The sequence below is a fragment of the Prunus persica genome, chromosome G1 (genome assembly GCF_000346465.2).
Source record: "Prunus persica cultivar Lovell chromosome G1, Prunus_persica_NCBIv2, whole genome shotgun sequence".
Lineage (NCBI taxonomy): Eukaryota > Viridiplantae > Streptophyta > Magnoliopsida > Rosales > Rosaceae > Prunus > Prunus persica.
In genome coordinates this window covers 12,531,412-12,600,974 of record NC_034009.1, presented here as the reverse complement: position 1 = coordinate 12,600,974, position 69,563 = coordinate 12,531,412, and the positions used below count along the sequence as shown (strand labels likewise).

The window sequence follows — 69,563 nt, the reverse complement described above, 5'->3', positions numbered from 1 at the left end:
CGGTGCGTTTCATGTCGGAAATAATGGCACTATTACGTCCTCCGAAGGAAAATACTCCCCCATGTCGTGATCCGGTGGAACCACTTCCGCCAATGATGGAGTTGTCCTTGTATTCCATTGTGTCGGACTATGAGGACCGAGAATATTTCAATTGTATGATGAGTGAGATGTGAATTTTATAATAAATATGGACACGTGGCAACCGAAAATTTTATCTGAAAAATGTTATCTTAAATTTTAAGTGAGAATTTTATAATAAATAGTGACACGTGACAACCGAAAATATTATCAAAAAAGCTTATCAAAATTAATGGTTTAAGTATAAAAAAAAATAGAAAATAAAGTAAAATGAATAGTATTTGCCCTTGCCCTAGCCTTTTGGGGTGGAACCAAAAAAACAAGGCTGCCACTATTCAAGTGAATAGTAGTAGCCCTTGTCTTACCCTTGCCTTTACCTTAGCCTTTTGGAGTGGAGATGCTCTTAGAGCATCACCAGTGCGTAACCCAAACCGGGGGAAAGGCACACCTGGCGAGCCCAAGCGCCCTCTAGCGTGAGAGAAGAAGCCCGGGCAAGAGCTGGGTCCCACTAGCTCGGGCAGGCCCAAGGGCTGTGACGTCAGCGCTGACGTCACAGCACGATAATTCAATTATTTTTTACCGTTGGCGCATGAATTACACGCGCCAACGATAAAAAAATTCGTGCTGACGTCAGCCCTGACAAAATCCAACGGGCATGTGCCACGTGTCGCAAGAGGGATGCTCCGATCTTTTTTTCCATAAATCTGATGGTCCTCGTTTTTTTGGCTAAAAAAATTGCAAAAAAAATCGAAAAAATTCTGAAATTGTTTTTTAAAAAATACCAAAAGATTTTGTATTTTTTCCCTATAAATACCTAACTATTTTATTTACTTTCCACACCAAATCTTCATACAAATTCATCTCATTCCAATATTTTTCACTTTCCACACCAAATTTTCTACTACAAAATTCTATTTGTGCAAAAATACAAATGGCCTCTTCCATTGAAGCTAGAGGGTCATGGACAAACGTTCGAAGAAGTCAAAATCTTGGCAACGAGGTAAATAAAAAAAATTTACTGTTTTATTCAATTTAATGTAATTATATATATATATTTCTTGCATTTCCAGTTTCCTTTTTTTTTTAAATAGATTATTCAAGGGAAAACAAAAAAGAGGAAAACCATTACAAATGGCTCCTCAAGTGAATAATGCCCGCAGTCAGTTCCAGTGGTGCGTTTCGTCTCAGAAATAATGGCACTATTACGTCCTCCGAAGGAAAATACTCCCCCACGTCCTGATCCGGTGGAACCGCCTCCGCCAATGATGGAGTTGTCCTTGTATTCCATTGTGTCGGACTATGAGGACCAAGAATATTTCAATTGTATGATGAGTGAGTAGGTATTTCAATTGTATGATGAGTGAGATGTGAATTTTATAATAAATATGGATACATGGCAACCGAAAATTTAATCCGAAAATTTTATTTGAAAATTTAATTCGAAAAATGTTATCTTAAATTTTAAGTGAAAATTTTATAATAAATAGTGACACGTGACAACCGAAAATATAATCTAAAAAGCTTATCAAAATTAATAGTTTAAGTATAAAAAAATAGAAAATAAATTAAAATGAATAGTATTTGCCCTTGACCTAGCCTTTTGGGGTGAAACCAAAAAAAGCAAGGCTGTCACTATTCAAGTGAATAGTAGCAGCCCTTACCTTGCCCTTGCCCTTGCCTTAGCCTTATGGGGTGGACATGCTCTTAGGGCTGGAATTTTTGGGGCTAAGAGATTAGTTTTGAAAGATTTGCAGGTCAGGGGGAGTTGGGGGTTGCAAGCATACAATTTAGAGACTTTGATGATGATGTTGACGAATTAATGGCTCCATCTCTACCACTGGAAGAGTTGTTGAGGCTAGATGCTAAAATCAGTGGTGATGAAGATTACAAGAGAGATCAAATATTGAATATCCTTGCTGCCTATCATGCCAAGTGCTCAGATTTAGTTGGAGATCCCTTTCGAAAGAACCTGTGGGTGTTCCAATTGCTCCCACGGTCTAGCATGGAGAAAGAATATGATGAGGTAGATCGAGGAGATTGGTGACAATAAAAGCAGGGAGACAAATGAAGGAGATGAAGGAGAAACAATTATTGTTGCCTTGGAGAGATGGTTGCATATAGCCGCACGGCTATACTATTGATAAAAAATAATTAAAAAAAGGACCCCATTAACGCCAGGCGGCTATACTCTTTTTATATAAAATAAAAGCTATATATATATTTTTTTCCAAAGGGACCCGCCTAGCGCTTAGCGGGTGTGTTGTGAAAAGAGTATAGCCGGCGGCTATACTGTATAAATAGAATTTTACAAACCTATAGCCGCACGGCTATACTCCAGAAATAGAATTGCTTGCAGGAATAAGGTACCGAGCTAATATAATAGCTCCACTGAACTAGATGGTTGGACCTGTTAAGGAACTGTGTTCAATTTTGTTATCATATCTGTTTAATCTATTCTTGTATATTCCTATTGCTTGTATATCATGCTATATACTTCAGGAATGGGGAGCACATATTGCCTAGTTCATTTGTCAATCTGCTTAATTCGGGTAAAGAAAATTTATTTTTCCCTTTGGACTTTGTTCTTCTCCCCTGTTCAATCCACATTTAGCGTTGTGGCGCCTATAGTTATGGGAACTTTGATTTTCCAGGCCTCTTTAGCAATCACGGCCCTTGTACTTTATTGGAACAAAGAAATTTTTTTCGAAAATGGGTCTAGCTTGCCACATTGGAAAAATTCACAGTGAGGTAATGAGTCATTACTCTGTGATCATTGCTGACCGAGTTTTGAGAAATTTGTCTTCCCTTTTCATATGTTTTCTTGGATGAAGGCATCTGTTGAGCACAATGGATGGGAACTGAAGCAATACATTGAGGAGCTTTACTGGGGATCCGGTAAGCATGTGATGCTGCTGGGGCACAGCGAGGGCGGCGTTCTGCATTGTCAATCTACTGGTGTGATTTGAAAGACAAAGTTGCTGGTTTAGCACTGTTACAGAGCCCCTATGGTGGCACTCCCTTAGCTTCTGATATTCTTCGCGAAGGCCAGATTGCAGATAAAGAAACCCGCAGGATCATGGAATTTTTGATATGCAAGCTAATGAAGGTAATATCACCAATACCTGAGCTTGTTGAAAGTCCTTTGTGTATATACAGTATACTAAACAAGTGGAGAATTACAAGTTGTATTTGGAAACATCCCAATTCATATTTGCATTGTATTGTGACATTTGGGCACTGGAGGATCTTACTTATGAGAAGCGAAAGTTCATCATGAAGCACAAGCTGCCATGTGAGCAAAATCCTCTGGTCCACTTCCACTCTGAGGCAAGCGTAGCCCCTTGTCAAGCGTATAGCCACGCGGCTATACTATTTATTAACATAAAAAAATAATTTTTAAAAAGAAATTTATTTATTTTTTTTAAAAAAAGACCACAGTAAAGCCGAGCGGCTATACTGTGAGGGCTATACTGTGAGTATAGCCGCGTGGCTATACTATTTATTAAAAAAGAATTTGGAGCGGACAACCACTAGGTGCGTGTTTTGTGAAAAGCGTAAAGCCGCGCGGCTATACATAGAATTTTTTTAATACTATAGCCGCACGGCTATACCCATTGAATAGCATAATCTGATTTTCTCTTGTTTAATTACTTTGATTAGTAGTTATATTTTAATTATTATTTACTTAGTGAATAATTTGTATTTAAATATTTAAATATATTTTATTTTTATTCAATAATATGTGACTATTCTGCGAATAATACTTGAAATTTGTGTGTATTATTATAAATTTTATATTTAAAAAAAAGTGTTTTGTGAAAAGCGTATAGCCGCTCGGCTATACTCTATGAATTGAATTGCATTTTTCCACTGTATAGCCACGTGGCTCTACCTCATAAATAGAATTTTTCAATAGTATAACTGCGCAGCTATACGGTATAAATAAATAAAAATTTTTAAAGTAGAGCCGTGCGGTAGTACCCACTCAATAGCATAATTTGCATTTCTCTTCTTCAGTTACTTTAATTAGTAGTTATGTTTTAATTATTATTTACTTAGTAAGTAATTAGTATTTTAATATATTTTTTATTTTTTAATTCAATAATATGCGAGTATTTTGTGTGTATTATTGAAAATTTTGTAACAAACAAGTGTATTAAACATGAAAAATACGTACATACGTGTACAATATGAGTATTAAATGTGAAAATGCTAAATTCTTTATACGGGTAATAACTGTGAAAAGTAAAAACTCGAAAGGAGACAATAGAAATACAGGTAATTGCCTAATAGTAATGGATAATGCTCTAAACTCTTATCGATAAACAAAAATCAGGGAAAAACAACCCAAAAAAAAAAACAGTATCTATGTAAAGCCTATAGCCGTGCGGCTATACTATTGATAAAACAGAATTTAAAAAAGACCCCAGGCCAGCCGCCCGGCTATACTCGTTTTATATAAAAATAATAATAATTCGGAGTATGGCCGGGCGGCTATACTATTTGTAAAAATAAAAATAAAGGGCCCGCCTATTTTGTGAAAACAGTATAGCCGTGGGGCTATACCTATTGAATACTCTGAATTTCTCTTTTTTAATCACTATAATTAGTAGTTCTAGTGACTGCATTCCATACCTGCAAAACATTGAAAAATCATTACTAACATTGAACTTGAACCTGCAAAATCACTTTAGAATTAGTTAAGTCATAGATCAAACCTTAATGACCCTATCCTCCCCACAATCACTTTAGAAAGCAAGATAATTAACACTACCAGCATGAGCCTCGATCTGAAAACAAGAGGACAACTACACAGCTGTATGTTGGGATAGGAGTATATGCTAAAATATGAAAACTATGAGAGAATATTTGTTTGTGTGAATTTTCTGTGTATTCTTCTCCTTGTAAGAGGTTATATTTATAATACAACGAAACCTGAATGGGCAAGTAAATAATAAATTCCTAAATCTATTTGCAGTAGGAAATCAGGAATTAAAGTAAATCAATTACAATTATAATAGGAATTCACAAGTCACGCCAACACTCCCCCTCACGTTGGTGCATAGATGTCGCCAATGCCCAACTGATCTAGTGAATTGTGGAATGCTTTACTGGAAATCGCCTTTGTCAAAATATCCGCCAATTGATCCTCGGATTTCACAAAAGGAAACTGAAACACTTTAGCCTCAAGCTTTTGTTTGATAAAGTGTCGATCCACCTCAACATGTTTAGTACGATCATGCTGAACCGGATTCTGTGCAATGGTTATAGCAGCCTTGTTGTCACAAAAGAGATTCATTGTGGATGTAGGTTTATACCCAAGTTCAGTAAGCAACTTTCTTAACCAAAGAAGTTCACAAATCCCTTTAGTCATGCCTCTAAACTCGGCTTCTGCACTGGATAAAGCTACTACATTCTGTTTCTTGCTTCTCCATGTCACCAAATTACCTCCCACGAATGTGAAGTAACCCGATGTAGATTTTCTATCTGTTACATTACCTGCCCAATCTGCATCTGAATAACCATCAATATTTAGATGACCATGCTTTGAGAACATAAGTCCTTTTCCAGGTGCAGACTTCAAATATCTAAGTATCCGAAGAACTGCATTCATATGGTCTTCACTTGGAGAGTGCATAAATTGACTGACAACGCTCACCGCATAAGCAATGTCTGGTCGAGTATGTGACAAATAGATCAATCTTCCCACTAACCTTTGGTATCTTTCTTTGTTAGTTGGAACTTGATCCGGATATTCTCCAAGATGATGATTCTGAACAATAAGAGTGTCCGCAGGTTTACAATCTAGCATTCCTGTGTCTGTCAACAAGTCTAAGACATATTTCCTTTGAGAGAGAAATATGCCTTGCTGCGATCGAGCCACCTCAATTCCCAAGAAATACTTGAGTCTACATAGATCCTTCATCTCAAACTCCGTAGCCAGATAGTCTTGTAGCTGTGATATTTCCTGTTTATCATTCCCAGTAATAATCATATCATCAACATAGATTATTAATGCTGTTACCTTCCCTTTTCGATGTTTCAAGAACAGAGTATGATCTGAATTGCACTGTTTGAAACCATTGTTCTTCATTGCCATGGTGAACCATCCAAACCATGCACGTGGTGACTGTTTCAATCCATACAATGCTTTTCGTAACCTGCAAACTGTTCCAGTCTGAGTAGTATTAGATCCAGAAGGAATGTCTATGTACACCTCCTCCGTGAGTTCTCCATGTAGAAAAGCATTCTTTACATCAAACTGGTGTAGTGGCCAATCCAAATTAGCTGCAAGGGACAATAAGACTCTGACGGTGTTTAACTTTGCAACTGGAGCAAAGGTTTCTTCATAGTCTATACCATAGGTCTGTGTGTACCCTTTTGCCACAAGTCTTGCCTTGTATCGCTCGATAGATCCATCTGCATTGTGTTTTATAGTAAACACCCATCTACATCTGATAGTCTTTTTTCCTCGGGGTATAGTCTCCAATGTCCAAGTCTGATTTTTCTCAAGGGCTTTCATCTCCTCTTTTATAGCTTGGACCCACTTAGGATCTTTCAATGCTTCAGAGACCTTGGTTGGAATATGGATAGCAGACAACTGATGCACAAAAGCCTTGAGTGGTTCAGACAGCTTCTCAGTGGATACATGATTTGCAATTGGATACTTGGATGTCTTGCCAATATCAGGTGAATAACGATTTGGTGGCTTCCCACGATTTTGCCTGAAAGGTAATTGATATTCAATAGTTTTATCATCTAAATGGACAAGTGTAGTAGGAGTAGTTACCTCAAGGATATTCTCAGGAGATTGGTCTGTTGGTATTGTTGAGTTAGAGGGGGGTCTTCATCTTGTTGTTCTGTATTGTCTGTAGGTGTGAGACTCGGATCAGAAATATCTTCGCATGGATCAGATGGGTCAGGCAATTGATCGCTATGAATAGGCGATTGGTCGCTTTTCGACAGAGAGTAATCTCGTGCTCCAGACTCGGAATGATCAATCATTTCTGTACAAAGGAGAATTTCTTTATTTTCCAAGTTGCTCCAATTCTGCTCTTCACTTCGTATCTCCCCCTGAAGTGTAGAATTGGATGATGGGTCATGGAAGAACATCTCAGATTCCAGAAAGGTCACATCCAAAGTGACATAGGTTCTTTGGGTAGGAGGGTGATAACAGCGGTAGCCTTTCTGATGAGTGGCATAACCCATAAAAACACAACGAAGCACACATGGATCAAGTTTGCTACGTTGATTTTTGTGGAGATGAACGAAAGCCACACATCCAAATATTCGGGGTGTGAGTACCAAAACAGAAGGCAGAGGTCTGTGTTGTGCAAGCACCTGTAAGGGAGTTTTAAAGGCTAGTACACCAGAAGGCATGCGGTTGATCAGATAAACTGTGGTGACAATAGCATCATCCCAGTGATGGCGAGGAACATGAGCGCCAATCAGAAGTGCTCGGGCGGTTTCAAGAAGATGTCGATTCTTTCATTCAGCAACACCATTTTATTGTGGTGTCTGAGGACAAGTCGTCTCATGGATAATTCCATGTTGTTGGAAGTAAGTCTGAAAGTCATGATTGACAAATTCTCCACCATTGTCTAAGCGAAGAATCTGGATTTGAGCATTAAACTGAGTTTTTTTTCTGTTTTTGGAAGGATTGAACACAGGAAAACACTTCGTTTTTATTCTTCAGCAAATAAAGCCATGTCATCCGTCTACAATCATCGATGAATGTGACAAACCATCGAACACCAAAAGGAGCAGTGATAGGAGAAGGTCCCCAGACATCAGAGTGAATTAACGTAAATGGAGTAGTACACTTGTTCGTACTCAACGGGTAGGGCACACGGTGACTCTTGGCCAAAATACAAGTATCACATGTGAAGTCAGAGTCCTTGAAACCTGAGAATAAATTTGGTATAAGATGCTTCATATAACTAAAAGACGGATGTCCCAATCGACGGTGCCACAACCAGATTTGCTTTTGTTTGCTATCAAAGGGATGTGTCACGCTGTTAGCCATGCCGGGACTGAAATCATCGACATAATATAGCCCCCCTCTCTTAGTACCACGACCAAGAATCTCCTTAGTGTGAATATCCTGAAGCAAACAAAAACTCGGGTAAATGAGTACACAACAATTCAATTGTTCAGTAAGCTGACTAACTGGCAGAAATTTAGTGGATAAAGATGGAACAAGTAAAGTATTAGACAGTGTGAGAGAGGATGAGAGTGCAACAGTGTCAGCCCCTGTCACAGGATAAATAACACCATTGGCATTTGCAATACAGGTTCGTCGAGATTGTGTAGTATTCAGAAAATCATCAGGATCAAACGTCATATGATCAGTTGCACCGGAATCAATTATCCAGCTCCTGGAATCAATCTTATCGGAAGTATGGAATCCATAACCAGTACCATTACTGGTCATATTGCATTGTCCTCGATCTATAAGAGTAGCCCACCAATTGGGGTAGCCATGCGATTTAAAACAAGTCTCACAAGTGTGTCTCGGATCACCACAATATGCGCAATCTAGTCCATGTGTCGGGGTCGTTAGTCTAGAAGTCATAATCTGTGCAGCGGAAGATGCATAGGATACAGGTTGAGTAGGAATTGGGATCGGAATCTGAGCCTGAGTCGGAGTCGGGGTCGGGGTCGGGGTCGTCAAAAGAGGATCCTGTTTCTGGATCGGGTTCGGGGTCAAAGTCTGCATCTGTAGGAGCGGAGCCATCTGGGCACTCAACTCAACAATGGTTGGTGGAGAATGAGAGAAGGAGTCGGTGGTGCTACCTCCATGAGGGTTGAAAAAATCATCAACCCCCATAGCAACGGCGGGGGTTTGAAACTAGAGTCAGCAATTCCAAGATCGCCGCTCTGATACCATGCTAAAATATGAAAACTATGAGAGAATATTTGTTTGTGGGAATTTTCTGTGTATTCTTCTCCTTGTAGGAGGTCATATTTATAATACAACGAAACCTGAATGGGCAAGTAAATAATAAATTCCTAAATCTATTTGCAGTAGGAAATCAGGAATTAAAGTAAATCAATTACAATTATAATAGGAATTCTTGGTGTGTAAGGAAAGTAAGTCAATATCCACAAGTCACGCCAACAGTATATGTGCTTGATGTGCTTAGAGTATGCTACACTTGCAGCAGGAACTTGATTGATCATAACCAGCTTAAGATTCATTTCCTATTTCTTGATAATACTTTCTTGTGATGAACTAGCAGGTGTCTTCTTCACAATATGAGAATAAAATTAAAGACACTAAACAAACAAGGACACCTATGTTTACCTAAAAGTGTCCCATCCGGGCTCCACATCATGCGGTTGATTGATGCTATATGGTCACTGGCCAAAGATGCCTAAACAGAGATCCTCCTCGCCAGACACCTAGCATGGGGCTGGAAAAACATGGACAATTTTAATAAAACTGGAAGTAGGTATGCTTAAACAGAGTATTACAGATCAGGAGGAAAGTTACTCTTGTTGAGGAGTTATGTCAAGAGGCCGCAGCTCCCTCTCTCTGAAAAATATCAATACAAACTTAAGGATGATTTAGTATTAAGTCTGGCATTGCACAATTGAATGGAAAAGAGATCAGTACATACAGTCTATCAGCAAGTCGAGGAAATAGTGTGCTTCCCCCGGTTAAAATAATGCTGGCCAACACATTCAGACACAAGGGTAAGTACTGACAATAAATTTTTTTTTCTTTCAAGTAAAATGCAGAGTTTGGAAGGTCACTTTCATGGAGTACAGGGTGAAGATGAAGATGGCAGGAACTGACAGCTAGAACTATGCACTCCACTAACCCAGCCTGATTCATTCTTGCAAAACAGGTCCAAGTTAGCGCTTTTGCCTTATAAGAAATCGTAGAGTTCCCAAAGGAATGAGCAAAAATCATTACTAAATCATATACAGTGTTCACACAAGTATTAGAATTTCTAAATACCTCCTATTATGCCACACAGTATCATATTCTACAGAAACAGCTAATCTACATGAATCAAGCAACAACTTGCAAAAGTAATAACCCCTAGCGAACATGAACCACAAAAGGATACTGTAATGTTTCATTCAACAACAAAGAATCATACATCGTATTTGTTTCAAGAATCAAACTAAAACCCCAAAAGTGTGTACTTTGAAACCAGAATATAAGACAAACCCAAATCAGCAGGATGGAAGATCATCTCCGGCACAAGGAACCTTTCACTTGTCAAGTCAAATTCCTGCCCAAAAACAACAAACACCACTCAGAAGTGGAAAACAAACACAACCAGTTACTAAATTAGCTCAAATATATGGGAGAAAGATTACATTGTTGGTAGGCCTTTGTCTTAAAGAGAAGTTTGTAACGCTAATATAGAGACTGCTAAAATATGAAAACTATGAGAGAATATTTGTTTGTGGGAATTTTCTGTGTATTCTTCTCCTTGTAGGAGGTCATATTTATAATACAACGAAACCTGAATGGGCAAGTAAATAATAAATTCCTAAATCTATTTACAGTAGGAAATCAGGAATTAAAGTAAATCAATTACAATTATAATAGGAATTCTTGGTGTGTAAGGAAAGTAAGTCAATATCCACAAGTCACGCCAACACTCCCCCTCACGTTGGTGCATAGATGTCGCCAATGCCCAACTGATCCAGTGAATTGTGGAATGCTTTACTGGAAATCGCCTTTGTCAAAATATCCGCCAATTGATCCTCGGATTTCACAAAAGGAAACTGAAACACTTTAGCCTCAAGCTTCTGTTTGATGAAGTGTCGATCTACCTCAACATGTTTAGTACGATCATGCTGAACCGGATTCTGTGCAATGGCTATAGCAGCCTTGTTGTCACAAAAAAGATTCATTGTGGATGTAGGTTTATACCCGAGTTCAATAAGCAACTTTCTTAACCAAAGAAGTTCACAAATCCCTTTAGTCATGCCTCTGAACTCGGCTTCTGCATTGGATAAAGCTACTACATTTTGTTTCTTGCTCCTCCATGTCACCAAATTACCTCCCACGAATGTGAAGTAACCCGATGTGGATTTTCTATCTGTTACATTACCTGCCCAATCTGCATCTGAATAACCATCAATATTTAGATGACCATGCTTTGAGAACATAAGTCCTTTTCCAGGTGCAGACTTCAAATATCTAAGTATCCGAAGAACTGCATTCATGTGGTCTTCACTTGGAGAGTGCATAAATTGACTGACAACGCTCACCGCATAAGCAATGTCTGGTCGAGTATGTGACAAATAGATCAATCTTCCCACTAACCTTTGGTATCTTTCTTTGTTAGTTGGAACTTGATCCGGATATTCTCCAAGATGATGATTCTGAACAATAGGAGTGTCCGCAGGTTTACAATCTAGCATTCCTGTGTCTGTCAACAAGTCTAAGACATATTTCCTTTGAGAGAGAAATATGCCTTGCTGCGATCGAGCCACCTCAATTCCCAAGAAATACTTGAGTCCACCTAGATCCTTCATCTCAAACTCCGTAGCCAGATAGTCTTATAGCTGTGATATTTCCTGTTTATCATTCCCAGTAATAATCATATCATCAACATAGATTATTAATGCTGTTACCTTCCCTTTTTGATGTTTCAAGAACAGAGTATGATCTGAGTTGCACTGTTTGAAACCATTGTTCTTCATTGCCATGGTGAACCGTCCAAACCATGCACGTGGTGACTGTTTCAATCCATACAATGCTTTTCGTAACCTACAAACTGTTCCAGTCTGAGTAGTATTATATCCAGGAGGAATATCCATGTACACCTCCTCTGTGAGTTCACCATGTAGAAAAGCATTCTTTACATCAAACTGGTGTAGTGGCCAATCCAAATTAGCTGCAAGGGACAATAAGACTCTGACGGTGTTTAACTTTGCAACTGGTGCAAAAGTTTCTTCATAGTCTATACCATAGGTCTGTGTGTACCCTTTTGCTACAAGTCTTGCCTTGTATCGCTCGATAGATCCATCTGCATTGTGTTTTATAGTAAACACCCATCTACATCCGATAGTCTTTTTTCCTCGTGGTATAGTCTCTAATGTCCAAGTCTGATTTTTCTCAAGAGCTTTCATCTCCTCTTTTATAGCTTGGACCCACTTAGGATCTTTCAATGCTTCAGAGACCTTGGTTGGAATATGGATAGCAGACAACTGATGCACAAAAGCCTTGAGTGGTTCAGACAGCTTCTCAGTGGATACATGATTTGCAATTGGATACTTGGATGTCTTGCCAATATCCGGTGAATAACGGTTTGGTGGCTTCCCACGATTTTGCCTGAAAGGTAATTGATATCCAATAGTTTTATCATCTAAATGCACAAGTCTAGTAGGAGTAGTTACCTCAAGGATATTCTCAGGAGATTGGTCTGTTGGTACTGTTGAGTTAGAAGGGGGGTCTTCATCTTGTTGTTCTGTATTGTCTGTAGGTGTGGGACTCATATCAGAAATATCTTCGCATGGATCAGGTGGGTCAGGCAATTGATCGCTATGAATGGGCGATTGGTCACTTTTCAACAGAGAGTAATCTCGTGCTCCAGACTCGGGATGATCAATCATTTCTGTACATGGGAGAATTTCTTTGTTTGCCAAGTTGCTCCAATTCTGTTCTTCACTTCGTATCTCCCCCTGAAGCGCAGAATTGGATGATGGGTCATGAAAGAACAGCTCAGATTCCAGAAAAGTCACATCCAAAGTGACATAGGTTCGTTGGGTAGGAGGGTGATAACAGCGGTAACCTTTCTGATGAGTGGCATAACCCACAAAAACACAACGAAGCGCACAGGGATCAAGTTTGCTACGTTGATTTTTGTGGAGATGAACGAAAGCCACGCATCCAAAGATTCGGGGTGTGAGTACCAAAACAGAGGGTAGATGTCTGTGTTGCGCAAGCACCTGTAAAGGAGTTTTAAAGGTCAATACACCAGAAGGCATGCGGTTGATCAGGTGAACTGCAGTGACAATAGCATCATCCCAGTGATGGCGAGGAACATGAGCGCCAATCAGAAGTGCTCGGGCGGTTTCAAGAAGATGTCGATTCTTTCATTCAGCAACACCATTTTGTTGCGGTGTCTGAGGACAAGTCGTCTCATGGATAATTCCATGTTGTTGGAAGTAAGTCTGAAAGTCATGATTGACAAATTCTCCACCATTGTCGGAGCGAAGAATCTGGATTTGAGCATTAAATTGAGTTTTCATCTGTTTGTGGAAGGACTGAAAACGGGAAAACACCTCGTTTTTATTCTTCAGCAAATAAAGCCATGTCATCCGTGTACAATCATCGATGAATGTGACAAACCATCGAACACCAGAAGGAGCAGTGATAGGCGAAGGTCCCCAGACATCAGAGTGAATTAATGTAAATGGAGTAGTACACTTGTTCGTACTCAACGGGTAGGGCACACGGTGACTCTTGGCCAAAATACAAGTATCACATGTGAAGTCGGAGTCTTTGAAACCTGAGAATAAATCTGGTATAAGATGCTTCATATAACTAAAAGACGGATGTCCCAATCGACGATGCCACAACCAAATTTGCTTTTGTTTGCTATCAAAGGAATGTGTCACACTGTTAGCCACGCCGGGACTGAAGTCATCGACATAATATAGCCCCCCTCTCTTAGTACCACGACCAAGAATCTCCTTAGTGTGAATATCCTGAAGCAAACAAAAACTCGGATAAATGAGTACACAACAATTCAATTGTTCAGTAAGCTGACTAACTGACAACAATTTAGTGGATAAAGATGGAACAAGTAAAGTATTAGACAGTGTGAGAGAGGATGAGAGTGCAACAGTGCCAGCCCCTGTCACAGGATAAGTAACACCATTGGCATTTGCAATACAGGTTCGTCGAGGTTGTGTAGTATTCAGAAAATCATTAGGATCAAACGTCATATGATCAGTTGCACCAGAATCAATTATCCAGCTCTTGGAATCAATCTTATCGGAAGTATGGAATCCATAACCAGTACCATTACTGGTCATATTGCATTGTCCTCGATCTGTAAGAGTAGCCCACCAATCGGGGTAGCCATGCGATGTAAAACAAGTCTCACAAGTGTGTCTCGGATCACCACAATATGCGCAATTTGGTCCATGTGTCGGGGTCGTTAGTCTAGAAGTCATAAGCTGTGCAGCGGAAGAAGCATAGGATACAGGTTGAGTAGGAATTTGGATCGGAATCTGAGCATGAGTCGGGGCCGGAGTCGGAGTCGAAATCGGAATCGGGGTCTGAATCATAGACAAATTCGAGGTTGGGGTCATCATCGAAGTAGGGGTCGTGGTCGTCTTCAGAGTCGGGGTCAGGGTCGTCATCGTCATAGTCGGGGTCGGGGTCGGGGTCGTCAAAAGAAGATCCTGATTCTGGATCGGGGTCTGAATCATAGACAAATTCGGGGTTGGGGTCATCATCAGAGTGCGGGTCGGGGTCGTCTTCGGAGTCGGGGTCGGGGTCGTCGTCGTCATAGTCGGGGTCGGGGTCGGGGTCGTCAAAAGAGGATCCTGTTTCTGGATCGGGTTCGGGGTCAAAGTCTGCATCTGTAGGGGCGGAGCCATCTGGGCACTCAACTCAACGATGGTTGGTTGAGAATGAGAGAAGGAGTCGGTGGTGCTACCTCCATGAGGGTTGAAAAAATCATCAACCCTCATAGCGGCGGCGGAGTTTTGAAACTAGAGTCAGCAATTCCAAGATCGCCGCTCTGATACCATGCTAAAATATGAAAACTATGAGAGAATATTTGTTTGTGGGAATTTTCTGTGTATTCTTCTCCTTGTAGGAGGTCATATTTATAATACAACGAAACCTGAATGGGCAAGTAAATAATAAATTCCTAAATCTATTTACAGTAGGAAATCAGGAATTAAAGTAAATCAATTACAATTATAATAGGAATTCTTGGTGTGTAAGGAAAGTAAGTCAATATCCACAAGTCACGCCAACAGAGACCACCCAAAAAGGATAAATAAAAATGATGCTGATGGGGGGGTGTTCCCTACGAAATAATTTTGCCAAAATGTTAGTTAATGATCAACACTGAACGGTGGGAGTCGTGTAAATTGAGTAACAACTAATGACCAAAGTATACTTCCACTTTTATAGTGGTCTTTTTTAATAAGCCAAGAAAAAAAACCTAGTAAGAGAATGAAACAGTAATGGCGGTGTCTGAGCGGTGTAACAGTAAAATTGATATTTCATTTAAGGAAAAATATTTTAATCATAATAGTGTTTGGGGAGATATATGAGGTTTTCTCTATGTGGGTGTATTGCTCAGAATATGCACTCTTGATATGCACACACACACACACTCACCAACACTTTTTGAGTTTGCACTCACACTTCTGCTCACTAACACACACGCACTCCGTCTATTTGTAGGAGTGGTTTTGGCTCCTCTACCTTAAGAGACCACAAACATCTATTAGTGGTAATGTAGGTGGAGCATGTGGACTTTATGTAATGGCCAACATAAGGTAGTGCAGCTTTCCCTTTGTCATTTTTTATTACAAAACCTAAGGGAATGAGGGGAAATAAAAGATTATAATCATAACAAAGGCAACCAAATATAGTAAATGTGCATAAGACGGTGACTTGCCAAAAAGAATATCATAAGGTGTTTTTTCCCTTTTAAAATTTGTGGGATGTTATAAAATTAAAGGGAGAAAATGTAGAGAGAAGTGATATGCTAAAGATAAAGCTTCACCATGTTTATTCCTACTTAATCTTTGGTAGAACCACCTATTTATAGGCTTACAAGATAGGAGATTGAATACCATCATTTACAATATACCTATAGGTTACAAGCACTAATTACAAATACTTAGTGCATAGGTTACATAAAATCCAACGGTGGAATATTAAGAGGTATGGTGGTCATCCACCAACTCATGCATTTACAACACTCCCCCTTGGATGTCCACCATACAATGACATAGTTCCCTCATTAAAAACCTTGCTTGGAAAACCCAGTGGGACAAAACCAAATCGAAGGGAAAAAGAGTGAAACTTTCTTCTGAATCATTGATATGGTGTTGGATGAGCTTATATTGCCTCGTTAAAACCTTGCTAGGAAAAACCCAGTGGGACAAAAACCTAGTCGAAGGGAAAAAGAGTACAACGCGCATATGCCTTGAATGTAGTAGAATTGGGATGCTCCCCCTGATTAATATCTCTCCTTCTCTGATTTGAGCAATACAAGCAACATTGTCTTCATACATGATCATCTATCACACTATTCAACCTGCTTTTCACTTTTCAAATGATTGAAATCTTTAGGAGTATCAACAACTAATTTAGTAGTTAGAATATGTTACAACAATATCAAATTTGAATTCAAAATACTCAAACTCTTAGTGTTAACTCTTAATTAAGAATATTGTGGTACTTTATATCCTTCAAGAGGTTGCTTAATCTGATATATCTCAAATATTTCATGAGCTTTGAGGATTTCCATGTACCATATAGTCTTAATAAATATGCATTTAACACATGCTATAAGTTTCGCGTTAAAGTAACAACTGCACTTATAGAAATATGGATGCATTTACGATAAGATGAGATACTAAAACCACATGTCTCTCCCAGGAAACCTTGTGTCATATTAGTGATCTTATTTCACTTCACAAACACCAATTCATAACCTTCATACTTAACATTTGTAATTTGGTGTTTGAGTTATAGGTTCAATATCCAACTCTTCTTATTTAGTGATAAATGGAATTGCCTATTTCCATTTTTGGCCAATCACTTAACTTGTCGACATTCATGAAACGTGATTTAATATAATCATAGCCCTTGATGATTGTAGTAGCTAATAATAAACCAAATGTATCATCGATTTGTGATCCCATAATTCTTATGTGCATGCGCATGCATAATTTATAATCATCTCATTGCTTTGGGGTACCAATGCCTCTTCAGGGGCTTATGTTGTCACTTATGGGACAAACATCTCTTTTACAATGAATTATTTAGAATATGTGGATCATAACCTCCTATAGAGCGTTATTTTTTATAGGGCTTAAATTTTTCAAATAATTTCCATTTCTGAGGAGTTAAATCTTTAGAACCTATATTTCTGTCATGCTTCAGGCATGCATTATATATAGTCATCATGTTAATGGATTGTGATACGAGAATATCAATCCATGTTAGCATATGTACAACTTATATATGCATTATCTTGATGAGACAAAAGTGGATTGATTCAACACTATTTCATGACGTTCTTTAGAAACTGCCATTTCTCCCCCTAACGGCGTGAAAATTGTCTCAAAATTTAGGAAAATAAACTCACAGTCATTATCAAATATGTGACCATTTTAGTAGGCGCATTTAGTAAAACTGGTGAAGTGATTCATAATTAAATGTTGTATAGGCTCACAAATATCCCCTTGAATTAGAGCTCAAAGTCAATTTTTAACTGGGATGATCTTATGACAGCTTTTATTTGTGAGCGTTCTTTGTAATGATATTGTTGGACAAGACAATAATTTGAGTCTTTAAACGATGTCCTTACAAATTTATAAAAATCTTATGCATCATTGTGGGACATGGATTGCCAAGATAGTCATATCACAACATAAAAGTTATTCGGTCAATGAACTTCTAGTTCATGACATCATAATCTTCAACTATAATAGTTGTGTAATATTGGGGCCTCAAGAACTTTTGGTTCATAACATCATAAACTTCCTACCCACAAAAGAAAGTAGGAAGTTTCTCCAATAGACGCCTCTGGCTATCAATATTGGGGCGGTAATACAAAACATTACCATTGTAAAACGAAATTAATTAATAACCTAACATAAATAAAATAAAATATAATAAAATAAGTAAAGTGGTATAAACAAGGAATAAAATAAATAAATTAAAGATTATCAAATTCCAAGATAATCCAATATTAATGTGGATTCAATATGTAGATAAAACTACAAGTTTAAGAATTGGATTTCCAACCAATTCAGGTTCATATGGGCACAAATAAGTAATGAACTTTAGGTTCATATGTAGTATTAAGATCCATGAAAAACTATGAACTTCAGGTTCATATCAATATATATTCGAAACTTCAGGTACGAATACGTAGATCTAAATAAATTGAATTAATAGTTGTGCTTTGAACTTCATACTCAAATCGATGTATATGCACTCGAAACTTCTGGTTCAAGTTCTTGACATATGTAGGCCTCATGGAATTCTGATTTTGATTAATACAAAATCGAGGAGTTTTATGTCCTTATATGCTCTTTAAATTCACGGAACTTCACGCCCTCAATTATTTGGAATCAAAGAACTTCAGGTTCTGATTCAATCAAAAGGACTCTATGTCCTAATCTAGTTATATGATGAGGATCACGGAACTTCGGGCCCCTGATCTTTTGTATAATTCAAACTCATCATAATAATTAAGATCATACTTAAAATTAAATAAACAAACAAATAAAAACAAAAACATGGCATTATATTCATGTGTAATAAGAATAAGAAATTTTTTTTCTTAAACAAGCATGATGAAGTCTGATGGTGAGTACAAAGAAACTCTATACCATGTGATGACTCTAGCTCATATAAGAAGAAAGAAAATTCAGAGAAAGAAAACATACCAAGAGCAATCTCGTGCTGATAACGTGTTATAAAACTAAAGGGAGAAAATGTAGAGAGAAGTGATATGCTAAAGATAAAGCTTCACCATGTTTATTCCTACTTAATCTTTGGTAGAACCACCTATTTATAGGCTTACAAGATAGGAGATTGAATACCATCATTTACAATATACCTATAGGTTACAAGCACTAATTACAAATACTTAGTGCATAGGTTACATAAAATCCAACGGTAGAATATTAAGAGGTATGGTGGTCATCCACCAACTCATGCATTTACAACATGGGAAAACTTTTCGTAGCAAAAGAAAAAGGGAATACTTAAATTTTCATAAAAAGAAAGGGTATAATGTTGAATAGTGAAAATGTAATTATTGTCTTCCTAATTACTAAACATTTTATTATGGTGCTTCAGGAAAAAAAATAATAAGGGGGTTCCCTTTAAATTTTTAACATACTTAATATGGTGCTTCAGGGAAAAAAAAACTTCATAAATTTCAAGAAAGAGATTGGCAAACTTGTCAATTACAAAAGTTCAAACCTAGGATCTCTACCATCACCACACCCGTCTCACGCTACCTGAGTTAAGGGGCTATGGAAGAATAACTCATTTCCAAAGTTGTGCATATACTAGACTTTTCATCTATAAACTTCCTCCATTTCTGCAAACCAAAGCTACCTACCGAATTATGAAGAATTTCCGAAACGACAGTCTTTGAAGAAAGGCTTCATCAGGAGGAGAATGCTGATCTTTCAGCCATTACACTAGTGGTTCATTAAACATGGTGGGACGTCTGATACAAAATAAATATATAAAAATGGCAAATGGTCGAACAGAATCAGTAAAAGGCAAATTCATATACAACTTGGTAACGAACAGAAATATTACATAAATTGTTTCAAAAACTCTGTGGCCACCAGCCTCCCCCGTGTGTTCACTGACATCTTTAATTCACTTATCTCTTTATCAATATCCTGTAATCCAAGAAGCAACGGAGTAAGAATCTTAAAGCATAAACATAACAGCAGAGCAAATATAGAGAACCAACATATTGATATCACACATCTTCAGATTAAGCGCTTGAAATTCCATATCAGTCAATAAAGATCCAACTAGGCCGTAAAAATATCCGACAATATAAGCCTTGGGCCATATAAAATGCAATCATCCTACTTACTAATATCTATATGACTTCCACTTAATGGAAACATTCCTCTAACAGATTAACACCACTAGCAACATAAGCAAATAGACAGAGAGAGAAGCAAGCCAGATATGCTTCTCTTGACACTGATTACTGCCAGTGAGTAAATTTTCAAATCTAATATTAAACCAAAAAAACGATGTTTTGGCTGGATAGCTAACAAATACCAGGGGAGGTGGGGAAGTTAACAATTTGTGATTTGTGATAAACCAAACTGAAATTAGCAATGAGCCTGGCCAAAGTCCGTTTCAATTGTTATCTCTACATGTAGATGATGATGTAGTGTACCACCACATACAACACTGAACCGAAAAAATGTAAGGTGTAACTTTTGTCATGTTGTATAAGACGGTAGTTGTAGTTGCATTGACTTAGGACACAATAGATGAGAAGAATAATTGGAGTGTGAAAGCCTCAACGAATGTAGCTATTGATTGATTTTCTTTATGGAACCCAAAACAAAAAGGAAAAAATGGAAAAAAAAAAAGGGAAAACACAAAGAAAATTGTTTCCTCAGAGTACCAGCTCCAAGGCTTCTTCGTACAAAAGGAATTCCATATGAGTTTGCATCAAAGCTATGCATAGTCAAATGGCTAAGATTCATGCAAAAGGACAGGAAACTTGGGTGTTCGAAACTTCACTTATTAAATTTGTGTGTTCCAGAAACAACCCACCCTACCCAACAGAGGCAATTGGTATTCTCAAATATATTAATTGACCAACTACCATTCAAAAATAAAAGGTATAACTTGAGCAATCGTTTCAAGCAGCAGTCAATTAATACATGCAATTCTATAAGGTTTGGAAAAATGCTTGCCTCCATGAACTGTGCAATAAAATCAATGAGCTTGTGCTTCTGCATCTCCTCGCAATGGTAATTTGTTACAAGAAAACTAATATCATAACCCTGCATAGAAAAGCATTACACAAAGTAAATACATATGGCAGATTAATTTATGGGAGTTCATCTTCAAATATGCTTTCATAGTGACTTAACAACATGAAAATTAACATTTTCCTACAGAAAAACAATTCCTCAAGTCAAGTTCATGGCACCCACTTAGTTTTTCAAGCAGTATAAATTCACCAAGTCTAATTTGAACTCCATGCAAGAAATCTATGTACCTGCACTGGCTTTCTCCTCAATACCTGGAATGCTTCTGCCCTCATCGATAAAAATCTAAGAAATTTTTTAGTTAGTATATTTTCAAGTTCATCTGCCTGCTTTACCTATACAAGAGAGAACACCCAAAAGAAAAGGATATAAGGAAAAAATAAATGGGATACTGATTTCCAAATTATATACAACAAAAACTCTTGCAGGTGAGAACTGTAAGCTATCCGGACAAAAAAGCACAAGAAAAGTGAACAGCAAGTCCACTTCTAAGAAAACACAGTATCTGCAACCAACTCTATCCTAAAATAGATACAACAAAACCATATAGAAACCATAAAAAACAGCTACTATTGAGCATAGAAAAACAGAAAGCGGGTTACGACCAACTATATACTAAAATATATTCAAGTAAATATGAATACCTTGAGGCTTATGCGAAGGGAATTAATAGATGTCTCAATTAAGCATTTTTCAGCCTCATTTCGACATATCAAAACCTGTGGTAGCAATAGTAAATAATCAGTGTTAAGCTTCTTTTCTGAAAAGAAAATAAAAAAAAGCTCGGTAACGTGAACTTAAGATCTCCATCACATTCTTTTAGGAGTATCTGACTCAACAGAGTTCTATGTGGTCAATGACAATTTTAACATCTTGTAACCATAAGCTATGAAGTCTAGAAGTTTCACTTTTAACAGCCACAAAATATAGAGGCAAGAGCTGTTTCCTAGCATATGGCATGGAAACTTAAAAGTGTAGTGATAATAAAGGAAAAAAGAGAGCGGGTAGAAAAACAAAGAGTCCAGCATGCTGTCCACATTATTAGCTGTAGCCTCCAGTTTTTTTATATATTCAATTTGCTTAAACCCAATAAACTATTGACCCAGAATTTGTCTAGAAAATGGTAATTATATTACTAAAAATGTTTAGGCATGAAAGGGAACTATCCTCGCCAAAATTTCTAACTCATATGACAAAGTTTACAACTTTTGGAATGTTTAAACTAGGTGTAGAAAAGTAAAATGTGAATCTTCCAACAGTGCAAGGCATTAGGAAATACACATATGCAAGCGACCAACTTTTTTAAACATAACATTAGAGTAGGAAGAAGAAAAGAAAAAAAAGAGGGAGGGGGGGCAACTGATCTTTATCATATCAACAAGATGGTTCTCACAGGATTTAGCAGAAGTTCTGAGCTGGTCCTGCAAAATATGAAGAGAAGATTAAAACTTTATTGAAAAACACATCAATCAATATTTCTAAATTAGTTTAATAGCATATACTTTGAGAAAAGCATTTTTATTGTGGCCACCTTACAAGGACCTGTTTGTTTTCTCCGTACAGCTTATATAACATTAAAATAAGCATTTAAGGCAGCAGCAAGTGTAATATTAAGATCGAAGTGCAACTCATAAACATACTTTAGCTCAACTTCCGGCTTGTTATGCCTTTCAACTTCTTGACAAGGAAAATTCTGCAAGCAGCATATGGTGCAAGACATAGAATCAATCAGGCATTATAAGCAAATGGACTTTTTCTCTTTTCTTTGATAGAATAAGCATTTGAAATATAATTACATGAAAACAATGAAACTGTAGTACTGGGCTCTAAGCATTAGGATTTCATGTGCGTGCTTTCAAGAACCAGAAAACAAAATTTTCTAGAATTGACAGTGCCCACCAACCAAAGTGAAAAATAAATAACTGGTCAGGCCTCACAAGACATTTTCTTTCTTTCTCTCGGTACAATCACAAGAAATAGTTTAAACCAACTCTGTACGGGCAACAAGACATCATAACAATCTTCAACTAAGGCTAAACTGTGAAGCAAGGAAGTTACCCACTTAATATGTTTGTGTACACTGTCTGTCCCATGTGAAAGTTGATACAAGTGTAATATATCCAAGTTTTTCTATTCATAAATATATGATGTGCTCAACATGAAAAACATACCCCTTTTTTTGTTGTCAATATACTTAAGATTCAAAGCTATATTGAAAATGAACAATTTTTTAAGGCGCTTGTACAGATTGCAGAAAGAGAACAAAAATTACTAAAATTGATAATACCTGAAGGCACATTGCGGCATCGAGAGTGTTCCTTATACACGTCAAGTACAATCGCAAAGTATTCGACTGAAAAAACAAAAAGGAAAAAATAAATGCAACCCATCACTGAAATATGCTTAATTGAGTTTAATTCAAGCTTAGAAGTCCGATGGAATACGATAATAATTGTAGTGCACATGTAATGGAAATCAAGCAAACCATGCCCTAGATACGTAAATTTGGCTTAGCAATCTCAAATTTTCTTTAGGGTCTGTTTGGCCGCCGAGAAACAGAATGTGAAATGACACTCGTAGACTTTCTCGGCAACCAAAGAGAGAGTAGAAAAAGTAAAAAAAGGATGCTGCTCATTACACATACGCGGATTAAAAAAAGTATAAAAGAGTAAAGATCCGATGGGTTTACCATTTTAGGAGCAGACAAATTGGTTCAGAAACTGGAAGGAGAGATTTTGCTGGAAATGATCGCGAGAGAGAGAGAGAGAGAGAGAGAGAGCAAACACCTTGTTTGGGGTAGGTGCTATTGTGCTATTGTGCTATTGTGCGCTTGTGGAGTGTATTTTGAGGAAATGAGTGCTAAAATGCGCCGTGCTTCATAAGGAAAGTATAAAACAAAAGAAACGGAATTGAAAAAATCCGACCTGCCGGATTCGAACCAGCGACCTAAGGATGTCTGCTTTCAAACAACTACAGTCCTCCGCTCTACCAACTGAGCTAAGGTCGGATTGTTGAAATTAGAGCCTAACAAATTATATTTAAAGGTATTCAAAGGTGTAATTATCCCAGACGCTTGCCGCATTCAAATGTAATGGCTTCTACTAATTGCCAAGCTGGTGAAACAAGTTAGGAAAAAGAGTTACTTTTTTTTTTTTTTTTCCTTTTTTAAGTTGGTGTCGGTTTGCTGCCAGCAAAGACCAAAGTGGTATTGGTGTCTAGAGACACCCACGGAGAAATATTTGCTACGGTAATTATGCGCAAACATTCAAGACATGTTGCACATTTTATACATGTTCTGGAACACAAAATGCATAAACAAGACAAGTTAGATTACATGTGATTCATTATTGTGTTAGATAACCGGTCGGAAGGGTTAAATTGTTAAGAAATGAACCAATAATGTATATCAAATTCTAACAACATCCACTTCCATGCGCACATGAATTTTCGAACGCGTTCACTTACGTTGAACTAGAGAACTACATGTTGACATTAGATTGATTGAGCAGTTGTCATATAACTTGCAAACCATTTATATATTTGTGACAAACTGAACAAACACGAATATATAACTCGAGAATGTACAGTTTTTTTGTTACCCATCACTTTATAGATTTCCTATAGAATGGTGTCTTGTCCAATTTACTCCACTTTTTTGGTTACAAATTTCACTTCTTCAGGAAGACCTCAATTACTACACCTTGATTCTTTAACTTCTTTCTCTCGTAGAAGGGAAGAACTGAGACAAACAAAATAAGAACAAAACCCAATAAGAAGGATCTCAACAACATCATTGTTTCTTCACTCTCTTTTTTCACATGGTTTCCTCTCAACTAGCTGCTAAGCATATAAACTACCACGGCTAGCATAGTCAAACACAGGTCCTCTTTAACTACCTCCCAATAATATTACAATTTGAACTAATTAAGGAAACTTCAGGGTGATTTCCCCAAAAAGGTTTTGTAGAATCATGAAGTATATAGGTACTCTCTCTAAGACCTGCTTAAATTTCATCCTCCTCGAATGGATCTCGTTCAGGGTAGTCACCAACCTGAAATTTCATTAGTCACATTAGTCAACTCCATGAAGAATTCATGCAGGAAATACACAAAGGCCACTCTATAAATAATTGCTTTCAATTAGGTCATCACAAACAATTTCATTTAACATAAAACGCTTCAGATGGAAACGGAATTTGCACCAGAATGGTACATAACAATTTGTAAGATACAGGGGAATCCAAATACATTTAACAGCCAATGCTGACTCCACAATTTGCAATTTACCAGGTCATCATTGAGGAATAATTCCTAAGCTGACTCTCTGCGCTTTAACCTGGGGTTCTTCTTCTTATGTATAACGGTATAACTTATAAGTCATAAAAATGTTATTGAAAAACAATCTCACCTAGGTTAAATTTTCAAATATGAGAGAGGTTCATACAACGAGTTTTACCTTAAATCATTGACAGATTTCATTTATCATACTTTTGCAACAGGTCCCTGTGCTATGAAAGCTACGAGTCTCCCTAAACAAAACTACCAAGAAGGATATAAGTTAACTTTCAGTTCAGCCTATCCAGGGCTCAAAGGTGAGCCACAAACTATTGTTTTGTTGGTTGAAATACCACAAATGGGTATTAAAGTTTAAAAAACACATTCATGTTCCCTGTCAAACACTATTGGATTTTGTGACTCGCCCCCCGCTACGTGTCCCCTGCCCGAAATGACGGATCAAAGGAAGTAACAGGCTAGCCTATAGGAAGAAAAAAAAAATCATTTTGAAGTATTTCCAGTATACAAATGCATACAAACCTTTACTTTGTCTGGCCGAACCATTCCACCATGAAGTGGGGGGCAATTGAAATATCGTGTTCCTTTCACCCTATAATATGAAGAAGAGGAATCTCAACCAAATAATATGCAGGAAACAGGACTGCAAAATTAAAATAGGCAATTCAAAATTTCTACTCATGGTATAGCAAAATCACAACATGAAAGAATTTTGGTTCCATAGGATTTAGTAACATACCAAAGATCACCAACACTGTAATGGACACCAATTTCAAGAAATATAAGGTTGTATATGCAGAATTTCAGAGGGAAGAATATTCAATATTCATCAATCTTAGGAACAAAAAAACCAAGAATAGACAATTTTTATTATTGGCACACAACATACCAAGAAAACATCGTTTGAGTCAGGAGCTCACTTACATGCCATCATGCTTTCCCAATGGTTCATCATATTGAACTCCAATCCAGAAACCAGGAGCCAGAGATTCTGCCCGACCAACATATTTAACAACACCTCTTTTATCCCCTGGTTGAACTTCACATCTATCTCCTACCTTCAGCATATAAGTAGGAGAACTGAGCCAATCATGAATATTGTTTCACAATAAACAAGAAAAGAAAATGCTAGTTAACAAATATGAGGAAGATTTGGAAAACCAAGAATGCTCTCAACTCCTGCACAAAATACAAGTACTTAAAGAAACATGATATCAACATATATTCATATAAAATTACAGTTCAAGTGCCATCAAGAATGCTGAAGAAAATGCCCACTGCAACTGGAATGGAAACTAATCCAACTAAATGCTTGAAACCAACAAGGTAAGGAACAATCACCACTTAATGACACAACACCCTATGTTATTTCGTGGAAATTTAAATGCTACAAACTTTAAAACCTTCAGATCATAAAAAGATTAGACAAATAATTATGTCATTCTTGTAGTCTGTGTATGTGCCACAACACTAACTAAGTCAGTAGTACACATAAACCACTGTAAAACTGTTTAACATGACAGACTGAGCCTTGTGGTTTATGCTTGTGACCCAAGAACTACTAATACTAAAACAAAAAAGATAGGAAAAAGGAAAGAGGAAGCACACCTTGATATTCACGCGGAGATCTTCCATATAGTTCTCTGGTATCTGCAAACAAAATTTCAGTCAACAAACTTATGAACATCTCAAGTCACTTCCACATGCAAAGCTGACTAACAACAAAAGTTTCGCAATTTAATTCATGATTAGCATGGACTGGTAGAAGCAATGGCCGTGTCATTTGATTTGACAGTCAATACGCATCTTAAAGGAATAAATAACATAGGTGATGCTTACTTTATTCTCAAAAGTTGATGGGTTCTGAGATGCCAATTTGTCCTTAAATTTTCTATAAGTCCCTGAAACAAACCACAAAAATGTGATTTCAAAGACAAAACATATTGAACTAAATACACTTTACAAGAACTACAAACACAACAATATATTGCGTAACTTTTACCATCTCGTTTCTCATAAGCTTCTTGAGAAATAGTGTACTTCTCCACCAACGATGTGTCCTCAAGCCACCCACCAGAGGTCACTGATGAAGGGTCCAGATCTATAACATGTAGCCGGTAGCTTTCGATTTCAAACACAAATCATCAACAAAAATCACAAATTTAACCAAATCAATACTCACAAATAACAAGAGAGAGAGAGAGAGAGAGAGAGTTTGTGTGTGTGTGTGTGTGTGTGTGTGTGTGTGTGTGTTTGTGTGTACTGACCCGTCGTGAGGGGAATAGAAGCCTAGGGGCTTGGAGTTGTCGTCCAAAATGGAGACTTGGGTGTTGGCCTCGTCGTAGAGGTGGAGCGACATGGAATCTACAGAAGTGCCGCATTTACGCCATAGCTTGTCCTTGACGGACTCCACAGAGCTCTGGAGGGAGAAGCGGATATCGGCGGAGAAGGTCTTGAGGTTCGAATGAGTTACGCGCAACAGTACGGACTCGTCTCCCTCGATCTTCTGTAACCGAGTCGCCATTTTCGTGAGTGCGAAAGCTGTGAGCAGCTCTAGCACTTCGCTCTAATCCAGGTTCACTGTAAAACTGGATTAATTAGGGGTGGTTGCGGTTCGGTAACCGCGAATTTTTACTCAAATCGCAAACCGATCGATTATTTGCGATTTGGTGATTTTTGAAACCGCAAACCGACCGCATTTTGCGGTTTAAAACCACAAATTCTCAAGCATTCACAAAAATATAAATTTACAACCTAAATAAATAAATACACAACCTCAATTTCTCAAGCATATATAAATTCACAATCGATTCCAATTCTCAAGCATTCACAACCTAAGAAAATTAAAGTTACAATTCCAAACATTCCAATTAAAGTTAAACTTCTCAAGCCTTCCAATTCCAAATCCTTTAAATTTACAAACCAAAAGCAAAATAAATTAAAGTTACAACCAAAAAAAAAATCCAATTCACAGTTAATTAAAGTTACAAACTAAAAGGAAAAATGCAATACACCAATGTTACAAACTCAAGTGTTGGTGGTGAGTGGATTTGAAGAACCCCTTTGTATTGTTTGAGCACCAATGCTATCTACAAATAAAACAACATAGTTTAGTACATTTTATTATAAGAAGAAGCATAAATAACATTAGCATAAATAAACTAATTACTTACAAGTTGTCATATCTTCCATTTCCTTGTAGAATTCAACCTCATCATCTGTTGGTTCCTTGTAAAAGGAAAATTCGTCCACTCTAAGCCAATCACTAGTACACACTAATGCCTCTACCATTTTAGGATGCAAAGAGCTTCTAAAAGGATCCACAATCCTCTTGCCTAGGCTAAAAGCATTTTCACTAGCAACCGTAGAACTTGGAATTGCAAAGATATCCTTGGCAACTTGTGAAAGAATAGGATATCTTGTTTGGTTCCATTTCCACCAATTCAAGAGAAGAGAAGGGTTTACAATTTTACTTAATTATTCATAGAGTATAGCCGTGCGGCTATACTTTGCGGTTTGCGGTAACCGCAAATTTTGAAAATCAAATACCGCAACCGTAAATGCGGTTCGGTTCTTAATACCGCGATTGCGGTTCGGTTTACCGCGATTACGGTTTTATTGCGGTAAAATATCGGTTGGTTTTTGCAGTTTTTCAGTTTTTCGGTTTAAAATGCCACCCCTAGGATTAATAGGAGAATTAGACGGAAATGTTCAATTGAGATTTTAAAATATTATTTAGGGATAAAAAGTCTACTGGATTTAAAAAGAATGCAAGAGCAGTTTCACTCATTTGTCACGTGAATAGTGTCAGCCCTTGCAAGGTGCACTTCTACCAATATTAAGATGGCAATTTTCTCTGAAAGGAAGGGTCTTTATGGGGATTTGACCCTAATGGGTCAGGAATGAAGGACAAAAAATGGGTATGCAGACAGGTATGGGGAATATTTTAGGTATCATGTTGGGGAGGGGAGAATGCAATAGCAGTTTCACTCATTTGTCACGTGAATAGTGTCAGCCCTTGCAAGGTGCACTTCTACCAATGTTAAGATGGCAATTTTCTCTAAAAGGAATGGTCTTTGTGAGGATTTGACCCTAATGGGTCAGGGATGAAGGACAAAAAATGGGTATGTAGACAGGTATGGGGAATATTTTAGGTATCATGTTGGGGAGGGGAGGGGCGAAGATAATATTTTAATCCCCAACTCAAACCCTTCCCATTTACAATATTTTTTTCTTTAATTAATATTTATACATTGGGATTAAAATTCTGATGCCATATTAATTAAGAATTCACTCTCTCTCTCTCTCTCTCTCTCTCTCTCTCTCTCTCTCTCTCTCTCGTCCCATTCTCATCCCCAAAGCCACCATCACCACCACCACCACCACTCCAACCCCTACCCTACCTAAACCACAAATCACAGGGACTCTCTCTCTCTCTCCCTTTCCTTCCTCTCCGGTAACGCCATCGCTTTTGGACAAGGAAAGAGGGCTCTTGAAATGAAAGATATACAAGAACCCAAAATTCAGACTGCATTGCTAGTCCGAGCTACTCTCGGAGCTTCTTTCAAATCTTTCAAGAACCTGTTTTTCCTAGCCAATCAATAATTGAAGCGGAGAATCTCATATTAGACAATTTCAATAAGCTACAGTAATTCACTAGAATAACCTCAAACAATTACAACATATAATTGAAAACCTCCAACAATCGATGCATAAATTCTTGTACCAAAATCTCTTAAGCAACTGTCCACTAAGCACAACCTCCCACTGTCCAGGATTGATCAAGCGAGTGGATGCTAAATTATCATGTTCTCAAAACTTTCTAGGAACTAATATGCTAGATGAATTGTATCTATATGGAGAGAGAGAGAGAGAGAGAGAGAGAGGGATTACCAAGAAGAGAGATTACGTTTTCAAGAAAAAGGGAGGATAGAAAAAATAATTTTATTTTATTTTTATGAGAGAGAAAATAAAATTAATGATTATTTTTATTTAAAACATTAAAATTATTTCTCATATCAGATTTAATCTCAACCATTAAAAGTGGAGTAATCTAATGGCCCAAAAATTGTGTCAAAAATATAGTGCCATGAATCCGCCCCATTATATATATATATATATTAAATTTTGATGAGATATATATAAATAAGCTATTAAAGTGATTGTACCACTTATTAATTTAGTTAACTTCCAGTCCATATATAAACATTCTTATATTGTCTTATAAGTATATAATATATATATATATACACACACACTAGCCCCTTGGCACATGCTCGCAATTGGTTATATTTTTTATTTTTTATTTTATTTTTAGAATTAAGAAAAGATAATATTGATAGTTATGTTCCATAAAAATATGACCTATAATATGATTTTGTTTTTAATTTTAATTTTTTTAGTATTAAAAAATGTGAATTTATCATAAAATTCTCATTTAATTAATAATTTCAATTCTTAATGTTTGAATTAACGAAGGGCATTTTCTGATATTTTAAATGTTTCAAAATTCTCTGCATTTGGCTTTATATATATATATATATATATATATATTATCTTGCCTTAATACTTCTTTTTTTCAACAAAGTAGTTATATATTGATTTTTTCTTCTATAATGGGGCGGGTTGGGGAACCCATTCCCCAACGAAGGTGGGGATGGGGAATCCTTGATATAAATATTGCCGGTATGAAGGCGGGGATGGGGAAGGGAATGACATACCCACCCCCGATTCAACCCATTGCCATCCCTAATTGTCATGGCAAAGGGCAATTACTTTTCACTATAAATTATTTTTTATATTTTATACGTAAACAATTAATTTTGATAGGGTTTAAAGTTTTGGTGTGGGAAGTAAAGAATATGGTTAGGTATTTATTTAATAATTAAAAAAATCTGAAATTTTTGGTATTTTTTTCCTTTTTTTTGTTATTTAAATTGGCTTATGACGTCAACATTACGTCACTTGCCCAAGCAGTAGCACATACTGGATTTGCTTGCGGGCTTGGCCGGGTTGGTAACCCCACGCCTTGCCCAGGCTTGCTTTTGCGAGCTAGAGCCATCATGCAAGCCTAGGCCCTCTCCTGTGCAGTCTTCTCCTTGCCGCTGGAAGTGCTTTAAGGGTATCCCCAGGTGGGGAGGGCTACATTTAACCCTTTAAAAAATGATTTTTATAAGAAATAGTGGTTAATTTAAATTAAATATTTTAATAGTTTTTAGTATATTATGTAAATTTATTAGTTAATTTAATTAAACTACTATTTATATCCTATTTAAAATACATTTTAGAAGGGAAAAATATTTTGGAATAGGATTTTTGACATCCATGTGTCGGCACACTATTAGCCCTATAGATTTATGATTATATTTTTTTTTTCTTATTCTAAAAACAAGTTTAAAATGAATTTAAATGAAAAAAGATGAAGGATAGTTGGTAAAAGAATTAAGAGATTGTGAGAAATTATATAAAATGATGAAATTGAGGAAAGATATTATGTAAAATGATGAAGATGTTGTGTTAAATAATGTAAGAATGAGATAATTATTTATATTTGTATATTAATTTTTTTTTCTTCAGATTATTAAAATAAATAAAAAACACTAGGTGACATCAGCTGGGCCTCATTCAATTATTTAGCCCGGCTGGCCAAAGGGCCACATGTGACCCCTATTTTAGGAATTGACCCTTTTTGTAGCCCTTTGTGTAATTCACTCTTGAAGATGGATTTTGGGCATTTTGGGCTATATTTGAGGATATAGCCCTCACTTGGTGTCCTAATGACTATAGAATTTTATTTAAGGATTTTTATAATCAAGATTTTTTTATTTTTGGATTTTAAAATATTTATATAGGATTTATAAGATTTGAAGGGTCCATATAGATTTAACTATCCATCATCTCTCTTTAATTTACAGAAGATTAGCCATTCGCATTTAATCCAATAGCAACAAAATGGAAAAGAAAAATTCCTTGTCTAGGCCTTTTACCTCACCTGCTTTATGAAACTATTTGTTATGCCTATGGACACATGTCAAGTGTTGAGAAGGATGATGATGGTATACGTTGGATTAAAGTGATGAGCAAAAATAATCTCATGCTTTGTCGTCTATATATTTTCTCCCTCTGTTTGATGAACTGCTATATTGGATGAACTCCTCAAATTCAAGCACATGCCTTGTTCGAATTATTTACACACGTCATAGACTATATGAAGTGTGTTTCTATACTTTCAATATATATATACTTGCCCCTTGGCACATGCGTTGGTTTTATTTTTGAAATTAAAAAAAGATAACATGGGTAGTTATGTTCCATAAAAGTAGGACTTATTATTTGATTTGTTTTTAATTTTAATTTTTTAATATAAAAAATATGAATTTACCATATCATCCTTATTTAATTAATAATTTCAATTCTTAATGTTTGAATTAACTAAGGACATTTTTATCTTTTTTGAATATTTCACCATTCTCTGCATTTTACTTTATACTAGCCTCTCTGCACGCGCTTCCGCGCTTGCGAGAGGTTTTTTTAAAAAAATAACTAAATTTATTTTCGAATTAAAAAAGATAATGGGTAGTTGTGTTCCATAAAAATAGGATCCATTATCAGCTTTTTCTTTTTCTTTTAATTTTTAAAATATGAAAAAGTGTGAATTTACCATATTATCCTCATTTAATTAATAATTTGAATTCTTAATGTTTGCATTAACCAAGGGCATTTTCTGGTATTTTGAATGTTTCACCATTCTCTGCCTTTTGCTTTATATATATAGATATATAGATTATATAAAAACACAGGCCATGACTATATAATATTCATTCAAACACAGGCCATAGACTATTATATAGTCTTGTTCAAATTCAAACACACATGCCTTGCTTGAACTGAATTGATAAGTAGATGAGAGATCATGACACTTCAACTCAAACATAGACCAACTTGAAAGGCAGGTCATATATCATGCATGTTCATCTTTGGTTATATATACTGACACGCAGGCCATATATTCAAACATAAAAAATCTTTGGCTATATATTCGTTGGGCCTTTGAACTCAGACGTGAATATCAGAAGGTGTTCATCTTCTCTAACAGAGAGAGAGAAAGAAAAAGTCCCATGTAAAAAAATCGTGAATATGAAAGGGCCTTTGAACTCAAAAGAAAGTATGTTCATCTTCTCTAGTAGAGAGAAAGAGAAAAAAAATTCGATGTGAAAAATCTGATGGATTAGGGTGGGATTTGAGATGGGGTTTGGTATTTATATTTTCCACCAAAAAAAACTCACACAATCTCACATTTAAAAGAATCTTTCAAAATTTTGAAGTTTTTGAATACAATGAAACTTTTTGTTACTTGTTTAAAGTCTTGATTAAATACCACTAGATTTGGCCACTTTCTTTTAGAATTTCTAATAGTCTTAATGGATACTACAAGACTTGTTTAGATCATTTAAAAGTCTTAATTGAATACCACATACTTATTTATCCCAAAATAGTTTTTCAAAATCTCAATTGAATATACCTCGTAAATTTGAAAGATGTACATACAAATGATTATATACAAGCGATAGTCTAAACTAAAGGAAAGTGAATTTCTCACGCACACAACTAATATGCCACGGAGTTTCAGACCTCTTGTCTACAAGTCAAGACCGTTTTCCACTATGATAAAAAAACGTTTAATAATAGCCGTTTTAACGTCTCTAAGGTTAACGAAATTGTCAAATTGCATTTTTTTTTGTTTTCAAAGTTTAACATGGGCGCTCACAAATAACCCATATCGTAAGCTTCCGTCCAAAAATATGTTAGATTGTTGACGTGGCACATAGATGGTGATCGCATATCCAATAAAATCAAAACATGACTAAAAGACAAAACCATAAATCATATTTTTAGAATATTTTTTATTTAATTCACTCAATGATATCATTAGACATATAAGTCCTACTTAATATGTGACATAAAAAATCTAACATATTTTTGAACGCAAACTTATGGCATGGATTATTTGTGAGCACCACTAATCTTGAGATCATGACAAAAAAATAAGATGTAACATGATAGTTTGGTTAGCTTCAAAAACATTTTGTGATAAAAAGCCCTTAATAATAATTTTTGTGCTGATATGCATGTTCAAAATGCTTCTTTCATATTTTGTGTTTTGTTTTATTTTTATTTGTATAGAAATTTTGTGAGACATAAATTTGAACTTTCGGATATTAAAATTGATTTGAATTTGCCAAAATTGAAAATTACAGGATCAAATTCGGAATTTCCAATCCAACTTACACCCCTAAACCAGTTGAGCTATTCTAAACCACTAGCTCCTAAACTAGGTGAGCATGTGCCAATTAATTTTCTTTTTTACTATTTATATTTTGTTTTTAATTTTAATTTTTTAATATAAAAATGTGAAATTATCATATTATCCTTATTTAATTAATAATTTCAATTCTTAATATTTAAATTGACTAAAGGTATTTTTTAGTATTTTGAATGTTTCAACATTTTTTGCCTTTTGCTTTTTATATATAGAAGATATTAAGCTGGGTTAATTAATCAAAAAGTTGGGTATAAATAGAGGCCACCAATGTATTTTTCCTTTATACATAGAAAGAGATTCAATCACCGAAATTAAAGAAAGAGAGTGGCGGTTGAAGTGGACTGTGCAAGAAAGAAGCTCAATTTCTCAAACAATGCGAAGGTAAATCAACTACCATTTTCTCGCTCCGATTCAGAACTTTCCCGATAACAAAACACAAGTATTCATAATCTTCTTTGGTTGATTTGATGCAGACCGGGGCTTTATAATCGGCAGCATGCGAAGCAAGCAGGAGCGGTGAAGGGCATGATTGGGAGGCTATTGATCGCTGTTCTGGTTGTCATCTGCACCATTTCGTTCCTGGTTTTGTGGACGAGCAATGGCGGTGGTCCATCCGGCTTTCGCCCTGAGGTTAGTTTGAAGCTGGGTTTAGAATCATCCTGTTCAATTTTAGTTAGTATAGATTGGCACATTAGTTCAGTGTTCGTTTTCTATTTGTTTGCCCGAATTAGTGATAACGATGAAAAGGTGAACGATGATTTACTTCAACTATGCTAATTACTAGGTAAATGCTACTGATTCTTGGATACATTGGATTTCGGAATTTTATCTCAATAAATCAGTATCTTCTGCGAGATTACTGGGTATGTATATCAGGTTGAAGCAGTGATTTAGTGCTAGTAGGACGTAGTCAAATGACCCCTGGAAATTAAATACCTTTACTTTTCTGTTGCTACCTATTGACTGAACATTATCTTTGATATGAATGAGATTGCTGAAAATTCAAAATTTGTAATGCCAAGGTAATGGTATTGATAATAACTGAAAATTGATATTTTGTCTATGATCAGTGAAGAAGATATGATGACTGGTTATTGCGGCGCAGCAAAATTGGTGTAAAACATCAAGCAATCAAGCATAAAGTACTCATGCCATCTCCAATTTTACTTTTTTTAGAAAGAAAAACAAAACACATTCGAAATTACCCTTCTGAGATGCTTTTGACGATAATAAATCAACATTTCAACGTCACTAGGAGTTTCCAGTGATGTATTTTGTAATGGCCCAGTAAAAAAAAGGTTGTAAGAAGGAAGCTAAGGTTGAGTTTAATGTTTTCGTGCAATAAAATTGTCTCTTGCTCAAAAAAATGTAACAGCGGAACTGCTTGTTATGTATTTGTTGAAACTTTGACTCTGAATTTTCTTACCATGTATATGCAGTTGAACTTGGATAAACTTTGGAGAAGTGCTGATTCTGGTGGTTGGAGACCATCATCAGCTCCACGATCTAATTGGCCTCGTATGTGTTTCCTTTTTTCTCAATGAATTGTGCTTTGGTTTTTGTAAAATTCATTTTAAAGTTGTTGTGGTGCTTCTACTTTGTGGCAGCTCCACCTAGGGAGACTAACGGCTACCTACGAGTGCGCTGTAATGGTGGTCTCAATCAACAACGTGCAGCGGTCCGTAACTTTCTCTTTTTCTGTATGATCTGTAATTGCATATTTTCACCCATGTTCTTATGAGGGAAATATTTACCTTCTGTTACTGTCTTGGATGTTTTAGATATGTAATGCTGTTCTTGCAGCAAGAATCATGAATGCTACACTTGTGCTGCCTGAATTGGATGCAAACTCTTTTTGGCATGATGACAGGTATCTATTTTCAATGGTTGTCTGACCCTTATTTCACATATATAGATTTTTTTCACCTATTCAAAATTCACTTTTAATATAGAATTATTAACTTTTTCTGATTGAGGCTATTTAACCAAGAGAGACGAGGTAGGGTACATAGAATTGTGACAAACATGTAGCTACATGATAGATGTGTCACACAGAGGAATTGGAAGATGTTTTCAGATAGAACTTGTTGCTGTAAGACATTATTTCTCTTCTTCTTTCATCACATGTACTTAAAACCTACATAATAAGAGATTTCATTGGAAAGGCCTTCAATTTTCAAGTTTATTCATTAGCTGATCTAGGACGACTCTTCTCTTGGGGACTTGCTTAAGGGTTTCAATAGTTACAGACATCTTGAGTTTCTCTATTTAACAATTTTCTGCTTTTGTTGACACATGTGGATCCTCCGATTGAGGATTCTCTGAGTCTGCAATTTTTATACTTACAGGTTTAGTTAAGAATTAGGATAATTAAGTTTAAGGAAGGTCAACTTTGTTGCTTTGGATATCTTTTTCTCATAGATAGGAAAGTAATATGTTAATAAAAACAACTGTGAGGAAAGTTACAGCTTTAAGATAACTGCATGAATGCATTTTTCTGTAGATCTTTTTGCATATTTTCATAGGAATATCTCCCTCCATATTTTAATTAATCTTATATTTGCTTCGGAAAACAAAGGAATTTGTTTTGTGGAACTTTTGAGCAATGTGTCCACTGCTTTCATTGATTAGTTGAATGCTTGTTTCTGTAAACTCTATAAAATATTAAATGCTTTTAACTGCAGCAAGTTATCTTTAACATGTGCAGTGGTTTCCGTGGTATCTATGATGTTGAGCATTTTATCATGTCATTGAGGTATGATGTAAAAATTGTAGAAAAAATACCAGAAATTCGCAAAAATGGGAAGACAAAGAAGATAAAAGCTGTACAGGTAAAGCATACGTATTTGTTTTGATCACATTCAGAAATAAAATTTGAGTTGTTCAATAGGTTTGAAATGTTTACTCCTTCCTCTAAACCTTGTCTCAGCTTCGTCCTCCTAGAGATGCTCCTATCAGTTGGTATACTACGGATGCTCTTGCGAAAATGAAGGAGCATGGCGCTATTTATCTTACTCCCTTTTCACATCGTTTGGCAGAAGAAATTGACAACCCTGAGTATCAACGGTTGAGGTGCAGAGTGAACTATCATGCTCTGAGATTTAAGACAAATATAATGAAGCTAAGTCAGTCAATAGTTGATAAGCTTCGCTCACAAGGTCACTTCATGTCCATACATCTTCGTTTTGAAATGGATATGCTGGCATTTGCTGGGTACGTTCTTATCTGATTATCTTTTCTAAATTCATGTTTGCATCTGCATGGTGGTCAGATGTAGAACAAATGGTTGGCATCGTTGCATATGGGGAAATATCTGCTTAAAAGGCAAGAATGTGATAGGAGTGAAAAATCCAACCAAACCTCACACAGAGTCACATCTAGAAAGACACTTGTGTACAATGCATACGTTGGGTTAAATTTAATCAAAGATTTGATGTGGAACAAGGAGAGAAATAAGGTAACTAATGCCATAGTTTCAAGCATAACTAATGCCGCGAGTGTCGTAGGATGTCGATCAGTGTGATACTATTTGATGTAGAACAAGGAGAGAAATAAGGTAAAATATAAACTCGGATAGTAATTTAGCACAACAGCTTGAACTTAATTTGTTAACTTTAGCATCAATTGGTCAAAACTAAGATTCCCAGCACAAGTGTGGCCTGTCTATAGAGTCTCACTAATATGAGTTAATTTCTTGGTGAAATCCTTATATAAAATGAGGAATGACTGGACTGTTCTCCTTTATATCATGCCAAGAATTCTTCTATTTCATAGCCACTAGCTATGTAAGGGGTACAATCTGTTTGTTTCATGACTGGAATAGTTCATGATTAAGATTTTGAAAAGTAATGTTATCTGAGGACTTCTTAAAATCTGGTATGATTATTCTGCAGCTGTTTTGATATTTTCAACCTCAAAGAGCAAGAGATTTTGAAGAAATATCGGAAAGAAAATTTTGCACCAAAGAAGCTTGTGTATGAGGAAAGAAGAGCCATTGGAAAATGCCCATTAACTCCAGAAGAGGTAACATTATCTGTCTTGTTAATGTTTTTTTATATTTGTCGTTGGGAAGTGTTGTTTATACTGCCGGTGAATGGTGACACTACCCTGGATGGTTGTTACCTTGCATCAGTATCTTGTTATGTTTTGCTTACCAAGTGATAACACTCATTTCCTATATAAAACACTAACAAAGTTATGTCCCTCTTTCTATGCAGGTTGGTCATATTTTACGTGCAATGGGGTTTAACAATTCTACCAGGATATACCTAGCTGCTGGTGAACTATTTGGTGGAGAGAGATTCATGAAACCGTTCCGGGTTTTGTTCCCTCACCTTGAGAACCACAGTTCTGTAGATCCCGCAGACGAGCTAGCAGAAAATACCCAGGGATTGTTAGGGTCTGCGGTGGACTACATGGTTTGCCTCCTCTCTGATATTTTTATGCCTACATATGATGGCCCTAGCAACTTTGCCAACAATCTCCTTGGACACCGCCTATATTATGGCTTCCGGACCACAATTAGACCCGATAGGAAAGCTCTTGCTCCAATCTTCGTTGATCTAGAGAAGGGACGGACAACTGGTTTTGAAGAAGCTGTTAGGCAAGCCATGCTCAATACTAACCTTGGCGGGCCCCACAAGCGGATTCCACCTGATTCTTTCTATACAAATTCTTGGCCCGAATGTTTCTGCCAAACATCTCCAAAGAATCCAGCACATAAATGTCCACCAGATAATGTTTTGGAAATTCTTAACAGCCAGTTGGGTGAAGCAACTGATGACCTGGAATCCGTGCCCGAATCAAATTCAACAATATCTGTGGCATAAAGATGAGAAAGTAGTCTCAGGATTTATAGCGGGTGATTGTTCCATGCCAATACTGATGAATCCCTGTCCGTGTAATTGACAAGGAATGGCTTTCCATAATAATACTCCGCCTTCAGGTAATCATTATCTGTACTTCTGTTGTGTTTAATTTGTTTTTTTAATAAAGAAATTTCCTTGCTTGTCCTTTTTCACAAACAATCCCATATTGTTTTATTCATCATTTGCATATTTATGGATATTTCGTGTTCCTCTTGATCATACAAGTTGATGGTTTTTCAGTGACTCTGGTATTGTGGTGAATTGAGACAGGATCCATGTTGGTTATTGGAGGCAGGTTCATGTTATCTTGGGGTTCACGCCATGGTGATTCAGTATATCCAAAAAGAAGTTGACACTGCTGGAGGACGCATGAGCCAAGCCATGTTGATAGTTGCAGATTTGTTATGCTGTGATCTAAAAATTTACTTCTGATTAGTGATATTGTATTATATTTGATTGACTCCCTTATACGTTTCTGCCATGTCACATGTGTGACTAATCATATAAGATTTTCAGTCTTACCTTACAAAAATGCTACATTAAGTGTTAAATTACTTGGTAAGCTCATTCTGGTTTTGATCCATTTTGAAAAGCTCTAGCTTTGACTTTTGAGTGAGCTCGTAAATGAACTGTAGTTTCATTACATACATTTGATGTGCAATTCGAATCAAGGATTGGGAAAAAATAAAAATAAATTAGCAGACCCTAGCCTCCAGTTTATTCTGTCTTCTGCAACATCACCATATATTTTACTTCATTTTATTCTTCCCCAGAAAATCAGTCTTGTTATTGAAAACATATATTTGCTATTGTTGCTGCCTGTTTGCATCGATGTGGTTTGTGTTCCTCTGGGCGTACCTGGTTTTTGGTGCTTTGTTAGCTCTCTCGGCCTGTGGCTGTCGGTGATTGCTACTCGTCTGGCCTCTCTTTTGGGTAGTTGCTTAGGCCAGCTGGTCTTGTCAGTGGTTCTAATGCTGCCTGTTGTAGTTTTGTTGCTTTTCTTCTTGGATTTTATTTCCGCTTCTTAACGTTCAGCTTTCTTGTCCCGAGCCTATTCTCTTTGTTTTGTTTTGGTCAAGGCCTGGGTGTTGGTGTATTATTATTGCCTTTTCTCAATATTTTGACATAATCCAAAACATTAGCTTTGTAAAACCTTTCAGAAATTAAATACTTAATTTTTGAGTGTTTCAGGTATTCACGTATTAAAGTATGAGTGGACGACGAAATTCATGTCATGCACATATGATCAGAGTAACACCAAAAAATTACTCCAGAATACCCTTCCGCGGTTCAAATTCAATTCCCTCGTAACAGGAGGGAAGATGGTACATTAATACTTAAATAGTCTGCATTACATTTGAAAATTGCCCAGCCGTTAAAGCTGTCTATTTCTGTAAGACCGTAAAGTATTAGTAATGAACTACCATGGTCTTTGTTTTCTTCTATTTTTCTTTCTCTAATGAGATTCAGACAAGGCATCTCATGTTTTTATCAAATTCGTCTACTAGTTATTCTTATTCCCTTGTCCTCCCCAATAATCTTTTGTTCTACCCATTATCGATATAGACACATCAGAACCAAAGTCCTACTAGCTTGGCTACCAGTCATGTCCATGCCTAACAATTCAATAGGTTGAAGGATTTATAGCCATAAGAACAAATAAACAATGAGCAAAGTACAAACAGGGCCAAACTAAAACGAATTATATAAAATAATTAAATAACTGCAATCCATTTGTCAAACCAACGAATCAACATGTACGACTAGTGTTCCGAAACAATAACCCTCAGTAAACAATTTCACCATTCCAGAATTGGTGGGAAAGCGAAATAAACAAAAGATGAAGTCTATTCTATCAAAGATAATCAATTCAAGGCATTAGTAGTTGTTACTCTAAGAGCATATACATCCAGTCATTTACAAACATGGACATTCGAATCACAAAATGGATAAAAAAGAAAAAGGAATGACAGTGTAAGGCAAATTAGCCTGAGGATTGTACACGCAACTTGTGGGCAACATACAGCAGATGTCTGATGTTTGTTGGAGGATAGTTCTGCAGTAATTTGAGATTAGAGGTAAAATCACCTGCTAGTAAGCGCCTCCGAATGAGAATCAACATTGCACAGCATACTCGAAGAAGGGTTTCCTACAATTGTTAGTCAGCTACATCGTTAGCCTAAATACAAACAAACAAAAGACAAAGCCAAAAGCAAACCCGAAAGTGCAGAGCACTACTTTTCTGGACACAACAAAGGCTTACTTAGTCCTCAGAACCTCAAACCATAGGCAAAAAATTCTATCTGATTAGTTTTAATATCTGAATTGAGTTGCATATTACCGAAAATCTAAAGGGTGGTGTAACACACCCTGAAAGCAAAAGTAATGTGAAGTCAGAAAGAGTATAACACTACCTGAGGACCTTCCGGGTCACTTAAAAGTGTATCCCAAATGTGAAGGCTGTCTGCGAAATTGAATTCCTGGGTTAAGAGAAGGGTGATCCACCTAAATGCATAAAATTGGGGATTGACCTGACATTTTAAAGTAGAACCCAGTCAGACATTTATACCAAGTATTTTTGTGACCTAAATGGTATTTTAAAAAGAATTGGCAAATCATGAATGCTAAGCTAACGAGAACTGCATGTAGAGATGTAAAATATACAGTGGTTAGCACAGGCAGGTTCCTGTTGTGCCCCTGCCTGCCTCAATTGGGCTTGTGTTGTACTAGGCCACATGTCCATTGAGTTTTCTATTTATTTATTTTTAAGATCAGATTGAGTTAAAATTGGGGCACATCAGAACATTTGGTTATTACAGTTTGCAAAAGCCAAACTTGAAGTCTAGTCTAGTGTGAATTTATAAAGACCTAATGAGTGTGCGACAGTGCTACTCACATAATGCTCTATCTCTCTTGTCATAATGTGACTTTTATCTTCATTTGATTTATGATCTACACTTCTTTTGTCTGAATTTATAGTTAACATTGTTATCATTATTCGGACAAAATTTGTTTCAGAATATGTTTAACCAGGTTCTTTTTACTCACCATCATTTTTTTTTTAATAGAAACATTGTATTGATAATCAAGAGGAAAAATCCTCGATCAAACAAGAAGACCAAAAAAAGAGTCTGACCTACTAAGCTTGAAAAACAAACTGTATAAAAAACACGAAAAAGCACAAAAAAACTTCAGTAACATCATCTTAAGACTGCCATCATGTCTCTCATGATGGTAGAGTAGTGGTAGTCCTTGAACTGCCCCGAAACCGAAGCCCAAAGGGATGCCCAAAATTTAAATCTGTTTTTACTCACCATCATCAAAACTCAGTTCAATATTATTTCAGTTATTTTACTCAACCATCAGGATGTAATATGAAAAAAGATATATGTTAAAAATGTCTTACTTTGGTTGTGATCTCAAGATGACGCCATAGCTCTTCATCGTGTTCCTTCAAAAGCTGTGACAATTTTGTTATAGTGGAACGAATTCCCACAACACTATTATCAAGTTGCTGACAGAAATGATCCCGGAAGCCACTCAATAATTCAACAAAACAAAAGAATGTGTCTGCTTCAGCAGAGGCCTACAAAACTTGACATTAGGAAACAATGAGCAAAATTAACCAATAACAATAAATAAAATGGCAGTGAAGAAGTGTTATGCATAAAAAGCATAATGACCATAAACTGATTTATATCACTGTGTCCATTACTGTTATCCCTTTTCATGAATTAACACAATTTCTTGTTCAAAGCCAACATCCAAATCAATCACTAAACATCTTATTTTGTTATAGATAAAACATAGGCAATGCTGAATAGTTTTCGTAACAAATTGCTCTCAATTCTTTTTTCAGGTGACTTAAATTGTACCACTTGTGAGTTGTGATCAACATTTGCCCCTTCTTTTTTCTGCATGTTATGATTAACACCCCTATTGGTCATAATTAAGCCTGCACATCCTAAGAAGCAGGATCATATGGTGATATTGACCAGAAGAACATGCAATTCAAATAAAGTTAAGGACAATCAGAAAGTCAACATCAGCTCCCTACTACGGCAGAGTACCTAAATTTTGAACCTCACATTCAGATAACAACATATAAGAACATCTTATGGTCCAAAGACAAACATCAAAATCTGAAGACAGCTTCTAGATTAAATTTTTGTAGAAAAAGTTGAAATCAAATACAAAAAATACATGGCATTCTTACCGCATCTTCCTCATTTGGATCAGTCTTGAATACATAGAACAGTGGTGCCAAAATTTCGTTCATCCCTTGAACATATCTTATACCGGGATTTAGCTTGGCAAATACAATCAGGATGTTCTTCAAAGCATCCTGAAATTGTGATATACATTTAAGTCAGCCAAATTTCTAGTATTTGGCAAATCATACAGATGGCTTGTACCATAGTTCGAACCAAGGGTCAAGCGCAAACCTGATTAGATTTAGCATCTGAAGAGTCCCCAGAGAAAAAGTGCAAGTCTGGATGAGTACGCTTTACATCTCGGTCAATCTGCTCTATGATCTCTGTGTCCTACATGATCAAAAGTTTGAGTTAGATATTTCATAAGAAGGTTTTGCGCCAGAAACTGCTACCATCATTCTATAATGGTACAACAGGACAAGGAACTAATATTTTCAAAGGGGAGAATTCTTCTTTCTAAGAGTGAAGATGTTGTATTGCATCACAACTGTGTCTTGTGTTTATCTGGCTGAAGGAGGGTCCCAGAGCAAAAAAGTAAATAAAAAATCACAGTACATCGGAACTAACTAGGAGGCATGACTTTTAAGGATGCATTGCGAAATATGATCTTTGATAAATTCCAGTGGCAAAAGAAGAGTTAGTGTTGAAGAGCAAAGTAGTTTGAAACAGGATTTATTTAGTTTATGGGGGTCCTCTTTTTATTATTATTTTTTTTCTCTTTAAAAAAATCTTAGTTGAGTTAAGGAAGAATTTAACAAAGCATCAACCATGGGCCTTAAATAAGTTAAGCAAATAATTTCACCCAGTAATTACCTGGAAGAACTGATTCCAGACGCTGGACTGCCCAAGACTCAATGGATGCTCGCCATGAGTTATTTCTGATCTTGATAGCAACCCTTTGCTTTGACCTTTTGATTCATCAGTGTCACAATTTGTACAGTTATCCATCTTCCTTGTGATTTCTGACTGACTAGCCAAAGGAAACATTCAGAAACTCATACTTTAACAGAAGTCAAGAATTGCAAAAATGCACGAATCACATAAAAGCATATTGTGCCAACCTTTCATTTTTCATTTTATCTTAACTTTTCATTGAAACCCTACAAAGCTGGCTAAAGCTGTTGACCAACATGCAACATGAAACACTACAAGGAGAAGTGAAGATAACTGCATCGCTATACTGGATGAAAAGGCTGGAACATCTACAGTAAAATTTTGTGGGTTACCCCCCGCTCAATTTTCAGGAATAAAAATTAATGAGCTATTCTTTCCTATAGAAAATGTCTGCTAACACTCTTTGCACTGTCAGCATTACCAGCTGATCATTCAATGACATCAATTTATTTGCTCTTCAAAATCTCCATAGATTTGAACAATTGTGACTAAAACTTGTAGCAAATTTTGAGAACAGCGTTAGCCCATTAAAGAAAATAGTTAGCAGAAGTCCTTCAAATCAAAGCAAACTGTGCTGTTCTTATACCCTATATAATTAGTCTAGTTTTTTCAGTTTCATCTTCAAATCCCAAACATGAAGATAAAAATGGAAAGAGAAAACAATAAACATGACTTACAGGATTCATCAAAAGCTCATCTTTAAAATGCTTGTACTGTGACCTCTTTTTAGTTAACTCAGATGACCAAAGCCCCCGATCTGATGGTAGATATCCAAGTAAAAGCTGCAAGCAATAATTATCAACGCTTAAAATTAAACCAAGTCCCTCAAATGCAACAAGAAAACTCAAAATTGCACACTTTATTCAAACTGTCAAGCTCTATTGGCTAGTCTAGTAACTTTTGAGGCCCTCAAATTATCATTCTATCCATAATAAGCTAAAACTATTACCGCATTTTCTCTAGAAACAAACACAACATTAACACAAAATGAAATCAAATACAAAAACGAATCATAATCACCTTCCACACAGTAGAACGTATGCCGGCACCATCTGGTATGCCCTGCGACGCAATTCTCCGCAAATCGCGCAAATTAATCGTCTTTCTTGATAGCTACAATCACAAAATTAAAAAAAATTGAAAAAAAAACCAGCATTCAACATCTCTACATGCACAGAGAGAGAGGGAGAGAGAGAAAGAAAAGCTAACCTCGACCAAGAGCTGAGCCTGCCTGGAGATGTCTTCGGGGGAAGGAGTGGTGTTGTTCTTGTCTTCGTGATTAGGGAGTGAATCTGTGGATTGGGGCTGCGGAGGAGGCTTGTCTTCCCTGGTGGGTTTGGGAGGGGGCACAGGGATTGGTGGGTCAACCATGGACGGTGGCTCGTAGTCAGAGGTAGAAGAAGAACTGGTGATTGTGGTGGTGGCGGTGGGCTTGGAGGTGTAGGGTTGAACGCGATCGTCGTCGAGAGAAGGAGAAGGCGTAGAAGACCAGAGCGAGCTGTTGAGCCATTCTGGGACTCGTTTCTTCACCATTTGAGGTGAGTGAAACATGAAATTCTAGAAATCGATTGAATTTCTAGGGTTCCTGTGTGTTTCTGAGCTGACGCAGTTTCTTCCTCTTCTTCTTCTTCTTCTTCTTTCTTAATTTCTCGCCACGAGTCTCCGAGGAAGACAGGCTTGACAGAGACGGAGAGAGATGTGTTGATTGAGCTGAGGTGTGTGCTTTGACTTCTTGACGGACCAATCGTAAGATGCCGCGTTGCTGCCGCTAGTTTTCATGTTACTAAAAAGAGTTAAATACAGTTTTGTTGAGTTGAGTGTTTTATTTATTTATTTTCCTTAATTATAAACTTAATTAAACTATAGGAGCATGATTGCAACTTTCTTAAATACATATGTGACGTGTCCAAGTTAACTACTTGATGTGATTAACGCACTTAAGACTGTTGTTGAAGAATTTTGTTTCTAATGCGATGATTAAACTCTAATTATAGATCACCATTTGGTTTAATGACATTAATCTCCACTCCGTTTGTTGAACCTGCATTTAAAAATTTTAAAAAAACTATAGATCTAGTTTGGCTTAATCAAGTTGGCTAGAGCAGTTGTGCTCCTCACTCATCACTCTGCACTTGAATTTGAATCTCATCCATATAGTTTAGATTAGATTAAAGTAGAATATCGTTTATAAAAAATAAAAATAAAAAGTCTAAATGTGGGCTGTTCTTTAGTCAATTTTTTATTTATTTATAATAACAGAAGGGGGAGGGAGGTTTTCTACACATTGAGACCACATGATTTGCGAGTCAAAGATTTTTTTTCTTGGCTAGACTTTGTTGTCTTTTTTTTCGAATTTCAATTAAGAATACAAAAGGAAAATGAGTTTTTTATTTTTTATTTTTATTTTTTTATAAATATTTTATTTTATTTTTAATGCGGAGAATAGAAATTACAAAGCAAAGCCTCTAGAAGACGGAGGCCAAAGATGTCAAAATAGAAAGGAGAGTCGATGATAAGTAGGGGACCCAGATTCTTTCCTGAACTTACCTAAAGCTTCTAACTTGACCATTGATAAACATCGAGCAATCACTATATAAATAGGCACAGTAGGTATATTTCAAATGAGGCAATCAAAATGCGAGTGAAAAAGAAAATTCTATAAGTGCAGAAACAAAATGTAATTAGATGAACTAGCTAGAACAAGCTGCTAGCAGAGCCCATTAAACATGTCCACAATCCAAAGCGCTTGTGAGATGTCCGAAGAGTAACGATATCGTGTAATGGTTTCATCCTCTAAATTGAAATTGCTTATTTCAGTCCGCAAACGAAAATCCATGTAATATATGGAATTGGGTTGGCACTGAGGAAAGTTTGAAGCCAAAACCGAGATACTACCATTTTCACTCAGGAACAAAACCTCATCTCCGATACTTTTCATTTCAACATGCTGCACGGATCCACCCCTCTCATTGAACACCAACTTGTAAACCATGAATCTCTTTCCACTACCACCATGATCATCTTTCGGCAATCTTCGAACGTGCAACAAGTCTCCCTTGGTTGATTCCACGAGATAAGCTTCATCAGCCCTACGTTCGAACCGTTCCTGGTTAAAATACTTTGTTTTCATTGACCGGCTATTGATATCAACGGAAAGAATGTTTCCGAAATCTAAAACTGCAAGGACTAGACTTTTATGAAATATAGCATCCATAACACCCCGCGCTGTGAATAATTGAGTCCAATATTTTCTTCCTCCTTTGGTGAAAGCCAACGTAGAAACACGTCTGCAAACTGCTATAACCATGTAACTGTCTGGATTCAATGTGGGATCCTCAGATAAGATAACCTTCGGGATGTGCTTCGGTACAAGCCCGCACTTTCGGAGCTCATCCGAACCTTGACTCGCAAACGAGTGATGGTAACAGAAACCCAAGCGAGGGAGACGAATGGGCGCCGCTGCTTTTCTGAAAGGGTTCACCAGAGTTATAGTCCATAGTTCTTGTTTGCTCAGTTCTAGATGTTGGTTCCAAAAAAATTTCGATTTACCGACTATCAGATGTTTTTCCAATACATCCATTGTGGCTAACCAACCATGGCCATGGCACATACTAATCATATTACAGGGCACTGATAACTCAATGTCGGAGGTTTCTCCTCCAGGAAAGTTGTACAGTTTTGGCTTTCCTTTGGATCCTGTTGCGGTTGGAACCAGGAGCATAGGAAGAAGCTCACGCTGCCAACGCTGCGATATGCGATTGTATTCTTTTGCAGCAACACGCCATTGCTTGCAAACGGCAGCAACCCGAATATGGTCAGTGGGTTCCTGCAAGTTATCCAGAATCAAAAAAAGAACGGGAAGATTTGCCCATTGATCTGACACTCGAGTGTCAATCTTATTATTCCTTAGTCTTGTGATGAGAGCGTACGAATATTGAACCCAAAACCAACCTGTCCAAGACATGGCTGGCTTGCAATCAAACCTGGACTTCTTCAGCGGTAGTGAGGGTTTCTGCAAGAGTGTGTAATTGTGAGGTAGTAATTGTATAGAATTTGATAATGGGCACACGCCTTTATATACAGCACAAGCCTTTACCTTTGGCTAGAAGGAATAGGATTCCTATATGATCAAGGAAAGCTACCAAGTCAATACCCAAATAGTCCGTGCCATCCGTGTCTTCTTTCCTAATTTGTTGGCATGTGATCCTTGATTTAACAGGCCCATACGTGGTTAACTCATGTTAGAGAAAAGAAAAAAAATCAGAACATAGAAAGACCGACTCGACTTCTTCGATTCATGGAGTCTGTTTCTCTTTTTAGGTTTTTGAAATCTTCCTCAAACATTTTTCTTATTCTATATGTTTGCCCTCCATATTTTGACTTGTAAAAGGCCAAAAAAAAAAAAAAACATTCCCATTGCAATACAAACATTTGATATTAATCACACCAAAACAAAATAATCCAAGTAGTAATGGGAAGCTTTGTTCTGCTTCCTCTTTCAATCCAAAAATATTTTAAATTTTTGCTATAATTGTTATTTTCCTTGGGTGCACATTGTAGTGTTGGCAAGGGTCCCCTTGGGTGCACTCAATTCCATGAATGCCCCAATAATTGGAATATGATTTTTCCTTTATGATGTATTTAACATTTGTTGACCTATTGTCAGGTATAGCTCAGTTGCTTGAGCTCTTCCACTACCTCCACCTATGTCATGTGAGTAGATGTTCAAAAATCCAAAACACCTAATTAATATTTGTGTGTAAAACCCCATCCACAATCGCTTGTATTCAAAAAGAAAAAAAAAACAAGCAAAAGAAATAGCAAACATAAGCATGATTACATGACAGTCCGCCGTGCCAAACGACCCCTTAGCCTCCTCACATTCATAACTCTAATGTTATCCTTGTGAACCAAACTTCCGTTGTAGCATACCAATATTCCAACAATATCCATTTATGCAAATAACATCAATAATTACTAGACAAATTAATAACATTGAACCACAAAAATTAAACCGAATAATAACATACACAACTACCATTCTACTACACGTATCATCTTATCATTCCACAAATCTTATTCTACAAATTGTAGCTACTTAAGGAAATTTTATTACTTTTTATATTTTATGTGATTTTCTATATATGTTTGTGAGTATTGTTTGTTGTGTGTTCCAAGTTCTTAACAAACTCACATAAACATACCGTGTAAGCAATATGATTCATCTAAGCTATAAGGGAAATAAACGTACATGATCACTTTGCCCTTTGTATAATCTAGGGAAATAGCCCTCGTATAATCTAGGGAGATGATTCAGCAACTATGCACACCCATTTTATTATGAGGGCTTTTTCATTTATTTGTTATTTCTGAAGTATCCAGCTTGAATGTTTCTTTCATACGGTGTAAAATTGTCAATGACTAAAATGTGCAACTACATGCGAACAAGGTCTAGACCAGTTAAAAAAGGCCTTAATTTGCAAATGTCTCATATTCGAACTCTCATGGCATCTTGATAGTGTGTGAGAAACTCCCCATTCCTTTATAGTTTAGAGTATCACTTGTATTTAAATAAATTAAAAAAAACGTTTTATCATAAATGGTCCAGGAGGTTTACCAAATTATCACTTTTGGTCCTTTATGTTTTTTTTAATACATATTTGGTCCTCTATGTTACACATGACACATCAAAATTGTCCTGTCAGATTCAGTTAAAAATTCTGTTAGATTGTTGATGTGGAATTTAAGTAGAGCCCACATATCCAATGAAATTGTGCCATGTGGATTAACTAAATAATTATTATTTTTAAATAGTTTAAAATTCATAGAAAATTTAGAAATGAAAAAGAAAAAAAATTAAAGGACTGCAACCTTCCGCCTCCACCTCCCTCCGCCTCTACTCTCTCTCTCCATCCCCGTCTTTTTGCTCTCTCTCTCTCTCTCTCTCTCTCTCTCTCTCTCTCTCTTCCCTCTCTCTCTGCTCTCAGCCTTATGCTTGGTACAGAGAATCAACCGCCATTGTTAGCATCCGATTGGGTCATAATGGCGGCGAGGAGGTGTTTGACAAAGAAGACACTCCACTTCTAGCCAGACCTCACAAGTTCTCATCCCAATCTTTGAACCTTTGGGGTTGTTTTCAATTTCAACTGGGATTTCCCACGCTGACCCATTTAGCCCCTTTAAGCATTTTCGCTGATGTTGATCTTGGGGCTATGGGGGTTGTGATGGTGGAGGATCTAATAATTTTTCTGCAAAATAGGCTAGCTTCTACGCGCTTTTGGAGGCTCCTCTGTTTTCTTATATGGTCTTGGTGTGGCTGTTTTCTTCAATGGCCTTGCGTGTGAGTTTCATTGCTTTGTTGTATGGATCATTTGGAGCTCTTGGTTGCTTTGTTTTGGTGAAAGGACCAAAGACATAATCACCGCCACTTTTGGGCAAAGCTTGGTGAGCACTCTGGTGCAGATGGATCTCTGTACCAAAGACATAATCAGCCGCCATTATGACCCAATCGGATGCTAACAATGGCGGTGGGTTCTCTGTACGCAGGCATAAGGCGGGGAGAGAGAGAGAGAAGCGGACGGTTGCTGATTGTCTATGAATTTTAAACTATTTAAAAAAATAATAATTTAGTTAATTCATGTTACGTTATTTCATTTGATATGTGAGTTCTACTTAAATTCTACATCAGCAATCTAGCACTAGCAGACTTTTTGACTGAATCTGATCATAGGACAAATTTGACGTGTGAAGTGTAATATAAAAGACCAATAACTAAAAGTGATAATTTGACAAACTTCAGAAAATATTTGTGATAAACCCTAACAAAGAAAGTGCAACCACAGGGATGGAGGGAAATTAAACTACACTTCAAATTAGGAGTAATTTTCCAATGTGATCAAATTCACACACGGATGGAGGGAAATTAAAGTAGAGGTTATTATTAATCAGAGTCAAAATTCGAAAATTTAGATTTCGAAGTAAAATTACAACGACCAGTTTCAATGGACGCAAAAAATGAGACACTGCGAGAGCATCATACTACTCTGTTTTAATCAGATTCATATCCAAAAAAATAGACAGGATTTCGATCAAGGTTATCATCGGAATCAGAAGAATATTTAGAAGAGGAACCCTCACACCTGAAATTAGTAATATGAGAAGCAAGCTTATATATTTCATCATCGCCCTCGTCAAAACCTCTACAATCACTGACATCCAAAGCCACAAGCTCCTTGCAGCCCTGTAGTATTGTGACAAGATTATCCCGTTCAATGTCTGCCTGCCTCAAGCTCAAGTGCTTAATATTAGGCACCAACTTGACGATTGCCAATGCCTCAGTATTACATATATAGGCATTACCCACATGCAAACGCCAAAAATTCTTGCAGTGAATGCCGATCTCTGACAGGGTTTTCTCAACACCAATGCTGCTCCCCAAGAACAACTCCTCCAAATCTTTCCACTTTCCAATTAGTTCAGGAATCATTTTGTCAACGTACAGAGCCTTCAGGCGAGGACACCTGCAAACAATAGTTTAACCCTGTCATTTTAGGGTGACTGAAAAAGTATTAAAGAGATAAAGAACATGATTAAATACTTACGTCAGAAGAAACTCTTAAAAGTCAAAATACATAAAGCTAAAACCCAAAAAAAGGCACTAATGATACACATTCAAATACTTTTCAGAAAGCTTACACATCTGCAACATATTTCATTGCTTCCGCGGAACAAAATCCAGGTAGCCGGACAACAGTAGCATGCCCTCTGCTACGATTGACAACAACCTTTAGAAATGCAGTGAGAGAGAAACGATCCTCATCAATTCGATATATACATCGAAACCTATCCATAAAGGTTCTAAGTTCACCCTCAGAACTCCAAAGATCGTGAGTTGGAAGATCAAAGCCATCAAAACCACCAGGAAAAATGAGACATTCCCAGCATGAAGGACTCAGGGATGCTGTGTACCATGACTTGCACACAAAGGGAACATCCAAGAGTAGTGACTGCATCCCAACTCTTCCAAAAACATTCACCAAACAGTCCACATTTAAGCCCTCCCATCTTCGTTCATTCTCCATCTACAAGAAAGGACATGATATCAAATCATTAATATACAGAATCAAATGGGAAATAAAAACACCCAAATTATTAAGAAAACTAATGAACCGAAGATGGAAAGAGAATCAGCTCACCTTAAATGTAAGATAAAGGCAATGAAAAGCAAAAGGATCGGGAATTCCTACACAAATGGAAGCAGGAAGACAAGCCATATTTACCAAAAACAAAAAGAAACGCAAAAACAAGCAGGATAACAAAAACTTGGGTTTGTTAGAAATGAAAAGGTGTAATTAGTGTACAATAACTTGTATTTTGTAGTCAACATATATAGGACCAAAGGTAACTCTGACCCTTGCCTCCCAAAAGGAAGATTGATCTAGCAAATGTTTCTGGTGATAATCTATAAATTTCATTGGTCAAAGTGAGTAAACTATCAAGTAGGGAAACTATCAATGCCCAATTCAAAATAACTGGTCCAATAATATTTGGGATCGACAGCAGACTTAACTAAGTGAGCCAATTCAAAAACAATTTTTTCTTCTTTTCTTTCCTGAAGATTGGGGCAGATTGAACTTCCAAACCACCCTCAACAAAATTTCACCCCATTTTTTAAAATTTAATTTCTCCATCTAAAGTCCTGATTCATCAATCAAAAAGGAATTTCATCTGGGAAAAACATTTTATCTGAAAACAAACAACTACATACATCTTTTCTTAAAAACAAAAAAAACAAAATTAAGCTGCAAAAAACTCAGAACTGTTCAATGAAACAGAACAGGAACGATTGCTAAACAGAAAGCATATTTAAACGACGATAAGGAGCAGCAATAAGTAACGAGAGATGAAACTTACTTGGGTCCTACTTGCTCCGAGAGAGTGGCTGAACCAAACTAATTTTACAAGAAACAAAAGTTGACCGCAGAAGAATGAAGAGAATGGGCCGGTACTTAAGTGTAGAGGATTCATGGGCCAAAACCCAATTTGAAATTTGTTTGGTATGGGCTAATCTCGGCTATAGCCCAAGCTTTCCAAACATGCGGGTATGGCTCACCGGCAAGAGGGGTTTGCATTGCGTCTATGGAGAAATGTCGGTTTTCTATAACTGTTGTATATTGTTGGCTTTATAATGTGTTATTGAGTAAACAGATTATGGTAAACTTCACATTATTATTCAAAAAATTTATGCGCATGCCACAAGAAGTTACCATAGCATAATGTTTCTCACAAATTTTCCTACAATTAAAACACCCAATAGGACCCAAAATACAGCACAATCATCGAATATATATATAAAAGGTTTGATACAGAAGCAAGCAGTGTTCTTTGTATTAAAAGTTGAAACGAATGCCCCAAGTACCAACTTTCAGAGCAAATAGAACAAAACAACCTCTAAATGAACAATTCTGCACCATGATCAATCAGAACTGCCTCCACTACAGTAGTACCCATCAGAGCCAGCATACTCATCATCGTCATAATCATCATCAGAATCATAATAATCATGGGAATCAGAATCATAATCATAGTCAAGTCTAGGTCTAGAACCCTGACAGCTGAAATTAGTAATATGAGAAGCAAGCTTTGATATTTCCTCGTCTTCCTCATCAAAACCTATACCACCGCTAACATCCAAACACACAAGCTTCTTACAGCCCCGTAAGATTGTTATAAGACTGCCCCGAGGAATTCTTGCCCCTCTCAAGCTTAAGTGCTCAATATTAGGCACCAATTTGACGATCGACAACGCCGCATCTTCACCTACTGAAGCACCATGTATATCTAAACGACGAAAGTTCTTGCAGTGAAGGCTGATCGGTGAAAGGAGTTCAGCAATATTTATGCGACTTTTCAATGACAATGACTCCAAATTTTCCCACTTTTCAATCAGTTCTATAATCATGCTAGGTTGCAGAAACACTAGTTCACTAGGCAAAGACGAAGCCTTGAGGCCAGGACACCTGCCAACAATATTGAAAAATATAAACCACAGAACCAAAAATATGCACTAATATTGAAACACATTGTAAAACTTTTTGAGAAAGCTTACACATCTGCAACATATTTGAATGCTTCGAGGGTACAGCATCCAGGTAGCCTGAGAAAAGTAGCATGCCCTTTGCTACGATCTACAAATCTTTTCACAAAGCGATCATGGCTTTCACTCCAAGTATAGTAGTACTTGGTTAAAATTTCCGTGAAGTCGAGACTGAGCCAGCAGCAAGGACTGAGACTCGCTTTGTACCATGACTTGCACACAAAAGGGATATTCAGGAGCAGTGACTCCATACCAACCTTTTCAAAAACACTTGCTAAACAGTCCATGCCTAACTCCTCCCATCTTACTAGACGATTCTCCATTTACAATAAGTAATGAAATGCAGAGAAATAGTTTGACTTCATATTCCACATTTATACGGTCAGGATAACACAATTTTTGACACATATTTTAAGACACATTCTAAGCCATTAGATTGAGCCACTTTCAATGGCTGTGATTGAATTTTATATTGAGTGAGTATTGCATTTAAAAAGTTAATCAATATGGGGAAAAGCACTAATAAAAAGTTAATCAATATGGGGAAATGCAAGGACTCAAACCACGCATGCGTGCAATATATCCAAGAGATGAGAGAAATGCAACATGAGTATAATACAAATGGAATTCCCAGATAATTAATAACAAGAAAGACTAATAAAACCTTCGTGCTTCCCTCATTTCCCAAGAGAGAGGATACTAATATGCAACGTTCAGCTTTCTCGGTCCGGAAAGTGCATTGTTGGAACTTAGTTGGAACGCCAACCGTCGAATAGAAACATTAAACTAAATAATAAATTAAGCTTAGACCATAAAATTCATTTAAAATTACCTATAACTTTTTTCTTTTTTTATTTATTTAAAATACTCAATTTTTTTAAATAATATCCGATTACTAGGATCCAATTAAGCAAGTTACCTAATATAACTTAACATCTGATTTATTGTATTTTTTGAATTCCAAAACTACCCCTATTTATAAGTTAATGTGTTATGGAGGAAGGGGAGGGTGTAACTAATGACAGACGTTGAATTTGGAAAAATCTCCAAATAGTTTTAATGGATATAGGAATTAATTTAGAAACTTATTTGAAATTAAATATTAAATTCAACATTAACGTATTAGTAATCTTTTTATGAATTATATGACTAGTAATCTATTTTATTGTAGTTTTTACGAATAATAGTGTACATTCTAATTATGTTGAAAAATAATTTGATAATCTATTTATTATTTTTTGTAGAATTTTTTTTAAATGAACCTATTTCTTTCTCTAAATAATGTACCTATTTTTTTCTCTAAATAATGTACATTGTTTTTTTCTCTAAATAAAGCACCTATTACTTGTTTTATGAAAAATAATTTGATCATCTTTTTATTGTTAGTTTTATGAAAAACAATTTTTTTTTAATAAATGAACCTTATTTTTTTCTCTAAATAATGTACCTATTTCTCTAATAATGTATACCTAGTAAAACAATTTACCTTGTATAATGAACTTATTTTTTTCTTCTAAATAATGTACCTATTTTTAATTTATAAAAAAAATGTGCATAAATTCAATTATACAATGTACCGATTTTTTATAAATTATTGTGAACCTATTTTTAATTTATGAAAAATGCACGGAATCAATTAAAAAGTAACTAACTTAGTTTTTTTAAATATTTTTTTATACCTATATTTTTATAGGTATATATTTATATTTATATTTTTCATATGTACATTATTGGATATGTAATTTACAATTTTTTTGTTTGTTTGTAATTTTAGGGGACGATATGTTAGAGGGAATGACAACCAAAAGAAATGGGGTGATTGATATGCTATTAATAGATTACAATTATGGCAGTCAATGAAATGCTTGGAATAAATTATAAATAAAATATGAAGTCTGATGGCAACGATGTTAAAACATAGGAATACTATGACATCTTATATCCTACTGGTCATTTAAGTTTGAAATTGGGTTTTACACATAGATTTATAGAATGATGGGTATATGTTTAGAAAATAGAAATTATAAGGACATATATTAGACAAGCCCTAAAAAGCCCATACAAAATGAGCACTTAAGAAGAAACAATATCAATATTATATAAAACAAAACAATCTTGACCCAAAAATACCAACAACAAAACAATTGAATATATATATACAGAGAGCTTCCATTGAGGGATCCCTCAAATAAGCTTATTTGAGGGACACCCCTTGTAGGCCTCACTCCGGATTGTATTTCACTAATCCAAACCGTCTATTTTGTAGATACTTATTCAAAGATCATCTCTACAAAAAATCACTTGAATCCGATATCATGTGACCACTCAATTGAGTTATTGAAATTTTAGTACTTTCTTAAAGTACCGTGTTCATTGATTTTGTAAGACACAATTGGATGTCGAAACGGTTTCCGATTTGTTTAATTTTTTTGTAAGGATGATCTATGAATGAATATCTAAAAAATAGATGGTTTGTATTATTGGGAAAAAAATTGTAGGATACCCTAAAGGGCGTTCCTCAATAGAAGAGGACTATATATATATATATATATATGGACCGCCGCGAAATAAATAAAAGCTTCATCAAGACCCAGGGATGAGTGTTCTTTGTATCAAAAAAGTTTACAGAGCAAATACAAGAAAACAACCTATAATAATCAAAGTCATATAACAATGTCGGAACCACCAACAAATTGGAATCTATTAGAAAAATTGAGTAAATCTCAAATATATTGATTGAAAATAAGATGAATAAACTGATAAATATAACGTCACCATGAATTGGCTTAAATAGAAAACAAAGAAACTCTAGAACCATAGGAGACCCTAGGTTCTAGAATATTCCTAAACTTAGCTAACAAGAAAATAATAAAAATCATATTAGTAAAATAATATCATAATAGATTTATTCTTCAAAATATAAAATAAAACATTAAATTAAATACTAATCTTGACAGAATCATAATTGCTTCAAACTTCTTTAATCAATTCGAAAATCTCGACGATATGCTTTCGTTCTTTTCGTAGTGCCATAATTGACATTTAGTTGGAATTTTCCTCTGTTGCACTATTTCCTTCCAACTTTGAGCCACTTTATTCTAATTAATTTTTCACACCACATATTTTGTCATGCATCAAACCCTTACACCTAAAATTAGAAATATGAGAAGCAAACATTGATATTTCATGGTCACCCTCATCAAAACCAGTACCACTGACATCCAAAAACACAAGCTCCCTACATCCCTGCAGTATTGTGATGAGATCGCACCGACGAATGATTGCCCTCCTCAAGCTTAAGTATTCAATATTAGGTACGAACTTGACAATCGACAATGCCTTATCTTTACATAATGAAGCACGAAAGACGTCTAACCTACGAAAGTTCTTGCAGTGAAGGCTGATCTGTGAAAGAATTTCAGTAATATCTATGTCGTTTCCCAAAGACAATGACTCCAAATGTTTCAACTTTTCAGTCAGTTCCATAATTATGCTTGATTCCCGTAACACGAAATTTCTAGGCAAAGTCAAAGCCTTGAGGCTAGGACACCTGCAAACAGCAGTTCATCATAAATATTGAATAGTATAAATTGAAGTAAATGCCAAAGAGAAAACAAAAATAAAAATACACATCCAGCAAAACAAACCATTGAAATGCCAATAATTAAAATAAAATAAAATAACTTACGTATTTGCGACTAATCTCAGTAGTCTGTTTGAACATTCAGGTAGGCTCAGAGAAGTAGCATTTCCACAGCTACGACTAACAACAAGCTTTACAAAACCAGTCATGGAGAAACGGTACTTACTCATTCGGTACTGACGTATGAATTTTCTATAAAAGGGAGTAGCGATCCAAAATTGATTTTTTGCAAAATAAGAAAACCGAGCAACCATAAAACCATCATGAAAGTCCGGTAATATGAGACATTGCCAGAATGAAGGATCGAGGCTTGCTTTGTACCATGACTTGCACACAAAAGGGACACCCAAAAGCAGCGACTCCATTCCAACTTTTCCCAACACAATCAACAAACAGTCCACGTCTAAGTCCTCCCATCTTCTTTGATCCATCTACAACAAATCAAAGCATAAATATTAGTCCAGCTATAAATATGATGAGGACATCTTTGTCAAATCCATTAGGGTTTACAAAAGAAAGAGATGGAGGAGGAAGTCATTTAATTTTGTCTTTAAATCAGGCAATTTGTTATTCTTGCGATTAGTTTATAACTTGTTCTCTAAGTTTTCCATATTTTAGTAAGATTTTTAAGTTTTTCAAATTTTAATAGGATTTCGAAGTTTCATATTTTATTTAGGTTAGAATTTATGTTTTAGCAAGGGAATTTTTATCCTATTGTCTCTAGGCTCTCATGTAATTCATTATGGAGTTGAGTTGTTGAGATATAAGAAAAGTTTATTTTCTAGAGATTGGAGACTAATTAGTTGAAGTGAAACCCCCCCCCTGAGGTGATTCCAAACCTATCCTTCTTGTTCTATTTTCTATTGTTTTCGCTTCCGCTAAAGTACCCAAATACTCAATTCACCTATATATCCTACATCAAAATATATCAACACAGAACTAGATACATACATAAGCAAAATGCAAAAAACACAAAGAAGTATTAAACATCAGTAGAAAAAACTAATTAATAATCTAAATTAAGAGAGAGCTGAGAAAAGAATCATTGCAAAACCACAGATAAAGCAATGAAATAAGAAGCGACTGCAAACCATATTGACTGCATATAAATAGAACACTTACCTTTTGGCTTGTCATAGAAGTTGTGGAAATATCAAGAACTTATACAAGAGCTCTTCTTCTCAATCTGATCTCTCTAATTCTGGATGGGGTGAATACTTTAGTGTAGGTCGCGTGATTTTGGTTAAGCAGGAGCTCTGGTATTTATATGCATATGTCTAGAAAGTCTTACCCATAAGGAAACTCTTTAGCTATCCTTATTACATTAATGAAACCCTAATCCACAAGAAAGTTCCCAATCCTTATATGATTAGGAGACCACATTGAGTGGTACAAAACAATACAGCGACAGCGCAACCATGCTAACCCTTTGTGGGAAATTCTTTTAATACATGCCTAATTAAACCCTAAAGTATACTGTATTCAAATGTAGGAGAAAAGCTATAATGGCTCTTGTGCCTCCCGATTGACTTCCATTAATGATACCGGTAATGTTCATAATAAATAATACCCATTCGTTTCTTCATAAGAAAATTAACAAATTAAAAAAATTACCGAATTGTTTTACCAAATTTGGACAAAAAATAATGTTCATGGCTTTATCAAATTGACAGAAAATAATATTTATATTAAGAAATATCAAAATAAAGTATATATAGCGGTAACCATTTCGGTAATTTCAAAAATCAAAATTCAGGAGATAACACATTCACTAATTAAAATTCAGTTAATTAGAGTTATATCCATCGTTCACCATTTCGTCGAGTCATCATCAAAAGCATAATCACAAGAGCCCTTAAAGCAGAAATTACCAATGTGAAATCTCCTAAGCATCCGGACTAAAACCTACACAATCACTGCCTTCCAGCAGCAGAAGCTTTTTCCAGCGCAGCAGTAACGCCATAAGATCATCTCGACCAATTTCCACCCTCCTAAAGATCAACTGTTTAATCTTAGGCAGGAAGTTAACGATTGCTATTCCCTCTCCAGTAAAAAAAACATCATTAGACACACATAAGCCACAAAAATCCTTGCAGTGAACGCTGATCTGTGAGAGGATTTCTTCGAAATCATCGCCGCTTTCCAACATTAACCACTCCAAATGTTTCCACTTACCAATCAGCTTTGGGATTACATGTGGTTTGTACCCATGAAATGCCAGAACCTTGAGATCACCACACCTGCAAACAAAATTTTACAATGACTAAGTCATATGGTGGATACATTTGAAAAGGAAAATTAACAAAATGGTCAAGCAGAAACTTACACATCCGAAACATATTTCAAGTCTGTTTCCGAAGCAGATGGAGGTAGGCTGAGAACAGTAGCTTGTCCTTTGCTACGACCGATGACAAACTTAATAAACGCCCTAGTCGAAAACTTCCACGCGTCAATTCGATATTCATTGACAAATCTTCCAAAAAAGGAGACGTTGGGAAATATGAGACGTTGCCAGCAACAAGGATCGAGGCTTGCTTTGTACCACGACTTGCATACAAAAGGCACATCAAAAAGCAGTGACTCCATACCAACTCTTCCAAAAATATTCGTCAAACAGTCAGTGTTGAACTCTTCCCATCTTCTTTGATCCATCTGAAACAAATGAAATTAAAATTTAAAAAAGATTCAAATATGTAGGGATTTCAAACGAAAATCAGAAAGAAAACTAATTATTCCAAAGAAACGGAGCCGAAATTACCTCAGCAATTCTTTTCCTCTTTGGCTTACGGCTCTCTCCCTGATTCTCTTTTTCCCCAAACACTCCAATTTCATATATTTTCAAACCCTAGATTGAGACTCCAGAAATCCGGGGTAGGGTTTATGTATTGTTTGGACTTTGGTTGGTTGTTGTTGGGCCATTAGTCTTTTTTGTTGCTTTTGTTGGGCTCACCAATATTGTGAATGAAGGAACTCGACTAAAAACGGAACAGGCCTAGATTTCTCCAATTTAATCTTATTGAACTTACTTTGTGTATTGAGGGGATATTTAAGGGACACTATTGTAGAGCCTACTACACATTGTTTTTTGAGATATTTAGTGATATACCCATTTCTAGCACTAATATTATAAATAAACCCTACACAATTGAATTCCTATAAACAAACCCAAAAAAGACCCAAAAAATGATAGCTGGCCTTATTGAATTTAATATTGATTATTAAATTACTTTGATGCCCTATTGAGTGCTTTGGGTATTTTTATGAGATTTTGGGGTTGGACTTGTTTTAAGAAATTGATGGCAGTTTTGTAATTTATAAGAAGTTAAAAGCTTTTTTGTTATGTTGTAAATGGGCTTTGGGTGTGTTTCTAAAGTCCATTTTATATAGGATATTTTTATAATTTGGGCCCTCATATTGGGTATAATAGTGAATCTCCCTTGTTTTTTAATGGTTCGAACTGTCTAATTTTTAGATATCTTTCAAAGATCATATCTGCAAAAAATCAGTTGAATTCGAAATTCCATTTGACCACTTAATTCGATTATTGTTATTTTAGTCTTTTCTTAAAGCATCATGTTCATCTATTTTGTTGCTATCAATTAGATGCCTTAATGATTTTCAATTTTTATGTTTTTTTTTTTGGTAAGGATGATCTATGAATGAAAACGTAAAAAATAGACGGTTTGGATTGTTGAAAAAAAAAAATCGTACAGTATCTTAAATGGTGTCCCTCAAATAAATTTATCTGAGGGATCCCTTAATAGAAGTGCTCAATTCTCATTCTGCAAAAAAGAAAAAAACAAAAAACTTCCTTATTGTACCAAAAAAAAAACCTACCTTATGGCTATTGTATTTTAATTTGACATATCGGGTGGAATGTAAAACTCTATTATAGGTTAAATTTCCACATAAGTCATCAAATTCAAATTTAATGTTTGCTATTTGACTGGAGATATTCTAAGAATTGAATTATGAAGTAGAAATGAGATGGAAAAAAAAACAAAGATAAGACAATTCCAAAACATCAAAACGCAGGTAGATGGTATTACAAGCACATGCACTAATACATCGGACTTCTTTCATATTCATATGGAGGAGCCTCTTTCATGTCTAACACACAAAGGAACTAAGGAGAGAACATGTTATGTTAAATATATATAATATACAAAAATTACATTGATCCTAACCATTGCAGATGCTCTTAACGAAACTAAAGAGAGCTTATTTAAGTGTATCAGAAAGTGATATACACATGACCTATAAATAAATAGTTTACTGTCACTCATTTCTGGTAATTCAATTTTTTTCAGCCACCCATGTATCTTTATTACTTGTTTCAAGTTTTTATTTGTTGTCCTCTCCTTTGGTTGATCTCAATCCTTTTTCTTGATTTTGTTGCCATCGATGGCATATACCTCCTCAAACACACCTCTCCCTAATTTGATACAACACACCCACATTGTGGTTTCTCAAACCTCTCAAGACACCCATGCACCTCAACATCACTCCTCTAGTGTACCTCAAGCAACGGTTGCACAAAATAAAGGACGGTCCTTCTTGTCCTTATCCTCCTCAACGGTCAAGACCTAGAATGCTAGGGTTCTGTGCATATATTTTGGAAAATAAAATATCATGTCCGATGCAAATTCCTGGAAAGTAAAAGATGCAACCAAATGGGCAGCCCTATCGAATTACGTACGTCACACAATATTCAATGTAAGCTGAAGAAAAAACCTCTTGTATTCATGATTTCATGTATGTATTTGATACAGTATGTTCAGTGTATATGTGACACACACACATATATATCTCTCACACACACATTTACTAATGTTCAGTATATGCTCCATTTGTTTATATATTTATCCTAGAGTTAGGGCAAAAGGATATATATATATATATATATATATATATATATATATAGGAAGTCTGTATTATCTCAGACATGAAAAGTATATGCAAACACACAAAGGAAAATATACGGCAGACAATGGAAGTGATAGAATTTACATAAGAAGGGAAATATTGTTTTATAGAAAGGGTTTAAGAGAAAGCAAGCTTTTGACTAGGGTTGTCCTTGAGATTTTGAGGGCCCTGTGTGAAATTGGGGCCTCACATAATCTAATACGAAAATACTATAAATAAAAATTTGCCATAACTTAATGTCATAAATAATTTTTTTATAACTAAAAGTCACCATCAATCAGTATGTAATGACAACCAAAAATCAAATTCATAAAAATTTAAGAGATATTTAGTCATATACCCATTCTTAGCACAAAAACTATAAATAAACCCTGCACCATTTAATTTTTATAAACATACCCAAAAAAAACCTAAAAAATGACAGCTAGACCTATTGAATTTAATTTTGATTATTAAATTACTTTGATGTCCTATTGAGTGTTTTGAGCTTTTTTATGAGGTTTTGGGGTTGGGTTTGTTTTAGGAAATCAATAGCAGTTTTGTAATTTAAAAGCTTTTTTTGTTATGTTGTAAATAGGCTTTGGGTGTGTTTCTAAAGTCCATTTCATATACGATTTTTTTTTATTTTAAAAATAATTTGGGCTCCTATATTGGGTATAATAGTGAATCTCCCAAAATTTAAATGTTTCCATTTGATAAAGTTAAATGTTTGGTACAAAAATAAGGTACCTCCAATAAGTACTTTTTTTGGAGGAGAAATTTTTTTATTTTTTATTTTATTATTTTAAGAACGATTAGGTGAAAAGTAGAAAGTGTTTGGGGGATATATATATATAATCCTTTTGTGGTTAGCTTAGCTTCAATGTTTCCTTTTTTTTTTAAAAGGCTTTCTCTCTGTGTGTGTGTGTTTTTTAATAATTATGTAAAGTTTGTTGTTATAAAAACAATATAAAAAAAAGCAAATAGATTGGCTTCAATGAGAATTGAACTCTAACGTTTCTTTTAAGTGGACATGAGCTGAAATCAACTCCACCAAACACGCTCTTGTACAAATATTTAGCACGTTATGCTATATATACAAATAAGATAATATTAATATATATAAAGAAATTTTTTTTGGGGCCCCTGTATGGTGGCACCATTTACACCACCCCAGGGCCGCCCCTGGCTTTGACTAGAAAAAAGAAAAAAAAAGGAGAGAGAGACAAAGCAAGCGTTTCTGGTCATTTTGTTGGCATTACAAATCTTTAATAGAAAAGGAAATTTGAAGAGACATGGGATATGTCTTATATATTCATTCTCTGTGTAATGGAGAAGAACATTTTTTTTATACAAAAACGTATTATGCATCTCCTTAAAAGAAAAACAAAAACGGTATTCATATATGTTTGATATTTCGACAAAAAAACAAAAGTGTTATATAACTAAGAGAAAATTGTAGAGAGAATTGGAAAGTAGAGAAAGACAATAGAATTTGTGACAATCAACTTGTATATCTTATCCTAGTAAGACCTCTTATTTATAGGCTTAGAGTGATAAAAAGACATTAACAACTCATAAATTATAAGCTCATAACTATAGTATTTAGTGTATAGGTTACATAGAATTAGAAAGGGTGAATGCTAAGAGGTATGGTGGTCATCCACCAACTCATGCATTTACAACAAGAAGTTTGATATTTGTTTTTTCTGGTATTTGAGAAACCATGACAAAACCTACGCAGCACAGTCTGCCATTAGCCTGCAGCACTGCTGACTGAATTAATAGTCAAACAATATGGGTAGAATATTTTTAGATTGTATTTCATTCTCCAAAAGGAGGTATTTATAATACAAGGATGTAACCCTAGCAAGTTCAAACTAGGAAACAAGATAAAATCATAATTACACAATATTTGTATAAAATGAAAGAAATAGTGTCCTAATATACAAGAAAATAAATATCCTAATTAGTCTAGGATCTCGCTAACACTCCCCCTCAAGTTGGAGCAAAGATGTCATGCATGCCCAACTTGTCAAGCGAGTTGAGGAAGACCGTAGTAGATACAGCTTCTGTAAGAACATTTACCAATTGATTCTTTGATGATACAAAACGGAAAAGAAATAATTCTAGCATCCAACTTTTCTTTAACAAAATGTCGATCAACCTCCAGGTGCTTTGTACGATCATGCTGCACAGGGTTATGTGCAATTGCAATTGCATTTTTGTTATCACAATACAAATTCTTGGGTTTTTGGGGTCCAAACGCAAGATCTCTCAACAACCTTCTCAACCATGGTAACTCACACACTCCTTGAGCCATCCCACGGTACTCCGCCTCAGCATTAGACCTAAACACACCAAGTAACAAGATTACCACCAATAAATGTGAAATACCCAGACGTAGAACGTCTATCCGTAACTGAACTAGCCCAATCAGCATTTGTATACCCTCCCACATCTATATGACCATACTTGCAAAACATTAATTTCTTGCCAGGAGTTACTTTCAGATACCTCAAAATGCGCACCACAATACCCATATGATCTTCACTAGGAGAATGCATAAACTGACTCAATACACTCATTGCATATGCAATATCAGGACGTGTATGAGCTAAATAAATAAATTTTACCACAAGTCGTTGATAACGCTCTTTATCTGTAGGAACTTGATCAGGATACAACCCCAACTTATGATTATGTTCACTAGGGGTATCAATTGGTTTACAATTCAACATTTTAGTCTCTGCAAGTAAATCAAAAATATACTTTCTTTTGGACAGAAAGATACCACATTTAAACCTAGCAACTTAAATCCCAAGAAAGTACTTTAATCACTAATACATGTCACATAATGGCTAACGAGATATTTAGATTTGACATGTATATCAGGAGAATATTGTACTTTGAGTTTCTCATGAGTAGTTCGTGTGGGTAATTGATACGTAGACATAGCCAGATCATCATAAATCACCTCACTAGGCTCATTATCACGATTTGAATGGAGTAATGATGAGGTAGAAGAGGGTCTTGTATCAAACTCGTCTTCGCAAGAATCACAAGGAGCAGGATCAATTGTCCTAGGCGACAGTCACACTACTCAAGAAGACCGGTCGTTTTGTCACAAATAGCAGAATTCTCAATTTTAGAGCCAGCCGACTAGTCGATTTGAAGCCTTGAGCATCATCTTTAGGGTCAGAGCCAGGCGACTGGTCGTTTTGAAGTCGAGACCAACATTTGTACTATCTTCACCTACAACATTAAGTCCAAGATCCTTTAATCTGAGACTCTTCAATTCACTCCCTCTCTCCCCTTAAATTGGAGATGAGGGAGAAATATAATACGACACTTCTTCATGGAAGGTTACATCCAAAGTAACATGCACCTTCTGAGTAGGAGGGTGATAGCGTTTATAACCTTTATGAGTAGTAGAATAGCCAATGAAAACACAATGTAGAGCATATGGATAAAGTTTACTCCGTTGATAGAATTATACATGAACATAGGCAACACATCCAAACACCTTCGTAGACAACTTAGAGACAGAAACCAGAGAAGTATGGGCACACAACACATCAAGCGGAGTCTTGAAATCAAGAACCTGACTAGGAGTACGGTTAATCAAATAGGCCGTGGCCAAAACACCATGGCCCCAAAGGTGATGGGGAACAGACATGTCCAACATAAGGGAGCAGCAACTTCAAGTAACTGATGATTCTTACGTTTAGACACACCATTCTGCTGAAGAATGAATGAAGTGGTAGTTTGGTGAATAATGCCTTGATCACGGAAGAAACGGGTCAAGGTAGTATTCACATATTTACCTCTGTTATCAGTCTGAAACACTTTGACTCGAACATGAAACTAAGTAGACAACATGACACAAAATTCAAGAAGAATAGAAGCAGTATCATGTAACAAACCGACGGAAACCATTAGAAGTCACATGAACAGGGCCTCATACATCTGGATGTACGAACTCAAAAGGCAATGTAGCTTTATTATTACTTAAGGGAAAAATAGTATGGTGGCTCCTGGTAATTACACAAGTCTCACATTTGAAGGTAGACTCATCACACGAACTAAATAACGAAGGAAACAAATGCTTAAGATAACCAAACGAAGGGGAGTAAGTAAATCATTTGCACTAGTAATATAGGGGTCACGAGGGGTACGAGACAACTCATCAAAATAGATTAATATAACAAGTCATATGATTAGAATCACCATTGTTAATTATCTAAGGATTAGAGCCCATACTTGGCATAGTCTCAGAAGCACACAAATTTGCAGACGGGGCTTGAAGATTAGCCCGTCTTGGGTCATAGTACAAGCGGCCTTGAGGCCATACATACGAGCTTTGTAGTCAGCAAACCAATCCAGGTAACCATGCTCTTTAAAACAACTTCTTAGAGTAATGATCCCCATTGCAATAATGACACTAACGAGAACCTTTAAATGGATGAGAATCATTGGAAGATGTGGGCTTGTTAGACGATAGGTGACTGATCGTTACGGGCAGGATCCACTTTTAGGTCCATCGCACCTCCTCCGAGCATAGCAAACTGACGAGTGTCTTCCCCCATGACCATGGTATAAGCTTCTGGATGAGGCGGGAACATGATTGAGAGCAAAGCAGTACCACCATGTTCAAATAAGGCACCAACTAGATTAGTCATCGAATTGAGAAGCCATGACTGCACTAAGCAATTATTTTTTTCCCATTCAACATAGGTAGCGGAGTCTGGAGACAGAGCAGGCTTCTTCCCATTGATCCAATATGCCATACGACGACCAGTAAACGTAAGGCATGCACCACAAGACCAAGAGGCCTAATTAGAGTCATTTAATTTTTTTAGAAGTAATAGGAGTAGAGTAATCACCGGAGGGACGTTTCTCATTCGTTTTAGAAGCACTAGAACGTGCCACAACTTTAAAAGCATCACCTATGATAGCAACGAAAAGACAACACGAAGCAGAGACGACAAACATGGCATAGACACGAGCACAAGAGAAAACCCTGAAACAAATTATGGCACATAGTAGAACACGAGTGGGTACAACACACATGTCACCAGAAAGTCGGCTTTGATACAAAGTTAAACAATATGGGTTGAATATTTTCAGGTTGTATTTTATTCTCTAAAATGAGGTATTTATAATACAAGGATGTGACCCAAGTAGGGTCAAACTAGGAAACAAGAGAAAATCTTAATTACACAATATTTGTACAAAAGGAAAGAAGTAGAGTCCTAATATACTAGGAAATAATTATCCTAATTAGTCTAGGATCCTGCTAACATTAATGTTACCTGATATAGTATTAACCGCCTTTTCTCCCCACACACAAACACATCCCTGGCCCTTACTTGATTTTAATGCAGAAGATGAGATCTTTGCTGCAACATTAGATAAAAACAAAGTTGCTGTCTCACCATGATTCCTATCATATTCCAAAAGCAACGGTAACTTTTCTCATTCTTATCCTCAGCAATTCGGCTTCGAGCATGCATGCCTCTCAGCTAGGTAAAACTCTTTACCCTATGTAAAAGTAAGCTCTTATGTTCATGATTTCTCATATTTTGTTTAGTCTTCCATTCTCTATGTTTTTCCTAGCTAGCTAGCTATTGTCTTCCTCTTTCCATTTTACTTATATTAGTTTCCCTCATCTTTCGAGTTTACTTCCACTCCTCTTTTGTTTCAGAAGCACTAGAACGTGCCACAACTTTAGAAGCATCACCCATGATAGCAGCGGAAACACAACACAAAGCAAAGACAACAAACACGACACAGGCACTGGCACAAAAGAAAATCCTAATTACATAATATTTGTACAAAAGGAAAGAAGCAGAGTCCTAATATATTAGGAAATAAATATCCTAATTAGTCTAAGATCTCGCCAACATTAATGTTACCTGATATAGTATTGACCACTTTTTCTTCCCACACAAACTTCTGGCTGCCTCTTGCTTGATTTTAATTCAGAGGATGAGATCTTTGCTGCAGCATTAGATAAAAATAAAGTTGTTGTCTCACCATGATTCTTATCATATTCCAAAAGTAACGGTAACTTTTCTCATTCTTATCCTCAGCAATTCGAATTCGAGCATGCATGCCTCTCATATAGGTAAAACTCTTTACCCTATATAAAAGTAAGCCCTCATGTTCATGATTTCTCATATTTTGTTTACTTTTCCTTCCTCTATATTTTTCCTAGCTAGCTAGCTACTGTCTTCTTCTTTCTATTTTGCTTATATTAGTTCCTTTCTCTTCCTAGTCTACTTCCACTCCTCCTTCATTTCAAAAGCACTAGAATGTGCCACAACTTTGGAAGCATAACCCATGATAGCAGCGGAAACACAACACGAAACAGATATGCCAAATACGACACAAACACAAACACAAAAGAAAACCGAAAAAGAAATTAGGGCACACAGTAGAACACGAGTGGGAACATAAAAGTTACCAGAAAGTCAGCTCTGATACCAAGCTAAAGAATATGGGTAAAATATTTTTAG

At 36.1% G+C, this 69,563-nt stretch overlaps 10 protein-coding genes and 1 non-coding gene across 15 annotated transcripts; 1 reads left to right on the top strand and 10 right to left on the bottom strand.

The window, feature by feature from the left end:
- LOC109946661 (actin-related protein 6-like) lies at window positions 9,173-10,455 on the bottom strand. The gene is made up of 3 exons (XM_020555140.1): window positions 9,702-10,455; window positions 9,575-9,616; window positions 9,173-9,494 (listed from the first exon to the last, which is right to left on the bottom strand). Exons 1-3 carry the CDS (start codon window positions 9,995-9,997, stop codon window positions 9,431-9,433), a joined length of 402 nt encoding a protein of 133 aa, XP_020410729.1. The 5' UTR covers window positions 9,998-10,455; the 3' UTR covers window positions 9,173-9,430.
- LOC18790203 (actin-related protein 2/3 complex subunit 4) lies at window positions 19,179-23,652 on the bottom strand. Its single transcript, XM_007223532.2, has 8 exons — window positions 23,498-23,652; window positions 23,096-23,161; window positions 22,449-22,501; window positions 22,202-22,229; window positions 21,453-21,527; window positions 21,039-21,143; window positions 20,731-20,820; window positions 19,179-19,683 (listed from the first exon to the last, which is right to left on the bottom strand). Exons 1-8 carry the CDS (start codon window positions 23,498-23,500, stop codon window positions 19,594-19,596), a joined length of 510 nt encoding a protein of 169 aa, XP_007223594.1. The 5' UTR covers window positions 23,501-23,652; the 3' UTR covers window positions 19,179-19,593.
- Window positions 23,727-23,815, bottom strand: TRNAY-GUA. Its single transcript is given in 2 exon segments — window positions 23,727-23,762; window positions 23,779-23,815. It is a non-coding gene; the product is annotated as a tRNA-Tyr (tRNA).
- Window positions 24,428-27,701, bottom strand: LOC18789340 (tubulin-folding cofactor B). 2 transcript variants are annotated; one of them, XM_007223726.2, is made up of 7 exons: window positions 27,368-27,697; window positions 27,103-27,221; window positions 26,940-27,001; window positions 26,709-26,750; window positions 26,025-26,158; window positions 25,623-25,692; window positions 24,428-24,859 (listed from the first exon to the last, which is right to left on the bottom strand). In XM_007223726.2, the coding sequence occupies exons 1-7, from the start codon at window positions 27,622-27,624 to the stop codon at window positions 24,812-24,814; spliced, it is 732 nt and encodes a 243-aa protein (XP_007223788.1). In that variant the 5' UTR covers window positions 27,625-27,697; the 3' UTR covers window positions 24,428-24,811. The 2 variants fall into 2 exon arrangements, with proteins under 2 accessions (XP_007223788.1, XP_020410028.1); XM_020554439.1 differs by lacking the exon at window positions 24,428-24,859 and having other exon boundaries at window positions 25,654-25,743; window positions 27,368-27,701.
- Window positions 34,670-39,991, top strand: LOC18789584 (uncharacterized protein At1g04910). Of its 3 annotated transcripts, none has more exons than XM_007222808.2 (10): window positions 34,670-34,803; window positions 34,896-35,052; window positions 35,862-35,940; window positions 36,030-36,100; window positions 36,204-36,292; window positions 37,130-37,253; window positions 37,352-37,635; window positions 38,316-38,445; window positions 38,640-39,367; window positions 39,561-39,991. In XM_007222808.2, the coding sequence occupies exons 1-9, from the start codon at window positions 34,796-34,798 to the stop codon at window positions 39,249-39,251; spliced, it is 1,554 nt and encodes a 517-aa protein (XP_007222870.1). In that variant the 5' UTR covers window positions 34,670-34,795; the 3' UTR covers window positions 39,252-39,367; window positions 39,561-39,991. The 3 variants fall into 3 exon arrangements, with proteins under 3 accessions (XP_007222870.1, XP_020424939.1, XP_020424942.1); XM_020569350.1 differs by having other exon boundaries at window positions 39,531-39,991; XM_020569353.1 differs by lacking the exons at window positions 34,670-34,803; window positions 34,896-35,052 and adding an exon at window positions 35,073-35,285.
- On the bottom strand, window positions 40,980-46,073 carry LOC18792924 (TBC1 domain family member 13). Its single transcript, XM_007223073.2, has 9 exons — window positions 45,608-46,073; window positions 45,419-45,511; window positions 45,076-45,180; window positions 44,318-44,470; window positions 43,736-43,834; window positions 43,507-43,635; window positions 42,697-42,876; window positions 41,705-41,821; window positions 40,980-41,439 (listed from the first exon to the last, which is right to left on the bottom strand). Exons 1-9 carry the CDS (start codon window positions 45,947-45,949, stop codon window positions 41,275-41,277), a joined length of 1,383 nt encoding a protein of 460 aa, XP_007223135.1. The 5' UTR covers window positions 45,950-46,073; the 3' UTR covers window positions 40,980-41,274.
- On the bottom strand, window positions 47,106-48,362 carry LOC18788255. The gene has a single exon (XM_007226515.1). The coding sequence runs from the start codon at window positions 48,360-48,362 to the stop codon at window positions 47,106-47,108; it is 1,257 nt and encodes a 418-aa protein (XP_007226577.1).
- LOC18792727 (F-box/LRR-repeat protein At3g48880) lies at window positions 51,313-53,371 on the bottom strand. Of its 2 annotated transcripts, XM_007225724.2 has the most exons (4): window positions 53,312-53,371; window positions 52,594-52,640; window positions 52,094-52,479; window positions 51,313-51,918 (listed from the first exon to the last, which is right to left on the bottom strand). In XM_007225724.2, exons 3-4 carry the CDS (start codon window positions 52,477-52,479, stop codon window positions 51,447-51,449), a joined length of 858 nt encoding a protein of 285 aa, XP_007225786.2. In that variant the 5' UTR covers window positions 52,594-52,640; window positions 53,312-53,371; the 3' UTR covers window positions 51,313-51,446. The 2 variants fall into 2 exon arrangements, with proteins under 2 accessions (XP_007225786.2, XP_020410388.1); XM_020554799.1 differs by lacking the exon at window positions 53,312-53,371 and having other exon boundaries at window positions 52,594-53,305.
- Window positions 53,874-54,781, bottom strand: LOC18793118 (F-box/LRR-repeat protein At3g48880). The gene is made up of 2 exons (XM_007226317.1): window positions 54,507-54,781; window positions 53,874-54,417 (listed from the first exon to the last, which is right to left on the bottom strand). The coding sequence occupies exons 1-2, from the start codon at window positions 54,779-54,781 to the stop codon at window positions 53,874-53,876; spliced, it is 819 nt and encodes a 272-aa protein (XP_007226379.1).
- LOC18793537 (F-box/LRR-repeat protein At3g48880) lies at window positions 57,469-59,469 on the bottom strand. The gene is made up of 3 exons (XM_007226709.2): window positions 59,260-59,469; window positions 58,183-58,568; window positions 57,469-58,044 (listed from the first exon to the last, which is right to left on the bottom strand). Exons 1-3 carry the CDS (start codon window positions 59,272-59,274, stop codon window positions 57,597-57,599), a joined length of 849 nt encoding a protein of 282 aa, XP_007226771.2. The 5' UTR covers window positions 59,275-59,469; the 3' UTR covers window positions 57,469-57,596.
- On the bottom strand, window positions 59,899-60,959 carry LOC18793653 (F-box/LRR-repeat protein At3g48880). Its single transcript, XM_007227133.2, has 3 exons — window positions 60,896-60,959; window positions 60,464-60,789; window positions 59,899-60,377 (listed from the first exon to the last, which is right to left on the bottom strand). The coding sequence occupies exons 2-3, from the start codon at window positions 60,787-60,789 to the stop codon at window positions 60,023-60,025; spliced, it is 681 nt and encodes a 226-aa protein (XP_007227195.2). The 5' UTR covers window positions 60,896-60,959; the 3' UTR covers window positions 59,899-60,022.

Excerpts from the sequence above, each read along its gene's own strand:
- LOC18793537 (XM_007226709.2), bottom strand. Across the intron at positions 58,045-58,182 it reads CTGAGATTAGTCGCAAATAC|GTGTCCTAGCCTCAAGGCTT; the intron begins GTAAGTTATTTT and ends TGCTGTTTGCAG.
- LOC18792727 (XM_020554799.1), bottom strand. The coding sequence starts at position 52,671 with ATGGCTTGTCTTCCTGCTTCCATTTGTGTAGGAATTCCCGATCCTTTT. Across the intron at positions 52,480-52,593 it reads GCCTTTATCTTACATTTAAG|ATGGAGAATGAACGAAGATG; the intron begins GTGAGCTGATTC and ends CCTTTCTTGTAG. Across the intron at positions 51,919-52,093 it reads ATGAAATATGTTGCAGATGT|GTGTCCTCGCCTGAAGGCTC; the intron begins GTAAGCTTTCTG and ends TATTGTTTGCAG.
- LOC109946661 (XM_020555140.1), bottom strand. The coding sequence starts at position 9,997 with ATGATTTTTGCTCATTCCTTTGGGAACTCTACGATTTCTTATAAGGCA. Across the intron at positions 9,617-9,701 it reads CCTCGACTTGCTGATAGACT|AGAGAGGGAGCTGCGGCCTC; the intron begins GTATGTACTGAT and ends GATATTTTTCAG. Across the intron at positions 9,495-9,574 it reads GACATAACTCCTCAACAAGA|CCCCATGCTAGGTGTCTGGC; the intron begins GTAACTTTCCTC and ends ATGTTTTTCCAG.
- LOC18793653 (XM_007227133.2), bottom strand. The coding sequence starts at position 60,789 with ATGGATCAAAGAAGATGGGAAGAGTTCAACACTGACTGTTTGACGAAT. Across the intron at positions 60,378-60,463 it reads TTGAAATATGTTTCGGATGT|GTGTGGTGATCTCAAGGTTC; the intron begins GTAAGTTTCTGC and ends TTTTGTTTGCAG.
- LOC18789340 (XM_007223726.2), bottom strand. The coding sequence starts at position 27,624 with ATGGCGACTCGGTTACAGAAGATCGAGGGAGACGAGTCCGTACTGTTG. Across the intron at positions 27,222-27,367 it reads TTCTATTCCCCTCACGACGG|CTACCGGCTACATGTTATAG; the intron begins GTCAGTACACAC and ends TGAAATCGAAAG. Across the intron at positions 24,860-25,622 it reads TTCGGCCAGACAAAGTAAAG|GTTGGTGACTACCCTGAACG; the intron begins GTTTGTATGCAT and ends ATGAAATTTCAG.
- LOC18793118 (XM_007226317.1), bottom strand. The coding sequence starts at position 54,781 with ATGGACTGTTTAGCAAGTGTTTTTGAAAAGGTTGGTATGGAGTCACTG. Across the intron at positions 54,418-54,506 it reads TTCAAATATGTTGCAGATGT|GTGTCCTGGCCTCAAGGCTT; the intron begins GTAAGCTTTCTC and ends TATTGTTGGCAG.
- LOC18792924 (XM_007223073.2), bottom strand. The coding sequence starts at position 45,949 with ATGTTTCACTCACCTCAAATGGTGAAGAAACGAGTCCCAGAATGGCTC. Across the intron at positions 44,471-45,075 it reads ATGAGCTTTTGATGAATCCT|TCAGAAATCACAAGGAAGAT; the intron begins GTAAGTCATGTT and ends TTGGCTAGTCAG. Across the intron at positions 43,636-43,735 it reads CAGATGCTAAATCTAATCAG|GATGCTTTGAAGAACATCCT; the intron begins GTTTGCGCTTGA and ends TCACAATTTCAG.
- LOC18790203 (XM_007223532.2), bottom strand. Across the intron at positions 21,144-21,452 it reads CCCTTCGCATAAGCCTCAAG|GTAAAGCAGGCAGATGAACT; the intron begins GTATTCATATTT and ends TCTCTTGTATAG. Across the intron at positions 19,684-20,730 it reads TTATTGCACAGTTCATGGAG|GATATTGATAAAGAGATAAG; the intron begins GCAAGCATTTTT and ends CTTGGATTACAG.
- LOC18788255 (XM_007226515.1), bottom strand. The coding sequence starts at position 48,362 with ATGTCTTGGACAGGTTGGTTTTGGGTTCAATATTCGTACGCTCTCATC.
- LOC18789584 (XM_007222808.2), top strand. Across the intron at positions 36,101-36,203 it reads TCAATCAACAACGTGCAGCG|ATATGTAATGCTGTTCTTGC; the intron begins GTCCGTAACTTT and ends TGGATGTTTTAG. Across the intron at positions 37,254-37,351 it reads AGAAGATAAAAGCTGTACAG|CTTCGTCCTCCTAGAGATGC; the intron begins GTAAAGCATACG and ends ACCTTGTCTCAG.